The sequence below is a fragment of the Dipteris shenzhenensis genome, chromosome 1 (assembly GCF_047967505.1).
Source record: "Dipteris shenzhenensis isolate YYH24624 ecotype China chromosome 1, Dip_SZ_1.0, whole genome shotgun sequence".
Classification (NCBI taxonomy): domain Eukaryota; kingdom Viridiplantae; phylum Streptophyta; class Polypodiopsida; order Gleicheniales; family Dipteridaceae; genus Dipteris; species Dipteris shenzhenensis.
In genome coordinates, this window is record NC_141596.1 from 63,510,315 (window position 1) to 63,582,403 (window position 72,089).

Here is a 72,089-nt window from a genome sequence, read left to right on the forward strand (position 1 = left end):
AACCATTGGATCCATCACCCAAGAAGATGCTAGATGGTGCCAAAGTCTGCAACCATCAGATCCAAAAGTGGACATCAGTTATTCTAACATGAAATTGTCAATTTGACTGTCTGACCATAACAAACAGCTAACCAAGAACAGAAACTCTACCCGAAGCTCTAAATGATCTTAGAATTCATTCAGAATTCTAGGAAGGCTCTAGATTAATCACATTCCATCAAGGACGCTTGTGTCAATTGCAATTTACGTGGAAGGAAGCTTGCACTTTTTGATCTCAATCAAGCACTTGGAAAGTGCAGGAACTCAATACACTCCCTATATATTGACTTTGACAAGCTCTTTTCGATACAATCAAATGGTGTATCTATACACCCCCTATAAGTAGAAGAGCCTTTTTCTCAAATCTCATTTAGTTTGGAAGAGGAAAATTGCAAGCAAAGACGGTTCTAGTTGTGTTCTCTCAATTTGAAGTGAGTTTAGGTGCCTAAGCAGGAGTTATAAGAAGTGAAACAAATTGCAATTCCTCTAGGAGGTGCTTGGTGATTGAAACGAGAGCCTAGAGATAGCAGGAGGCAAGAATTCAATGATAGTTTGTTGTTTTTGGGTGCAACAGCTTGCAAAATGACAGAGCCAAGATCTCAATAAAAAATGAGGTGGGAAAAGCTATTGGCACATCATATGGTTGATTTTAATCTTAAAATTGATAAAAAGCAATTACAACATGAAAATAGACTTTACATTATTAATTAAAATATAGATATGTTCATTCAACCAAATATTTTGAACTTGAATAGAAGAAAATAGGCCTAACAATTTTTAATTAAATAGATATTTAATTCTCTTTTTGAAAATTCGCCCCATGACCCTCTACCCATGCACATAATTAATGCACAATCAAGCATAGAACATCTAATTGCTGTCATCAAGGCCACCTCCATGTGGCACAACTTGCTCGAGGTTTGCAGAAACCTTGTCACAAATTGGACCAAGGCACATGTGCAACACAAAAGGTACAAGTATAAATTCACACCCCTTGGCATTGCGGATCTCGAGGTGGTATCGATGATCGAGCGATGGAAAGAAGCCTGGTGTCTACACCCAAATGAGGAGTGCAAGAGAGCATCTTTATGAACCAAGTACCTTGGCTAGCACCGAGCACTGTGCACGCACCAAGCATCAAGTAGTCACGGGTCAACCGACGGTGATAGTTAACACATGTGCCTTGATGTCTAGTGGAAGTACTCAATCTATGCAATCCTATGAATGCTACACAATAGTGAGTTTATTAGACTTGAGCTTCCTTGAGAAAATGAATAGGATGTGTCATGTGGATATAGCATTTCTTAGAATTGCTCAAAGAGTGCTAAGAGCAGCTCAAGACTACTCCTTGCTACTAGATTTCTCAAAAGTGATCAAAGAGTGCTAAAAAATTGCTTAGAATTGTTAGTAAGTCCTTCGGAGTGCTGAGAAGTGGAAAAAGTGTGCTGAAAAAGTGCTCAGAAAGGCTAGAAAGCGCTATAAAATTGCTCAACAAGTGCTAAGAGAAGCTCAATAGTGCTTGGAAAATTACTTAAAATTGTTGATAGGAGATGCTAAAAAGTGCTCCAAAAGTGGTCAAACGTCCCAAAAGTTCCAGGAGTCTATGCTTCACCTCCAGAGTGCCGATAGAAACTTAGTATGAAGACTTTGTATAAATGGATGCTCTAGTATGTGTGGGCATGTGGATTTGTATGTGTGAGAGCATGTGTTTATACTATGGCCTACACCCACTTGTTAGGCGCTGATGACATCAATGGGTATGTCATAGTAGCTAGTCCCTGCTATGCGTGATGGAGTTTATGGTTTTCAACCTTATGAGTGACTATCATGAGATTGAAACTGCACTATGTTGTTTTTTTAGAGGATGAGTTTGGGCATGTTCCTGGACTCATCTAGGTATATATTACATTTCTCAAAAGTGATCAAAGAGTGCTAACAAATTGTTTAGATTTGCTAACGTTCCAAGATGTGCTAAAAAGTATTACAAATTGAGAGAGAGTGAAACAAGTGAAAAGAAGTGATGAGTAGTGCTAAAAAGTGTATAACATTGCTTAGAAGTGCTCAAAGAGAGCTAAGAGAAGGTTAAGGGTGCTCTTAAATTCTTGCAATTGTTAATAAGTTCCAAGAATGACTAAACAGTGCTTGAAAATGGTTGAAAGTCCAAAAGAGTGATATTAGATTCCACATCAATATCAATATGTGCCTTCTCCCTTAAAAGTGACCAAAGAGCACACTCGAAAATTGCTTAGAATTGCAACAACTTCCAACAACTTCCAAAAAGTAAAAAGTAAAAAAGTGCTCAATAGTGCTATAACATTGCGCAGAAGTGCTCAAGGAGTGCTAAGAGAATCTCAATAGTGCTCTAAAATTTCTTGGAACTATTAACAAGGTCCAAGAACCACTAAAAAGTGCCAAAAAGTGCTCAAGGAGAGAAAAATTACTCAAGAAGTGCTCGAACATCCTAAAACGATGATAACATGGCTCACTAGTGCTCGAAAAGTGCTAACAGAAGCTCAAGTGGCTCCAATATTGCTTACAATTGTTAAGCAATTCCATGAAGTGCCAAAAAGTGCCAAGAAGTGCCAAGAAGTGCAAAAAGAGTACCCAAAAAGCTCCAAAATTGCTTTTTACGATTGGTAAAAATTTTCCAAAAGTCTTTAAAAGTGTTAGAAAGTCTAAAAAAGTTCTCAAGAAGTTCTCAAATGGCACCAAAAATCTTTGTGAAAGTGCAAAAAAGTGCTCAAAAGGGGCTCAAAATTGAAAGGAACCACATGGAGTGTTTATAGACTATAGTGTAAATTCTAACCTAACTTCTAAGGCTATCAAGTTTGTTGGACAAATGCCTTTTTTCCCAATCTCATCCATGGCAAACATCTTTCTTGTTCAAGGGTACTTGGGTATCAGAGGTCCAAAAGTAAGTTATAAGGTTGGTGATATCTTCTATGATGCTGCTTCTGTGTGGTAGTCTGCAATAACCCTTCCTCCTCAATCCCAATGTGATACTTATAATGATTTCAAATTTCTACCGTGAATCCATAATACTATTGAGGCTCGTGCAATTTTGACATCATGGGATTCAGCGCCGTCCAAATTCAATAACATCATGAGGGCTAATCTCTTCAAGAAGAGCTTGCTTGCCAATCTTGGCATTGTTATTATGTTAGAGTAATGCGGATGTTGGATAACATTGCTACCTCTAATTCTTCCCTTGTATTCTACATACTGTTGCAACCGTTATGGAAAGGAAGCTCTCCAAAAAACTACATTTCGAGCGGCCTGGCTCATTGCCATTGTCAATTGATCAAAACAATGTGCCACTTCACTACAATCTTACCTCAACATTGTCTCCGACAACAATATTTTGTTGTTTTTCTTTCAACCTTCTCTTTTAACACTCGTTCTAGAAGCCTTATTTTCCCTTATTATGTTACGATTTACAAAGGAAATGAATTGCAGGCATATCAGCATGATGGCATGGTTTAGCATCCAACCTTACTTCAACTACCTAGTGGGAATCTTCAACCATATCCAACCTTACTTCAACTACCCAGTAAGAATCTTCAGCCATATCCATGAGCTAAAGTGAATTGATTAGCCTCTTCTATTTCTACTTGAGAAGTATTCAGATCTTCTCCTTCTATGGTAAGAACTCTAATGCCTTGCCTTGACCCACATTCCAGTTGAAGAAAACGAAACACAATGAATGGTAGCCATGCAATGTATATACCTCGAGACGAACACTGCACAACCTCTATTTGAAGTGGCTCACCAAAAGCATGAATGCATTTACCAAGTATCAAAACTAACAAAGATAGTACCTTTTCTCAGTCAAGCACATGTGCATATCAGACAATTCTAGCATGCTACGTATGGCCCCCCAAAAAGGCCATTCAAGAATCTCTTCTACTAAGGTAATGAGTCCAACTAATCAATCATATCCATCGACTTGCTCCATTGGTTGATACCATTGCAACACCATTATGGGAAGGCTGACTATCATATATTGTGAATTTCATCCTCAAAAAGTTGGACTTGCAAACGAAAGAAGAGGCACAAATAGTTCAGTAGCATGGTGTATGGCATGACAAAAACAATAGTAGAATTCACTTCTAGTAATAAGAAATGCCCATATCCACATTTAAAGCAAGCCCACGACAAAAACAACAACAAAAACAATAACGACAAAGAAGTTATTATTCTCCACCAACAAGCCTATGATGGAAACAATTATAGAATTCACTACTCGCAATAAGGAATGCCATATCCAAATTACAAGAAAAATCCATAGAACCAGATTAAGGGTAGATTGAGAATCCTTTCCCTTCATAGTGAAATCTTGGAAGAACCTATAGTCCCTACCAATTCAATGATTTCATTATAGCAATAGATCATGAATTGCCCTATATTATGCAAAAAGATAGTATGGATGCCATGAAAACTTATTGGTTGAGAGGTCAAGATACAACAGGTGGGTAGAGCTTCCCTGATAGTAACAACAGGGGAGAGAGAGAGAGAGAGATGTAAAGTAACATTAGACCCTTGCCGCTAGCTTTTGCATGTAACACAAAAATCTTGAAGTGGAAAAAATCCCTACTATGCACTCTAGCCTGTGCACATAAGCCAAAACAACTTGGAGGATCATATTACTATTGCCTTGCACATAGGGGAGCCAACTCAAAGTTTGCCTATTATTTGTATTAACTCATCTTGATGACCATTTAGACTAGGATGATTGGGGATGATTGGTCTAGGATTATTGGGACTTCCAAATTATAACTAATTAGGAGGAAGATTTTTCTTTGCGAATAGAGAGAGATAACTTTCCTATTTGAAGTACCCCTCTACCAACCAATGCGCCGGCCTTCACACAACCCAATCAAAATTAGAAGGGGATGAGCCAAATTTCAATAAAAGCACCAAATGAGTAGGCAAGTGTCCATTCATACACAAGAGCTGGATAAAAAATAAGAGGATCTTAATCATGCAATTAATGTGTGCTATGACCATCTACAAAGGATTACTAGTACATCCCCCCAATGCTTGGTAGACACTATCCAACAAACTTCATGCACCTCTTGAATGCTTGCCAAACACTATCCAAAAAACCTCATGCAGTGGTGGGTAGATCCTATTGGCACTCATTGGAAGGACGTCAAGGACTCAGTGTCCCCAAGGTTGAGGTATTATCCATCTTGGCACTACATGCAAAGCAATAATCTGACATTAAGGGAAGCCAAAGAAGGCAAAGGCTCTTGGCCTTATGTTCTCATCCCATTGACAAGCATCGAAGATAGAGGGTCATTAACTATTGGCACCTAGAGATCCAAGCATGAGCTTTTGACATATACATCGACATATATGGCAAAAGTCCCCACCATGGGGCCATTGTGCTGCCTTTGTACTTCACAAAACATGCTATATTCACTTTGTGAAAGGACTCCTAGTGTGGACTTCTTAGTTGATAGGGAGTAGCCTAGAATCTTTATATGAAACACATACACTTCATTTGAATAATGATATCTTCTTTCATAACATCCCCATTTTTTGTCATTGCTTTCTCCATCCTGTATTTCAATTCCTTAATTTTGATGTCCATGTCACAATCTTTTCATCATGCCGAGGTGGTTGTGCATGGCTTATTGTGTTTCCTTGTTTCCCTTGAGTGCCTTGGAAGATATCCTCAAGGACAAACCTTGTTGTGATCAGTCTATCTTTGTCTTCTATACTTAGAGTGACAAAACTATTGTTTTAGTTCTTAAATTCTTTGTATTCCCAAATTGGCATCATGCACATTTGTCTCTTCTAAATTCTTGCAATTGTTGACTTTAATGCCTTCCAATGTCTAGCTTTCTTTTTTTGCCAAGTACTTTGCTCATTGTGATTGTTATGTATTTTGGATGATGACAATTGAGCTCATTCTCCTCAATAAACAATCATAAACCCCTCTTTCTACTTATTGTCAAGGGTATAGACATTGGTATCTTCATCTTTGGAGAGTTTAAACTAGCCTCCTCAAGTGTGGCTTCTATCAAATCAACAAGCTTCTTTTTTTCTTCTTCTTTGATCTGAAGTTGGATAAAGGAGAATCAATATCCTCACATTTAAACTCCATGAAAAGTATATTGACTCAACTAGCTAGCATCAAGTTGGGTAGATTAGTGAGACTAGTTACAATGGTACCATACTCATCAAGTCGTTTCTTACACAAGATAGAAATCACAATGTCATCATCAAGATCAGGAGTCTAGTTTGGTAGATATAGAGGCATCTCTCTTGGAAGAAGAAAGAAAGATTAAATAAAGGAATGACTATAAAGAAAGTGAGGCATACCTAGTGAAAAGCAACTTCAAAGGATCTACAAGCAAGGGTGAGATGAAGTGCAATTTCTATGGAAAGCTTGGACACTTTGACAAGGAGTGCTATGCAAAGAAGAGACTTTCAGAAAATCTTGTGGAAGAAGCAGAGAAAGAAGAAGAAAAACCATAGGAGATTAAGGCTCTCACTCCTTCCACCATGGCAAGTCAATCTTGATGAGGGTGATGACCCATTTATCTTCTAAGTAGTTTTGTGTGTGGTCAATAAGAGTTCTTTGCCCTAGGATGTCCCCATTAAATGATTGTTAGCCTTATGTGTGAGTTATTTCCTTATCAAAACTATGGGAACTTCCCCTACATAGTCATTGTCCATTCTCCCTGTGGTTGTAAACTAAAAGCCATAACCAAAGTGAGTCATAGGTTGGGGTCATGAGCGTTGTTACTAGGTGTGAACAAGCCATAACGCTTCCCATGTACCAGTGCTGATCCGGTGAGGTCATCAATTTATGGGGGGCATGTTGGACAAATTGATGTAATGGGGGTTGTACCAAGGGGTACAAGGACAGTGTGAGTTTGTGTGTCACGACATGGTGGTCAGTGTGACCAGGTTAGGTGGTAGAAGGTTCTATTAAATGTGATTGAGAGATTCATGGGTTGGATTGAGAGATCAGTGGAGTAATTTGTGGATCTAGAGTTGATGTCCCTTGGTCACATGCATTGTATCCATTGCCTTTATAAGCGCACTTCTACTCATGAATAAACGAGTCTTTTTCTTCATTGTTGGTACACTCCATGCTTCCATTGCTGCTCCATCGTTTCTCATAGCTAGCCAATTTGAACTTGCCATAAATCCTAAAGCTTTTGGTTTCCAAAACCCATTCTTCAACATATATTTATTTAACATCTCCCAACATTGCACTTGTGCATATGAATTTTTCACTTTAAACTCACATATTGCCATCATGAACAAATCACATAGACTGGGTCATAAACATGTGTAGCGATAGTAGCCCAACCTTCAACACATTCTGTGTGATCATAATGCACCCACATGTCTCCAGCATTTCCTTCAAGCTTGATTGTATTAAAAGTTTGACCCTAAAGGCTATCTCTTATCTTTAAAATATGAGGTTGGCTCTTATCGTGAAGCTGACTAAGAAACAATAATCTTTGGAAGATAGGATGATTACATCTTTGCTTCAACGACAAAATTGCATTACAGCCACCACTGCCTATGGAAGAATCCTTTCTTTCACCCTTGACATATCACTGAAGACACCTATGGGAGTAAGTGTTTCAAGCACATCATTTAACATTAATTCATTTATTTCATCATGTGCAATAGCCTCATTATCAAGAACAAAACTAGCTTATCATGCATTGAGACCATGCCCTCTATTTATTTGATTTTCAATATTGACATCCCTAGTTCCACAGGAATTGCAAAGCTTGTAATTTGTCATGGTTAGGGGGCACACTATTGTCAATGGGTGCACTACGCAAAGCAACACACTTAGGTATCTTACCATAATTCCAATGTTCCAATGTCTTGTGTGAGAAATATTATGGAGGGTTTCGTCTTTAGATTACCTTTCCATTATGTTTCAAAAATGGTACTAGTGTGCTCAATATAAGCACAATCAACATTATATCACCTCAAATAACTTGCACATCTGCTCAATCTTACAACACCTCTATAGAACTCTTGCATGCTTGTCTTATATCTTGTCCAAACATGCCCATCACACTTATGATCCAATCGTTGCATATGAGAGCTTGAATATATCAATGGTAGCTCATACAAAATATATCCATCATATCTCATTGAGCTCTTGTACCACATGACCTTACTCCATAGTTAATTGGGTAAGATGCAAAGAACTAAAGAGTGGTAGGTGTTGCAACCGTAGCAAGTATGCTCACATCTTGAGTAGTATTTGCAATCTAGATTCTCTTTTGGTAGTCACTCAAAAATGTTGATATAGTTGGCCATCCAATTTGAAGCCTCTCTCTCCACCTTCCAATCCATAAGTTCTTATATAATATGAATGTATTGGTGCAGCTTATTCTTTTGATCCAATGCCTACAATGGAAATCTCATAGATATTATAGCAATTATCTGATTTTCATAGAATTAAAGGAAAACTATTTTGGGTTGCATTCTATAGATGAACAAAGAAAAAGAGGACTAGAAGTCTGATGAAATGGGGGAGTGTTTTAGAAGAAATCATGTAATATGGTTTTGCTAATCAAAGTCTCACATCTTGCATCTAACCCAATTTTCTAAACACAAGTCCACAAAACTAAGTTAGTTTTGAAAATAAGTTAGGTGTTGGTATTTGACATAATTCAATGATAATGACCTCATGATACAATTCCATGATAATAATATCCATTCCTGCCAAGATTGCATGTAATGTTTATTAAAATGACTTGTTGGATTTTTATCATGTGGTAGAGATGAGTCCAACCTTCATATGCCACCCCGAATTCTTCAATACCCAAGATTTTAGGATCATTCTCTAGACTAAAGATCTACAACATTCATGAAAAGTTTTAAGATTGGTGATCTAAGGGGTGATATAAGAAAAGCTTGATATAGTAGTTGTAAAGTCTCTTGTCCTTGTTGCTCCCTACCTTTAAGTAGCCCCACCTGCTCTATTCTCTTGCCCCTTTCATCTTTTCCTCTCCTCCATACAACCTTGCCTTTCTTCCTCCTCTCTTTGTGTCTCTATGTACCCCTGCCATTAACTTTCTTAATCCTTTTTCCTCACCTCTCTTCCTATACACTGCCCTCCCCTCCCCCCCTTGACTCACCTCTCTTCCTATACTCAGCCCTCCGCCCTTTCTATGCAGCCATCCCCATGCCTCTTTGTAGCCGTGCTACTCGCTTGTCTCTCTTCCTCCTCCCCTTGCTTCTCTTCCTTGTAGTCTTCTTCCCCCGTTGCCTCTCCACACAGCTATCCCTTCTCTCTCCTTCCCCCCTTGTGTCCCTTTATCCCCTCCCTATCTCTTCATCCCCCTTGCTCTCAGTCTCTCTTTAGCCCTCCTATTCTCAACCCCCCCTACTTCTCAATAATCCCCCCTCCAACCCCTCAAACCTCAACCCTAATGCAACGCCCTCCATCCCTCCTTCTACATGTGTACACAAACCTCTACCCCTCTACTTCTCCATGCGACACATACCTCTCCTTCTCCTTACCAAGGATTTCATGAATGAAGAATTTGGATATTGCAAGAAACACCTCTTAAAATAGTCATTTGGATTTCCTCTACGGCTGTTGACTATTTGGCTAGAGTTTGGCTAGAGTTTATCTATCAACAAGTGATGAATTGATATGGTGCCCTACAAGATCTAGCTGTTTGCCAAGATTTTGTCTATCAAGTGGCTCGAGGAGTGTAGTACTAAAACACCCTATGTATCACATACAACTAAGGGGCATTTTAGAAACTTCTCAAGTAAAAGTTTCCACTTAATAAAACCAACCCTCTTCATAATGTTTTTGTTTAAATTTGAATTAAAATATCCCTCTTGTTATTGCAATCTTGCTAATATTTTTCCAAAATTCAAATTAAAATACCCCTCCTTTTGAATGCATGTGGTACACTAAAATTTGATGAGGTATAGCCCCTGAGTCAAGTAATGACTTGATAGGGTTTCCTCTGGGCTCTGACTATTTGCCTAGAGTTCGACTGATGACTTGATTGGGTGCTCTCTAAGAGCTAAAAATTTTCCTAGATTTTGGCTATCAAGTGCCTAGAGTTCAGCTATCAAGTACTGACTTGACAGGTTGCCCTCTAAGACCTGATTATTTGCCTAGAGATTGGCTATCAAGTCATGACTTGATATGGTGCCCTCCAAGACCTGATTATTTGCCTAGAGATTGGTTATCAAGTCATGACTTGATAGGGTGCCCTCCAAGAGTTGATTTTATGACTAGAGTTTGGCTATCAAGTGACAAATTAATAGGGCCCCCTCTATACACCCGCCCACCCACCCACCCACACACACACAACACACACACACACACACACACACACACACACACACACAAACACATGCATGCACGCATGCACGTGCACACACACATGCCCTCGCACACACACACTCCCCTGCACATGTGCGTGTGCAAACACACTATGTGTGAATAGTGTGTGGCTAATATTTGTTTCTTACCTTTGTGCTAATGGGGTTGTGGGGGCCACCTCTATACGTGGTTGTCGTTGATGCGATTTTCTACATGGTAACCAACATGCGCACGGGAACCAACATGCGATTTTCTACATGGTAACCAACATGCGCACGGGAATTTTTGGATCATCTTCAGGACTAGAAACAATAGATGACGTCTCTGCTAACTGCACTCTCTCTTTGTATAGGGTCATATAGCATGTAACCTATAGCCTAAGAGTTGTACCATACAAAGAACAGCTTCTGAGATTTTCCATCCATCTTTCCCCTATGCTTCTTGGCAATAAGAACATATGCACCACAACCAAATATTTATAAGTAAGAGCATCAGTCTTGTGACCAAAATATGCCTCTAAAGGATTTACCTTCAAAACAAAAATTGTCAGAGAATGATTGATGATGTGGATTGCCGTTGCTTTTGCTTCCCACCAAAGAGAATGGGGGACATCATTGTGCTGGTCTATGCCAGCTCTCCACCATAGTCATGTTTTTCCTTTCAACCACCCTATTCTTAGATGGAGTTTTGGTATTTGTAGGCTCTTTTTTTATGCCTTTTTCAATGCAAAACCTTTCAAAAGCATATGGACAAAAGTCACCTCCTTTTATCAGCCTGAATAGATTTTATGAGCAACCCAGATTCATTCTCAACAAGAGAATACCACCCTCGAAATGGGGTAAAGGAAAATATTTTTGAGCCAACAAATATACCCATGTTGACTTGTTGAAATCATCAATCAATAACATGAAGTAAAGAGCTCCCACCTAGAGTCCAACATAGTCTTCTGAAGCTCAGCTCATACGCCTCACGTATGGGGAAAATTGAAAGCCCAAGGATGGTAAAACTACCATATGAGATGAATTCAAGGCTTCCCTCTCCATGAACTTTGATTGTGGAACAATCACCAATGTATACATCTCTTGACTTTTTTTGGAAGTCGTGGAACCCTTTTGGGGATGGGCAAATGTACATAGAGGCACCACTATCATGCATCCACTCCTATCAATCACAAACATGGAGGGCAATCCTCTCTACTATAGAGGAAGATGCACAAGTTGAAGATGAACAAAGTTTGGAGTTATAGCTATAGAGCCGAGGAACTGGTACCCTTGCCTTGGGATCTTTGAGTGTCATTCCCCCAGAAGTGATCATTCTGGTTATAATGGTTGCAAATATGTTCCACCTCTAATGCATACTAGTCTTCTTCTCTTAAGAGGAAGAAGAGTTCCACTTCCCAGTACCTTTATTTTTGTGGGGCAACCAAAGCCTCTACACCTATGCCATAAATTAAGTGGAAAGTCTCATGTCACATGAGGCATAAAGGTTGCACCCTTGTCATAAACTCATTCTCTCCCTTGTAGAGGACTCTGAAAACGTTCCTCTTGATCAAGAACCATGGGCACAATCTCTTCCCATATGTGAGTGTTTAACCTCCCACTAGTGGTAAGAGAAGAGTACAATACTAGATACTGGGATGAAAGATGTGATAACAATGTAATGACCATGTCCTTGGATGTGATCACCTTGCATGCCTACAGTAGTTCCTGTTGAAGTTCTTGTAGCTTGTTGATAGGCACCGTATGGTGGTAGAATTGGTGGGGTTCAACACTCTCATCTACACTTTGAGGGACACTCTCAAATTCACAGTGCCCTACCCATATAGCAAAAGTTTGAATAGAGCATCCTAGGAATTCTACAAGCAAGTTTGGATTGTTTATGTCCACAAGAATGAAGTTTTCTAGGTCATAATATTGAAGAACTAAGTCCATCATGACTCTCCTTACTTCATTGTTATTTCCATCTAGTTGAGGTTAATGGGAAAGGTGGGTAGAATAGGAATCTTGACTTGTTTCTTAGCCATGTCTAGTAAACTTGCCACCTAGCTCTTATACAAGGGAGGGAGGGTCAGAAAAGAACAAGAGACAAAAGGTTGGGAAAGAAGGGAGAAGGAGGATAGAAGAGAGAAAGGGATCGAAAAGGAGGAAGAGGATTCCTTTGACTCCTTTGCACCAAACTCTTGTTGTCCATAGTGTGCAGCACCTACTATACAAGATCATCCTCAACTGTTAAACAAGCCTTGCCTTCTTTAATTGCTCTTGCACACCTAGTGTACCCCCACTTTCTAGAAGCAATCTCCTTCAAATTGTTCCTTGATTCAAACACTCTCAAGGGCCCATCTTCTAGTCAAGTTGAAGATCTAATACCATGTGAAGAAATGCAAATAACAAACTAAGAGCACACCAAGCAAACCCAAATGGTAGAAATAAAGAAATGGAGGAAGAGACGATTGACATCCAAAGATAAGGAAAAACTTGCATGTATTGCTAACAAATGTCCACTATACAAGATAAAAAAGAGAGACAAGAGGGGGACCTATATAAAGGGGTGGCCCCCTTACAATTGGCTTGCTTATGAAGGCTGATTTAGCTGACTAAAAGACAACCTTCAAGTGGGTTAGGTCTGGTGGTCAAGGTTACCTAACTAGTTGGGTGGCCAAACCAGCCTTGAAACTTGTCCTCCCACCCTAGCTATTAAGATGGCCTAACATAGCACTTCAGCCCCACACATACCCCTAGACCCAAACTAGAAACTAGCCCTTGTCCTACACCGTACCCTCACAGTTGGAAATGACATGCATAGGCCTTGGCACTAGTCCAACACCCTCCTTACCTACAAAATAGCACTAAGAAAGGACCCACATGCTACTCCTTTCTTTAAGTAGGCACACCCACATAGAAGCCCTTACTTAGTACTATACTATCTAACTCTAACAAATTAGTCCCATCGAGCTTCCTCGTGTCCTCGAAATTGGGGAGAGGCATGCAAGAGGCCATTGTTTTGAAATTGCTAAAGTAAATGTGTAACAGTAGCAAATCAAACTTAGAAATATTTTGCACCTCTTGCTAAATTAGAATTGTCTCTATTGTACTGAAGATGCCTTCCTTCATTAGGGTTGTTGTCCTAAATTAGAGTCTCCCTAACTAGGGGAATGTCTTCCTATAGATGCTTATGATAGTATCAAACTTGTCGCTCTAATACCATATAAAAATATAGAGTTACAATCTCAACCTCACACAAAGAAAAATGCCAAAGAGACCCTCAATCCACACTTAAAATAATAGAGAAGATAACAAAGATAACAAGAGTAGTATTCATCCACAAATGGTAAGCAAAAATGGCTCAAGGATGAACAACAAACATCTAGCATCAGTGCTATGCACAAATCACAGTCAAAGGGGATTGTTCAATTTGAGAACTATGTGAGATCGATGCTCTCTTTCTTCCTCTCCTACATGCCTTGTGAAAGGGCTTTTGTGGGATATGGAATAACTGGGAAGTTCCCACTTTATATAGGGAGTGGGGGAGGGCAAAGACCTCCCTACTAGTATGCTAGCCGATCCTCTTCAATTGTCGACCAAGTATGTGGACAGCAAGTAGTCGACTTAACATATCCTAGCTGACCTAAGCAGGTTGAGCTGATCATTACTAAACCATGGTCTAGTTACTTGACTAGGATGACAAGCCCAAAATGTGGCACCTATTGTAGCATGCGCTACAATCAAAATAGCCTTAAATTAGGCTATTCTACTCCCTTTGAACTTGTCCCCTAGTCTACTACTCCCTTGGTTTCTCTTCATTTGGGGGCCTTATATAAGGTCAATGACCATTTCTCATAAGTAGAGCCCCGTTTTCACTCTTTTTAGGTGCTCATAAAGATCAATCTCAACTCTCCCATCCCTTGTTGTAGGCTTTCTTACTCAATCGACTCAACATTTTAATACTTGGAGGTAGTACTTCTTGATATGTATCAAGGACCATCCAACATGCCTCTCATTTTTTACCATATAATCTTCCAAGATTGTCTTATCTACTTGAAGCATGTGGCAATCTCAAGGCATAGATCAGAATGAGCTTGATCACATGGAGACGCATAGACAAACGATAAGTCATAGATATGCTCTTTGGAGATCATGAAGGCACAAAACCAAGATATTGGACCTATGCAATGGTCCAAATTTTAGACCTTGAGGGTTGGTATCAAAGAATCATGTTCTACCCTCTAGACATCCATCTAGGGTAGATGCTCACTTGTAAGGCCCCATTAGGAGAATTTATGAGCAATAGCATAGGAGGTGATTAAATGCATCTACATCAAGATTTAATCATGTATCAAATAGATAGATAGGGTGATATATGGATAGCACCATAGGTTGTCTATTCAGCCATATAAATAGTACCTTGTTGGAATAGCAAATATTTCTCTACTTCTCATCAAATTCCATCCGGTGTGCATCTTGTTGCTTGCTAGAACAAAGAATGATACTTGCCAAATGATTGCATTGTACCTGTGGCTATTTGAAAAGCATCTTTGTCGGAAGTAGAATGCTTTCATTTAATGATTGCAAGAACTAGATCAAATAAGCATCTCACACACATCCGTTTTTTGCCATATTGAATTGTTTGGATGCTCCTTTCAAAAGAGCAAAGGACACTCCTACATTTACAAGGTTAAAAAGTGGCTTTTTTGATTGTAGCATGTGCTACAATCAAAATAGCCGTAAATTGAGGCTATTCTACTCCCTTTGAACTTGTCCCCTAGTCTACTACTCCCTTGGTTTCTCTTCATTTGGGGGCCTTATATAAGGTCAATGACCATTTCTCATAAGTAGAGCCCCGTTTTCACTCTTTTTAGGTGCTCATAAAGATCAATCTCAACTCTCCCATCCCTTGTTGTAGGCTTTCTTACTCAATCGACTCAACATTTTAATACTTGGAGGTAGTACTTCTTGATATGTATCAAGGACCATCCAACATGCCTCTCATTTTTTACCATATAATCTTCCAAGATTGTCTTATCTACTTGAAGTATGTTGCAATCTAAAGGCATAGATCAGAATGAGCTTGATCACGTGGAGACGCATAGACAAACGATAAGTCATAGATATGCTCTTTGGATATCATGAAGGCACAAAACTAAGATATTGGACCTATTTAATGCTTCAAATTTTAGACCTTGAGGGTTGGTATCAAAGAATCATGTTCTATCCTCGACATCCATCTAGGGTTAGATGCTCACTTGTAAGACCCCACTAGGAGAATTTATGAGCAATAGCATAGGAGGTGGTTAAATGCATCTACGTCAAGATTTAACCATGTATCAAATAGATAGATAGGGTGATATATGGATAGCACCATAGGTTGCCTAGTTGGAATAGCAAATATTTCTCTCCTTCTCATCAAATTCCATCCGGTGTGCATCTTGTTGCTTGCTAGAAAAAAGAATGATGCTTGCCAAATGATTGCATTGTACCTATGGCTATTTGAAAAGCATCTTTATCAGAAGTAGAATGCTTTCATTTAATGATTGCAAGAACTAGATCAAATAAGCATCTCACACGCATCCATTTTTTGCCATATTGAATTGTTTGGATGCTCCTTTCTAAAGAGCAAAGGACACTCCTACATTTGCAAGGTTAAAAAGTGGCTTTGTCAAGAGTGAAACACTTTTATTTAATGATAAGCAAGAATTAGATGAGCATAAGCATCTCATGTGAAGAGAGTGGGAGAGAAGTAAGGAATCTCACTTGTAGCTTTCTCACATACACAATGGGGGAATATACACAAAGGTGGAGGTTGAAAACAGTTTTCCTCGTCTTAGTTGTGAAAGACAAAAGAACTCGCTAAGTACAAAAGGAATAGGTGAAACCTATATGTGGGTCTCAAACCAAACTCAGCTAACCTAGGTAATATACTAACTGAGCCACTAACTAGAGTACATAAAGATAGCTGTCATCCAGGTATTATTCATGGGCGGTGTACCAACTGCATCTGCAACTAACAAGTCAGTGACATAAATGCACAACGGTCACCCTAGCATATCATGAGTGGAGCTCGATATCTCAACACTCCCCCGTGAGCTCAATCCCAATTCCTACACACCAAGCAGGTCTCTGAACTTGCATAGCTTCTCTATACCTAATGCCTTTGTGAATATGTCAGCTACCTGATCCTCTGTGCTGACATAAACTAGATCAATAAAACCTACTAGAACCTTCTCCTACACATAGTGATAATGCACCTCAATGTGCTTTGTTCTAGCATGATAGACTGGGTTATTTGCCAAGTGTATACTACTCATGTTATCACAATAAATGACAACTGGCCCATCTATAGACTGATGCATATCATAAAGTAGCTTATGCAACCAAGCTACCTCACATGCAGCCATTGTTGCACCCCTGTACTCAGCCTTTGTGCTAAACAAGGCAACTATAGGCTGTTTCTTGCTGCTCCAAGTGACTGCAACAATCCCAATAGAGAACACATATCCACTGGTAGATCGTCTATTAGAAACACTACCAGCCCAATCAACATCAGTGTATCCATGCAACTATATCTGAACCCCAGTCTCATAAAATAGTCCATATTGCAATGTGGACTTCACATACCTCAGTATCCGTCTAGCCGCATCCAAATGTGGTTTCCTTGGAGCCTGCCTAAACTGACTTACCAACCCAACAGCATAGCTCAAATCTAGCCTGGTAATAGTCATATAAATCAAACTTCCTACTATGCATTTGTACACAGTAGGGTCTTCGAGAAGCTCACTTGCATCTACCCTCAACTTCACATTTTGCTCCAAAGGAACGAAAATAGTCTTACAACCTGTCATCCCATATTTGGACAACATGTCCAATCCATATTGCCTCTGCAAGAGCCATATCCCACTTGTGGATCTAATCACCTCAATGCCCAAGAAGTAATGCAGCTCTCCCAAATCCTTCATCTCAAACTTGTGCTTCAATAGCATTTTCACATGAAGGATATCTTCATCACTATCACCTGTGATGATCAAATTATCAACATAAATGACAAGCAGCATAATACCTTTCTTTGTTTTTCTCACATAAAGTGAGAAATTTGCCTTGGAGATCTGAAAGCCAATAGTGACAAGATGTTGTCCTATCTTCTCAAACATGCTCTGGGTGCCGCTTTAAGCCATACAAGGCTTTATCTGCATTGTACTTCACCTTATAAACCCACTTGCAGCCAATTGCATTCTTGTCTTTAGGCAAAGGCACTAATTCCCATGTAGCATTTGCTTCCAAGGCATCCATTTCTTCATCCATGGCTTTCTCCCATTTTTCTTTTCCCATGGCTTGCTCAAAAGAAGTGGGTTCTGGTTCATGTATCACTTTGACCATAAAGGCATAGTGAATGGCTGTAAATCCATTATATTTTAGCCTATCCACAGGATACCTAGCTCTGGTAGACCTGTGCAAAATAGGCTCACTACCAGGTGCTCTCAAAAAATCCCTTGTCTTCCTTACTCCAGGTGTAATAATAGAAGGAATACCCAACTCATAATTAAGGCTCTATTCTGAGCCACTAGATTCACCATCCACATAAGAGTGATTAGCATTCACATCAACCATGGGCTGATCTACTTTCTCTTTTCCTTTCTGTGATACTTGCATACCACTATCTGCATTGCTTTGAGGAGATCCTCTTGATATCAATCTGCTTGTCCATGGTGAAGTATGTGAACCACTACTAGAGGACACTATAGGTCCACTAATATTTTGTGATTGCTGCTGTGAATTCTATGCGGCATTACCATTTTGTGCACTACATCATCAATCACATTTACTGGTTTATACCAGCTGCTCATCTCATCAAAAACAACATATCTGCTCACTGTAAACTTACGAGTAGAAGGGTTATAGCATCCATATCCTTCTGAAGTAGAGAATACCCAATAAAGATGCACTTCTCAGCATTTGGATCCAACTTGGATCTCTCATTTGGCACATGAACATAGGCAATGCAACCAAAAAATTTTATTTGAGAAATATCTGGCACAAGATTGAGTTGAAGCCAGAAAGCAAGCTAGTTGTGCAATGCTTAAGGTGATTGGGCGTGATCCAAGCTAAGGCACTAAAGAAAAAGGTAACACAACTACTTGAGGCAGGTTTCATCTTTCATGTTGATGATTTAAAATGGATATCTCCTATAGTTGTCACACCAAACAAAGGAAATATGTGACGGGTTTGTGTGGACTTTCATCCTTTGAATGCATGCACTAACAGGGATCATTTTCCTTTGCCATTCCAAGATGAAGTACTAGGCCAAGTAGTAGGGCATGAGATATATTCTATAGGTGATGGGTATTTTGGGTACTTTCAAATTCGTATCCGGGAGGAAGATCCGAAGAAAACATCATTTGTCACACCTTGGGGAGTTTTTGCTTACAAAGTGATGCCTTTTGGGTTGACCAATGCACAAGTTACATTTCAAAGGTTCGTGAGTTAAGTACTTGAGCCTTACAGACTATGACACCAAGTGGGTGGAGGCTAAGGCTATGAAGACATGCACCGCTCAAGTCATGGCCTCATTCTTGTATGATCGAATCATGTCTAGGTTTGGATGCCCTACAGAAGTGATAGAGGTACCCATTTTCTCAATGATGTCATTACTAAGCTCATCACCCAACTCCAAATCGTTCACAAGACATCTAGTTCATATTCCCCTTGAGCCAATGGCTTGGCTGAGAGCTCCAATAGGATCATGTCTCATATTGTGACTGTTTATGTCTTCATTCCTTGGTGGATTGGGATATTCTACTACCAGCTATTCTTTTTGCTTACAAGATAGCATACAAGGCCAACATTAGATACTCACCATTCCAACTAGTTTACGGCCTCGAGGCAGTTATGCCCTATGAGTTTCACATGAAGACTACTAGAGTCATGGTAGAGATGGATGATAGCCTTGAGGCATGCACACTTGAGAGATTACGGGATCTTGAAGCCTTGGACAAAAATCATCGTGAAGCCATCTTCGCTCAAGAAGTGTGGCAAAAAAGATAGAAAGCATGGCATGATTGCAACCCCAAGAAAAGATATTTCAAAGTTAGTGATTGGGTACTATTATATTCAAGTAAGTTTCTCAAACACAAACCTAAGTTTGTAAGTGGTTGGACAGGACCATTTTCCATATCCAAGCTTATCCCAAGCGGGGGAGTTTACTCAGCCACTTTGGAGGGCATGCTCCTACATGCCCAGTGAATGGGTCACAAGCCAAGAAGGAAATTTCCTCCTAGAGCTTTTATATACCCAAACTCCTAAATAGCTCTCTCAACCCTGCCCTTTTTCAAACCTTGCAACCCCCGCACTGGGAAGAAAAATGACAAATGTGGCAGATCTGGGAACAATTTCATCAATTCCTCTAGTGAGGAAAAGCACCTTGGAGTGGAGAAGAGGCTGCTCAAGTAGATTGAGCAATGGTGAATCGGATGGCACGAATTTTGTCCTCCAAGGATGATCTCAAAGGAGGGCAAAGTGGAAAGATGAGAAATAATTGAGAAGAAGATGAAAGAATCTTGTAATCTGGGTTACTAGGGGCTAGGGCTAGGCTCATGGAGGGTGAACACGCTCTGATACCACATGTTGGGGAGTGGGAGAGAAGATGGACATCATGGAAGAGAGTGTGGGAACAAGTGAAAAATGTTCCATTAGTTTGAGAGGAAATCCTCTCTTTTATAGAGTGGGAGAGAGGGTGGTCAAGATCATAGCCACCTCTCCTACATCATAGGCAATCATCCCTACATCATAGGGACTCCTAAGTCTAAGGCACCTCCCCATGTGGGGGCATTTGCATTACATCATCACTTATATCATAGTCTAGACACATCATAGCACTTAGTGTGCTACACACACACACACACACACACACACACACATATGATCATAGGACAAGCCCTTGATAGCACAATTCTCAATAACCACTTACAACCTTGGGAAATTTTTAGGTTTATTATGTGGAACCTACACATCTAGTGTTCCAAAATATCCAATTTATGAGTCTACTAATTTATATTGAGCAGAGGTGACAAGTTCAGAAAAAAAGTCCAAATGAAGCGAGAAAGTCCAAAATTTTTTGATACTATGTTAAACACTATCTTAAAATTAAATAGTCACACACAGAGATACAACTTTTTGGTTTCACATTTGATACAAAAACCAAATACATAACATGATATGTCATGAAGACAACATTGTGTTGATATAAGTTTTGTCAAAATCGGATCGCAAAACATTATGACCAAAACATTGATAGGGGGTCAACTAGTCATGAAATACACCTACTCCTCCTATTGATGCCGACTTGGGAGAATACTCCCTCCATGCTCAGACTTTATCAACAATCCAAGTCCCATAGATGTCACCTAGGAGAGACAAGGAAGAGATTCCTTAATGGCTTAGGAAACAAATAAACCATATATGCACAATGAGTGGCTGAATAGAAAGCACATTTGAAGACTTTGGAATATATGCACAATGAGCAGCTGAATAGAAAGTACGTTTGAAGACTTTGGAAGAGAGAAAAGAACAAAGCAATGGGAAAAGGGGAGAGACACTGAAGAGAGATAACCTAAAGTGACCTTCATTGCCAATATAGACTAAGACTCTACTCAAATGCAACTCAAAACACTACAGATAGAATGGAGAAGAAGAGATTTCATACATATAAGAGGGAGCACTGGGAGCTCTGAGGCGACTCATAGAAAGAGATTATTCACTTTAGAGATATGGACTCAAGAGCCTATATAAAAGGATATCTACAAGAGGGAGAGAGAAGGCTCACGAAAGAGGCTTGAGGAGACTAGAGATACAACATCAAGAAGCTTAATGGTGAAAGAGATGTCTAACAAGGGAGAGGAGGGCTCCTTTTATAGAGATTTTGCTCGAGGGGTTCACCTTACAAAATTTTTGTGTACCAAAAAAAGGAGTCCAACCAAACTCATGTTCGACCAATTAGGTTTGGTCTGATTCTCATCTCGGTTGGTACATTCATTCATGGGGCTTCTACAATGCCTCTATTGCATGATCAATTTTTTGTGTTGGCTCTAGTTTTGAGGCTTGTCAAGCCTTCTAGGTTAAGGGCTATGCTCATGGCTTGGCTCATGGACAAATTCGTCAAAGGACTCAAAATCCTAGCTTTTAGTTGAGGAGTGCTCAAAATATTCTCGCCATCACCTCGTTGATTCTCCCCTATCAAATTCCTTCTCTCTCCTTGGATGTATCCCTAGAATAGGCTCACTTTGGACATCGCTACAATAGTCCATGTCCATGTCTCTAAGTGAGTGGCCAAGCCCTCTCCATCTTTGAGCTCTCACTCATTCTCGTTGCTTGTCCATCCTTGGCTTAAAAGTTTCTTCGGCTTCTTTATGGTCTAGGTGCTACCAACTTCTTTTACCTTAGTGTAGGTGCTCTTCCCTCCTGGCCACATACCTTTTGCATCTCTCTATGGATGTATCAGATAGGTCTACAAGATGATCCTATTGGCTATATGGTCAGCTTCTATCCAGACGCCTGTCATTAGACATGAAAGCTTCTATCTAGATGCATGTCATTAGATAGGTATACAAGATCCTCAAATCGTTAATAAACATTGGCTTGGGAGACCACCGCGCTAGTTTTTGGACTAATACTGAGACACAATCTATCATTCTGAACATTGCCTCAGTGTGGTCTCTAGACTAACAGCCTGTCACATCGCCCAAATTTCAAGATTGTCTTGGAGAAACCACTGCACTGATTCTTAGAGTTATAGCTCCGTTACCTATTTTTACGTATTACAGGAGAAGGCCTATGATGACCATTATGTTGGCAAATAAAAGGCTATCTATAACAGCCACTGCGCTAGTTCTTGGAGTTATATATTTGTGTACCAAGGAAAATGTATTTCCTTGTGCAACCAAGCAAAATGCAATTGATGATATGTCCCTTGAGGGGTCCCCTCTAGGGGCAAGGGCCATATCGACATGCCATATCTGTCTAGTGGAATCCTAGTTATTGCATAATGCATGTCGATATGGCCCTTGCCCCTAGAGGGGACCCCTCAAGTGCCATATCATTAATTGCATTTTTTGAAAGTTAAATTTTATATTTCTAGATGTATCTCCATGCAACCACAACGATCGGTCGTTGGAGCTATTTTAGCGCTATTTTGGTCCTAAACCAAGGAAAGTGTAGTCCTAATTTACTGGTATTTTAGCCCTTGTTGCAATAAATACAAATGAGGGCAAAAGTATTCCAAGCCACCGCGGTGACTAGAGGCCCAGTGGTGCCATCCAGATAATCAACTACAATTCATTGAGTGAAAATTGAACAAAGAGATTACAATGTACATCTACATCCAATAACAAGTTATATAAAAATTAACAACCTATACTGAGAAAAAATTGAACAGAGAATCTCACATTTACAAAAACTCAACAATTGTTGAGAGCCTTAAAGGCCAAAAGATTACATCTAGTGACCATAACCATTCAAAATATAAAAGTCAACAATAGTGCATCATGAGATCCTCAAATTTAACAAAAAGATATTACATAAATGTAACAAAAGCTCAACCATTACCGAGAGACTTAGAGACCAAAACATTACATCCAATGAACCAAAAGATTGCTGAGAGCCTTAGAGGCCAAAAGATTACATCTAGCCATTGCTGAGTGGGTATGAGCCTCGTTTGTGCAAGAGGAAATTTGTATAGCTTGGTATTGCCGCCAGCCCAGCTTGTTGCATTAAAATTTCTTACAGAGCCAACGGAGGAGATGATGGAGAGGCCAAAGACCATGCACAATTCCATGACTCAGATTACATCCCCCCCAACAAGTCGAGAGTACTCTTTTGAGAAAATCTTGAGGACTTCGTTGACATCTAAGGGGAACCCATACAGCACAGCCATAAAGAGGCAAGAGGTGAGCATGTCTTCTAAGGTGGTGACATGCAGATATGGAGGGAATTGACAGTGGGAACGAAGGGTTTCCACTAGTGCTAGCATTTCTACTCCAGGTGAGTGTAACACATTCCTCTGCCAAATTGAAATGTATGGGTTTTGATCCATAAACTTGAGATACAACTCCATCTGCTGATCCAACATGCGGGAACAATAGAACCCTCTTTTAAATGGAACAACAGTACACTGAGACCCTTTTTTGCACTACTAAAACAAGACAAAACACAGTCTAATTAAAGTATATAATGAAGAAAAATAATTTTCAACCACTGTGCTCATTTAGGATAGTCACAATTTCAACTACCAGGTTGGTTTTAGACAGTAACAATTTCAATCATCAGGTTGGTTTAGGACACGTTTAGGAAAGCCAACCACTGGGCTAGTTTAGGACACATTTAGGACAGTTATAATTTCAACCAGCAAGATGGTTTAGGACACTGTGTTGGCTTAGCCTGACGGTCTCAACTTCACATATTAGACAATAAGTATATTGCTTTTCATTTCTAAATTTCACAATTAGAAAATAACAGTATATTGCTTTTCATTACTAAATTTCACAATTTCAATCACAACTTTAGCTAGTAACTATTGTTTGTCTTGAACCAGCATCGGGCTGGTTTAGGACAAGCACATTAAGTCCAAGCCATCTCGGTCTAGAAATAGTGGTATATGATGTGAATAGTAGGAAATTAAATTTAACGAATTTAAGTACTAAGAAACACAATAATTTCAATTACCGGGCTGGTCAACAACTAATGTATGTTTAACCATGCTGGTTCAAGATAATCACATAACTAGTGATTGAGCTGAAGCAGTAGCACTTGCATGATTTTCCAACCACCGAGCTGGTTTAGTAAAATAACAACATATTTCTATTCTATTGTGAAATATATTGCTCTTCGTTCTTGCTCAACCATGCCACTAGGTTGGACAACAACTAATTTCTGTTCAACCATGCTGGTTTAGGACCATCACATAATTGGCGATTGAGTTGAACGAGCCTATGGTTGCATGATGTTCCCAACCATCGGGCTGGTTTAAGACAATCACATTTAGTCTAAGCCTAGTTTAAGAAATGAAACGAGTAAATTATCCCAAAGCTCAATCACAAACAACCACTGGGCTGGTTTAGGCCCCACTAACCTACATTGTATCTCTAGCATGTGTATGATGTGCTCCTCAAACACCTTGCATCCCATTCGCTTTTTACATATGTCCTTTCTATTTGAAGAAACTCTCGTATTTTCATGCCAAAACATTGTCGCTGTAACAATGACTTTTGTACTTAGGCTGTCTCTCCTTTTCTTGCATTCTGTGAAGCCCACAGAATTCTCAAATTGGGATGACCATTCATTGCTTCTACTCTACGCTCGACCGTTGGAGCCACGTTGGTCCTTCTAATTGACAACATCTTCGACATTGTGTGCCCAAGCCATTTCTCCTTTGTTTTAGGGACACCAACATAGCTAATGTCGCCCTGTTTGCCATTAGTTGATCCCCTTTCACTTTATGCAGGCCATTTCTAATGTTAGAGAGCATCGCCTCTTGGGCGTGCATCTCCCGAGGTGCTGGTCGGGTTGTTACACTTTGAACTTTAGGGTGTAGGCTAGATCTTGTGAAGGCTCGAGATTAGTAATCATCTAAATGGCCTGATGTTTCTACCTCAAATGCTCCCACCAATCATTGATCAAATGCGTGCATTTGCAACTACTTCCTGCTATTGCTGTTGCTGTTCTGCAAGGAGTTTTTTCTCTCCTTGTTGTTTCTCCCTTTATAAATGTTGCAAAAGTGTCTTCCATTGCCATTTTGATGCCATGCCAATGCTTTCCTCGACCCGCAATGTGTTCCTTGCACCTTGACCAGGCTTTTTAGCTTTCTTGTCTCGTAGCCTCTGTTTGCTTCTCTTGTAAGCCATGGTGGCAAGTTGCATGTTGCCATTGACGCCATGGCCACGATCAGTCTAGAATAGACCCAGAGAAGCTAGTTGGTGAGGCAAGCAAAGAATAGAAGACAACTTACTCGAAAGAAGGCAATGCCAAACCAAAGTCTGCGCAAGGTCATGTTGAGGTGCATGCGGGTCGTAGGACGTTTGCAAAGCGGGGGCGGGTTGTAAGTACTTAATCTTCCAAGGTTTGATGCATGGGAGGTGTGAAAATTCAAAATTTGTGGGGGTAGCAAAATTTTCAGCCATTAGTTTTCCCCCCTCCGGCAATACATGCCAGCAGAATTGGATATCCCAAACAAGTGCAATGTGGCATAAAATGCTTCAAAACACAAATAGGCCAAAGGGCTTGCTATTGGGTTTGATGCTATGTATTATGAAATGCAATGACCTTTGGGGCTTATGAGCCATATATCAAGCAAGTGCATGGAAAAAGAAATAATTCAAAATTGTAGATAGTGTTGTATCTATTAAAAAGATCTTTGCACATGCACAAATTGCTGCAGGTGGAGCTATGTTTAAGGTTTAAGTCAATGTTTTTGGATGCATAAATTGATCAGTGTTTGTTCAAAAACTTGAAACCATTCTTTGTCAGGAAACTAAAAGATAGAATTATGTGTGTTGTGTCTATCACGTGAAGATGATTTCTATAAAGATGCAATAAATCGTATTCACTCTGAAATTTTTGGATTTCATACGTGACTGTCCTATTTGTATCAGTCACGGTCAATCAAGTGGGTGTGGGTCCCATAAGCACATACACAATGTCATGTGGGAGTCTATTCTGTGTCCCAAACTAGTCCATGGGATTTTCCATGATTTGAAGTGCTTGAAAAGGGACTAACTTTTAATATAGCACTACTTTACAGTGCACCATCACTGGTTAAGGGATCAGAGTGTAAATCTCAAAAGGCTCTCGTTCTAGTTAGATGGTACTGCATCTCAGTTCAAGGCCACTGGACCCTTCTTACTAAATTGAAAACAAGATATTTATCATGTTATTTTTTTGCATGTATGCAAGAAAATTACAGACACTGTAGTAACAAATCTCACATCAATAAGTGGGCACATGTAAGTCATGTTCCTTTCGAATGTATCAACAATGATGAGTCTGACGTCAATGTGGACCCAATATATGAAGGTGCACATGATGCTCTCAGTGATACCCTTAGTATAGGGGATAATTTCGATGTTAACACCAAGGCAAGTAATAGTGAAGGTGTGGAGTTTTACATTATCAAATATGAAGGTGAGAAAGAGAAACTAAAACATGTACTAAGGGATGGTTGGTGTAATGCATATGATGTAGGGTCAGTTATGGTGTCTCGATGGTACTACAAAAGGCAAGATGACCACCTAAGGACCATCCAAAGGTATTCTTGTACTTGCACCTCGTTCTAGCACTCAAATTCCCCATGTAAACAATTGAAGGGTAGATAAAATTTTTAAACCTATTGTCTAAGGTCCATGAGGTGATTTATCATAGCATGCCTTTTCAAAATTGAAATACTAAAAGGTCCAAATAAAACAAACAAATTGTACAAGGACGCAATCTTGGAAAGATTTAAGCACCTGGCACAACAGGTCTTGAACTGCAATTTTTAAAAAATCATCGCAATTCCATTAGGGAGTTTTAGAATGGATAGAGGGGCCCTAATCGTGTTGTGATGATCTAAATAATAAAGTGAATAAGAAAAATGATGACTGGTCTTGGAATCATCACAATTCAATAAGGGAGTTCTAGAATTGGCAGAGGGGCCCTAATTGCATTGTGATGATTTGAAAGAAAAGCCGAATGAAAAAATCTTGACAAGCCTTGCAATCATCACAAAACGCCATAAGGGAGTTCTAGAAGTGACGAAGGGGCTCTAATCGCATTGGAAAGAGAGAATAAGAAAAATCCAATAGGCCTCAAAATCATCACAATGCATTTAAAATATGAATAATATGATCTGAACGAATTTGTGAAGAAGAGAATCCAAATAGGTATTACAACCACAATTTTGAGGTCCTCTGAAAGAACTTTCACCCCCCTTCTTTTATCCACAACTAACTAATAGGAATTTTCCATATTTCAATGTCAGGATGTACATGCTAGAAACCAAAATCATCATGATAGGTCTCAAAATCATCACAACTTGATAAGAGAGTTTTAGAATTGGTGGAGGCGCCGAAATCACGTTGTGATGATAAAAGTAAAAAACAAATTAAAACGGTGACAAGTCTCAAACCATCACAAAGCCATAAGGGAGTTCTAGAATCAATGGAGGGGTCCTAATCGCATTGGGAAAAGAGAATACAAAAAACTCGACACGTCTCGGAATCATCACAACGTGATATAGGAGTTACAGAATTGACAGAGTGTCGGTAATTGCTTTGTGATGATCTAAATGAAAACTTGAATAATATGATCTACATGGAAATGCAAATAAGAGAATCCAGACAAGTCTTACAGCGAGACAATTTTGAAAGAATGAAGAATCCTCTCAGGTCATCTGAAGAATATTTCACCCCGTCTTCTTTTCTCCATGACAAATTAATAGGAGTTTCTCATTTTTCAATGTTAGGGAGGACATACCGAAAACCCAAAATATATGCACACATTTCAAGCATCAAATAAATATAAGTACTTAGACATAAAATTGTTTTGATTCCAAATTTTGATATGATGTTACAATAAACCAACTTTGTTGGTTCAATATGTCTCAAATATAGGAAAAATGTTACAAATAACCCGAGCTTTCTTGGTTCAATAATATACACCAAATAATAATTGCCCAATGGGATATACAATGGGGGGCTACTGTGTTTGTTTGTCACCAGTGTAGGCCTAGCTATAGGCCTAGCCAATAGGAGCAACAGTGTCCTATTGAACTTCTGGAAGGAATTCCTCCACTATGTTCACAATTAGGTTCTGAGTGGTCTCAGTCCTAAATGCTTATAGATCCAGGGGCCCTGTATATGATGATGGGGAATATTATAAGGAAAGTAGAAGCTTATATGTTATTGTGAATGGAAAATTTATAAAGAAATATAAAACAACATTGTAATATTAAAAGTAATCCATTATATACTTGTGAGGACAGGTTGAAAAGTTTGTTGATGACTAGGATGGTGTTGTAGCATACTCTCCAACCATAGGTATGGCCATCATTTTGCACTCTTATTTCATATTGTTCAATACAAAGGTCAATTTCATAGCTTTCATGTGTGATTGCCTCAATTGCAAAAGTACCAACTTCCATGCTGAACTACAACATATAACAAAACATTAATGTGTGCATTGTAAAGGTAGATAACATGCAAGGAACAAAACACAAAGTATATACTCACTCTATCACCAAGACATGGATCCTATCGATTGAATTGACCAAATAAATTTATTTGTCCTCAATGTGTCAAGCCAAAAGACTCCAATTTGAGTTTCACAACCAAATTTGAACAAATTACTATTTGATACAATCCAAAAATATTACATGCGAGAGGAAAAATAAGTATGTGATGTTCTTTACCCCTCGTTCTATGCAAAAACGAGAAGCGACGTGTAACTTATTTCAAAAAAATATCCAAAGAGGAGCTATCACTTCGACTCAGCAACACAAAAATAAGGGAGATGACAATATATACACAGTTTTATGCATCAGCAGGACACTGTGATATAATCATACCGCAGCAAAAATAAACAAACATTAGCTCATTGGCTTCAACCAAAATACTTAAGTATGAAGCCAAGAAAAAAAATTGCATCAAACCTTAGGACACAATGCAGCACTCTATCATTAACCTCTCGAAGGGGGTTGGAAAGCATTGAAATCTCCTCTTGACCAAAGTCAAAAGTCTGTTATCACTATCGAATGGCAAACAATACAAGAAACAACTGCCTATGTTACAATGTAGCAGCATTTGAGGAATTGAGCTCTGTGGTTTTCTTTTCCTATCCACAAGAGTTGCTCTCCTCTGTCTTATGTTCTTTTTCTAGCATATGCATTGTCAACCTCGCATCTCTCTTATTGGCTAGAATTGTTTTCTTATTAGCTCTTCTCTCCTCCTCAACTACATCATCCTCCTCTTTCCTCACCTTGTCCCCTCTCCCTGCCACCTCTCTACTCTTGTCTTCTATCCCAGGTCCTCATTCTCTTCCTGCAAATTCACCTCTTCTCAAATCTTTGAGGGACTTCTTCAATCTTCACTCTATGCCTCCTCATTAGAGGGAGATGCAATATGTCTTCTTGTCTCACGTCATTGGATAGCAACGGCCCCAAGACATTTATCGAATAAAAACCTGAGTAAGCGTAGTGAGTTCATGTCCCTGATAAAAGATGTCACCCTATGAGCATGGCTACCAATACATAACTATCCTCAAAGAACCTACTTGAGGTTGCAATCAAATTCTTCCTATGCATCATGTTAATCCAAGCCTCTAGATCTGACTATCATTAGGTTTCATGCTAATGTGAGCCTAATATTTGATTTTCACCTTGGGCATCATGCTAATATATTCATTCAGATTGGATGACTGGATTATTGTGAAGATTATATACCGATCCCTGAGATTGGATTAGAGTGTAGCAGCCTAATTCTAATCTGATCTCAAGGATTGAGATTTTGGGAATCTTGAAATAGGTATACGCTAATATGATGGAGCTCTGTTGTATTCAATCCTGGAGATCATAATAATCATAGAGCTCCAGGAAAATCTAATCCCTAGGATTGTGAATTTTGATCCTAGAATCAAATTACATTGCAGTATATATACACAATGCCAAGCCCAAGGATCAAAATTTTGTTCAATCTCATGCTGATATGATTGCAAGGATTGAATTTCCTATGTGGTTTAGGATATTTTTTCCTCCAATTTTCTTATTCTCTCAATTGGATCTTCAAACTTTATTTTCCATTTTCAAAAAAAAATTGTATCAAAAACCTATTTTTTGCATTAAGAAAGTCAGCTTTCTATTTTATTTGTATTTTTTTTCAATATCTACAATGGATTTTATTTCAATTGCCAGATTTATTTCTTTCTACTTTGTGTAGGCCATTGAAGCTTAAGGTTTGTAGGCAAAAAAGAGAGTGACCCCTGTTGTCTTCCCTAGATGCTACATCCCAAGCATGTAAAGAAAAGTATAACCAAGCAGAGCTCCTGACTAGTTGCCAAGTCCGAGCCAAGTCCAAGCTATTTGCTTTGGCTGCTCATCAAAGAGGGTTTAGTACTTGTAAATTACCTTTACAGAGGATCTTGGCAAGAGAGAAAATTCCTCATCTAGACCCCCAACCATAAGATACCCACTATTACCCTCATCACAGATGGTACTTGGAATCTCCAGATTCCAAGTGCTTACTCTTCTATATTGCTAGGGGTTACATTCTTCAGGCAAAAGAAAAGAACTACAAGCATTGTGGCATAATGATGTCGATCCTATAATGAAGACGAAAGCTCTTCCATGTTGTTCACAGTGTCCAACAAAATTGGCACTCCACATAACCAGATTGTAGTTCTTAAGAAAAACTATGACTTTGATAGAATGAAGCCCCGCACTCTCAAGGAAAAGGCACAAAAATTTATTGCCAATCTCCTATCCAAACTAGTTCCTTATACAACTCAGGTTCCACCAATGGAATTAGAGAGAGAGAGAGAGAGAGAGAGAGGTCTCCAAAGAGAGAGAAAAAGAGAACATTCACAGCAAGTGGTGGTGGCTCAAAGAACAAAACTTGACTAAAGCAAGCATTGAGGGTTCAAAGAAGAGACAAAGCCTGACTCCCCAGTGAGTGGAGGTTGCTTCATCACCATCTTCTAACAACCAAGAGGAGCAAGATGTGGAGGCTCTTTGAATTGTATTGCCTTCTAGAATCGTGTGTACATTGTAAAATGTTGTGAGGTAGCAAATTCGACAGCTTGTGGATGTGAGTTGCAATTTAAGTGCCCCCTATTGACACTAATACTAGAAGCTGGTGGATGTAAGAACACTCAAATTGCAAGTTAAGAAACTTCACAAGCCCCCTATTGACCCTAATACTAGAAGAAGACCCTTATAGGCCTAAGAGCCACACCTATTGCATGTGTCAAATGTGAGGGCAACAGTGAAGACAATTCTTTTGCCAACATGGCCCCCTCCCTCATAGTGGTTTGATCCAACACTCCTTGAGAGGGGCATTTCAATCTTTTCGAGGCCAATTTCTATGCCATTTTTGTGATTGGAGGATATCATAGTGCAAAGGTCCGAAGGCAACTATGCAAGACTACCCTAACTCTATGCATTTTAAAATAGCTGAGTGTAAATTATATGCAAGCCTTACAAGGGAAAGAGGCCACCCTTCTTGATTGGGAATGTAATAATGATAATGACTACCAAAAGGGTATGCCATTTATTTGGAGGATCTGTTTTTTTCATGAACAGTGAGTACCTTGATTTCCTGATGAGTACTCACAAGTTTACTCTAGCATTTAGGAACCAATGTTGCAAGAAGACTAGCCTTGTTTCTTATAAGATAGTGTTCAAATGCCATGCAAAGGTGTGACTACTTCTTCTAGTTCGCTTTTAAATCTGGTCTCGTCTGGGAATTGTAAGAATAATATTTTTGTATGTGGGAATTATGAAAGGGTGAAAAGAATAGAAGTAGCTAAAGGCAAAGGATGATCCAAACATCCTTTTAGAAGGAAAGAGCAAAAAAATCAGATATTTTCTTAAAGACCCTATTTGATGAAATAAAGATCACCTCTTGGATATCAAATGCAAGACATAAAGAATGAGAATGTCATAATTCGTAATGATTAACTTGGATGAAGGCATGGGAGTTTCGCCTTAATGAATATTGCAACATTTTGAAGAGTAAGCTCCTATTGTTTTTCTGGTAGATGCTTTTGTCATTGTGTGTTCTTTTGTAATTGTGTAAGGTGTGTATGGGAATAATGTTTTGTGTCCCTATTTTTTACAAGCATAAAACATATATGAAGGTGCAAGAGCACATGATGGTCAGGATCAATGTGCAACCATGGGATCATATAGTTTCTAATTGTCCTATCTCGAGTGCCTATGAATCATTAAAGCCACTATTTATTGCATTTTAACAATTATAAGTGTGGCCTCAAATGTCTTATTATAAAATATTGTATAATGAAGACCAAATGTTATCTAGCTTTCATTCAGAGCAAAATCAAGTACTATCTTTAGTTCCCATGTCCAAGATTTTTTTATTTTTTTTAGTAGATCATGTCCAAGCAATTTTTTGGCACATATTTAAGGTGCACGACTTTCAGCACATATTTAAGGTACACGAGTGGAGAAGAAGAGAGGGTCTTTACCTCATATAGGTTAACCATTAGATGAAGAGTTTTAGTCCTCTCGAATCCTTTTAGAATTAACTACTATAGCATATATCGTTGTGAGGGACTTTGTAACAAATATCCCTAAGCAAGGGTATAAGCCAGCCATAGCAAGTGATCCTTTTGGATTTAGCTTAAATTGAAGTGTAAATAATATTACTTTAGGTCATAAAAAAATTGATGCAATGATAAAATTACATGTTATATCTACAGAAGCCAAGTCATTAAGAAGCCAAGTCACTAAATGAAATGACTATCTGATGGGAGGACCAAATAGGGGAGATCCCTCATTTATCCACTCCAAAGTGAACTCCTCCCTTTCACCCACCTATGTTCTTGAATTCTTATAGGTAATATACATATAAATATTATGCAAGAAGTAGAGTGTAAGTGTTCTAAATTCTTACACTTCTCCATAAGAGGGGAAAGGGGTCCTTCTCATAAATAGACGGTCGTCATCATGAATCACTATCCTCATTAGCTCTCCCCATGCCTTTTCACCCCTCTCCTCCCTTTTTCACTTGTTAATACATTTTTAAACCCATGCCTTTTCACCCCTCCCCTCCCTTTTTCACTTGTTAATACATTTTTGGCTCACAATTTCTTGGCACATGGTATGGGTAATGATGTCAATAGCATGCGGTGGTTATTTTCTCTTAAACCCTATTCTAAGCTTGTTGGATTACAATGTGAAGAAAGTAGGCTAAGCTACCTTGAACCAAGGAAAGGTAGCTTTACAAAATATGAGAAATTATACACCAGAGTGCTCCCGAAAGAAGTGATTATATTGATAGATCATAGGCATATATAGTTGAGGACCAAGTTGATTTAGGAGCGGGCTATATATAGCTCTAACACCCCCACTCAAACAAGACCCTCTAGACACGGATGAAAAAACCCTTGGGTAGTACAAGGGGAAAACTTGAGTCATTATATATGTATCTATATAAAATACATATATACAAAGGGTGGACATAGGCTAGTTTTGATAATGAAATGCAAAGTGCATTTGGATACCACAAAGATATAAAACCAAGTGCACTTAAGACAATCATGTGTGCATAGTACAATACATTAGTATAAGTGCTATGTTGAGTGTATGATATACTTCAAAGTGCATTGCGGAGTAAAGGGCAAAGTATATGTGCTATATTGTGTGCATGATATGGTCTGAAGTGCATGTGGATATCAGATAACCGTCGACAGTTTCCATGTTTTGCTAGCCATTTCCATGTATAGCAAAACTTGTCAAGTTTAGCATATGAATATTTGGCATGCCAAATGCAATTGCCTAAGAGTTTGTTTTGCCTTTCACTATCTATGGGGATTGTGCAAAGGCTTTAAATGAATGCTATCATGGAAAGATAACGTAAGAGAGGATTTAAAGGTTGTCCTAATCTAAGGATGAAGTCCTCCTTAAATGAATGCTATCATGGAAGGGTAAGTTGAGAGGGCATTTAAAGGTTCTCCTAATGTACATGTCATAGTTTAGCATATGAATTTTTGGCATGCCAAATGCAATTGCCTAAGAGTTTGTTTTGCCTTTCACTATCTATGGGGATTGTGCAAAGGCTTTAAATGAATGCTATCATGGAAAGATAACGTAAGAGGGGATTTAAAGGTTGTCCTAATCTAAGGATGATGTGCTATCATGGAAGGGTAAGTTGCGAGGGCATTCAAAGGTTCTCCTAATCTACATGTCCTTAGACATGCCTGGTGAAAATTTCACCTTGTTACTCTAGAAATCCTAAGATCGTCGGTAGGTAGGTAAGCTGGTCTACGGCTGCTCATCAAATTTAGGCGGCAGCATTGAATACCTCAAATTGCGACTGTTATAGCCCTGTAGCTAGAGCTGATAGACAAGAGACTAGAGAGACGTGCGTTTCATTGATGATCCACAGCGACCTAATAACAACACAAAGAACTGAAGCGTGTTTTTCTCATGAAGAGCCTGGTCACGTCTAAATTTGCACTCTCGACGTAGGTCACTTCAATTGAAGCTTTGCACTCTCAACGTAGGTCACGTCTAAACTCAAGCTTTGGACATGATTGGCGCCAATTACTCGTTGCCACTGCTGCACCCTACCCATGACTCACAAGAGATTAACGCTGACTGCAGTGTGCATGCCTTAGAGATTTAGAGCTGCCTTTCCCATATCCTCCAAGAAAAAGGGACCAATAATACTCGAAGGAGACAAATCAAGGGAGCTCAAGAACCACGTCGGTTTCTCTCGGTTATGTTCTCCCCTCCTGACATCGCAGGCATTTACGGCGACATAGAATAACACTGGGGAACCCTTCACGAATGATCACATTATGTAATACTACACTGAACAAGAGCAACCTCAGAAAACATAAAGGAGATAACCATCCGTTTTGGAAAACCATCCGTCTTTCCAAAAGCACATTAGAACTTGCATTCCGTCCAAAATGTAAATGTTCAATCCCTTATGAGCGAATAAGTACGCATCCCGACTTATCAGACCTGTAGTGTCAATGAGAAAGCGATGTCTCTAGCGGAAACCTAAGCGTCTGATAACTACCATTAAAATTATGCTACTTGAGGTGAAAGAAGTAAGAATGATTCTCAAGTGACAAAGCAAAATGAGCCAACTTGCTGTCACTCGCATAAAATAATCCAGGACACACAAGCGACACAAGATTACAGATACACAGTCTCCTAAATTTAATTGCGAGCCATACGTCGAAAAGACGAAGTCTAAAATCATTCACGACACTCTTTGTAAATCAAGATAGAAAATGAGAACACGAACATCAAGGCCATTCCAAACAACCCGAAAAAATCTGCAAAGACTGTTGATAATTTGAAACCCTCTTCAAAGTTAAATAGAGTAAGCAATCCAGAAAGGGACTTCGACAAGGTGGAACAATACCATCACAAATCAACATGTGACAAGAACATAAAAAGTTGAAGTGGCGAAAGCTTTTCACTGCTAGCAAAACGAATCTTATCAAAATAAGAATTATCCCACCCTATGCACGATGGATTACAAGATCTCGGCGTGATGGTTATGCACAAATTTGACAACATAATACCTTACTATAGACCTGGCATACATCACAAAAGCCTTCAGTAATTGTGCAAAGAGAAGCTTCCACGTGAATTCTTTCTTTAGAAGTCATGGGAAGTATCACCAAAGGTAAGGACAGTTCTTGGGATTCTCAAATTTCGAACTCAGAGTGATCAGGAAAGCGAGCTTCCAGAAGGATGGAACTAGCTTTCCCTACACAGAGAAGAAACATCGGTCGATATCCTCGATAGGACGAGACGCTCACATAGCTGAGCAAGCGACTGCAGATTACACTTCACCACTGTATCAGCAAACATCCGAGTGTCTTCTTCCGTGTTGCCCTCGGGTATATCCACCACATAGGATTCAACCGCGATTGTCCATGTTCGGCCCTCCTCCTGAAATTCGTGTAAGGATGTAGTTGACCTGTAATTCTTAAGCCTGTGCTCGCCACCCAGAATGCGGAAGCTGAGAATATGATTGTTGTCATCCAAGATTTCTAGACGCTCGGTGCTACTGCTGGCAGGAAGGCCTGATACAACGCTGACCTCCCGGATGCTCCCCACGTTCCCGTCTCCTTTCATTTGACAACTCCGAATGAAATGTTTGTAAGACTGGGGCTTGTCGAACTTGCGTACAACAGACCAAACGAGGTTGATGGGGGCCTTTATTCGTTGAACAACTAAAGATGCGGTCTGATGAGGGAGCACAGGATCCTTGTGATGGGACAATACGAGATCACGCAGGCACATGTACTCTCCCTCAGTGAGTTGCTGCGGAAAGAGAGCCGAAAATGATCCGACGTCTTTCATGTCTACAGGAAGGGAGGAGATTGACTAGAAGGACATGGAGTGGAGCGTATCCGGGGAGTAGTGGTAAGAGTCACTGTTGAGGAGATGACTAAGCTCACAGTTTTGTGAAGGAAATCAGACTTGCACAAGAATATAACAGGAACTATGTTGCCGTGATGGCCAGTATCAAGCAAAAGAGCTCACAGAGTCAATCTGACCATTGCAACAGAGGAGCAAACTTCGCTCTAGCATCATACTATGAATACAGAGCGATAGAAGATATTGTAGACGGGAGTTACCAGATGGCTAATGACGGCTGGAGAGAAAGCAATAACCCCTAAGACAGAGTCCAAGAGAGAGACATACAACCCAGATATTTGGGAAGGTTGGATCACGCAGCTGCTGAAATAGAGGACGGGAGGAAGCCAAGGCAAACACGCAAGGGAGGGAGGTCACGGGAAGGGGGAGAGGGAAGCAAAAGAGGGGGGAGAGCACGGAGGGAGAATGTGCAGGAGGAGGAAAAGAGCAGTCTTGTGAACCTGTGAGGGGAGGGGTGGGTAAAGGGCGGCAGGGAAAGGGATTGGAAAGGAGAAGATATGAAGATGATGGAGGAGACAGAGGATGGTGAAGAAGGGGAGAGGAAGGAGCAACCAGGAAGAAGGTGAAGGGGAGAGAATGAAATAAGGGAAGATGTGCTGCTTGAGTGAAGGTGTAAGTGCAGATCTGGGGCTTGCAGAAGAGTTGAAAGTGGGTTGTAAAGAGAGCTTTAGCAAGTAGTATAGTAATAGTTGTTGTAGGAGAGGAAGACGAAGAAGAAGATGGTTCTTCCTGGAGAGGAGGCTCCCTCTTGCCACGTAATTGCCACGTCGACTCACGCCCCTGTACCTTTTTCATTCCACGTAAGCGCCCGGACGATATATATACCACTTTCGCCTACAATTCTCGTCCCGCGTGGCAAATCCCGCCTCCTCGCCACTTGCCTCCCACCCGGCGTCCACCACGTCCCCTGGAACGCCTCTGTAGTCTTCGCCCTTGCCAGCTGTCGCAAATGGATCCCCGGCCATAGCGGCGCGCCCGTCGGGACAGGCCTTACGTACCCACACCCCTGTCCTGATGAGGCCTTGTACAGTTTGGGCACGCGCGTGTCGCCGGGGGCCAAGTTGCGAAGCCACTAGGGATGGTGTGCTTTCCGCCTCGGCCAGCGGGGCGGATTCCGCCCCCGCGAAACAAAAAAACCGCTCACGAGACCGGCGTGCGCAACCCTGAAACCGCGTTTTGGGGTGGTTGGAACTACCCTGAAAACCGGCGTGCGCGCTCGTGACCCCAGATCCGCCCTGCCGCCCGCGCCGCCGCAACTTGCCCACTTGACCTCGTGGGTCCCCCCCCCCTGTCCCCATCGGCACTGACATGCGCCTCTCGTCTCTCTCTCTTTCCCTCTCTACATCCGCGCCCTGTCGTTTCTTCAGCGGAGCCTGTCTCCATCCACAAAATCTTCTGCAGACGTGCCACGTCGGATTCGTCTTTTAAAGTCCTATTAATTCACGGAAAATTTTTAACTTTCCAGATTCTTCCATGTTGTAAGTCTTTCATTCACGCCCACTCTTGCTCATTTGCACAGCTTCCACTCACACGTGAAGAAGCTTAAGTTGCCTCGATCCAACCATCTTCCCACTCCGAGCTTTTTAGTGACTTTCTCGCTCGAAGAACTTAACTAGGTTGTTAACAGTGCATTCTCTACCGGTGTTTGCTTGTAGGAAGAAGCACAAGTAGCCCTCCTCTTGTGGCTTTACCCAAACTTGGGAGGACAAGAAAGTTCAAAGGATTGTATTGCAACTTAGTATGTGTGCCCAACTCCCTGGTTTACCTTCGTCCTTTAAGTTATTCAAAACAATAAATTACAATAACAGTTTAGGGGAATTATTGCTAATTGTGAGGGCTTACAAAACATTTTGCATCGGTGATGCTACATGAATAAATATGGTGAGCCTCCAACACTTGGGTTATAGGTCTAGGTATTTGACGCTTTATAATCTTTAGTAATGTTGTAGAGGGGCTCGAAGTTGCAACCTATATTTTTTACATCAAGCATTCAACAACCATCTCTGATCTAAAGATTTAGACCTTGAGGAACGTGTTATAGGATTTCGATAGTACCTTCACATGTTATAAATTTGGGGTACAGTTTTTTCCCGTACCCACTCACCCATTAGTGCCCCTTTTCCCCCCCTTTATAAGCCGCAACAAGAGGGTTATCTTTTGTAGTGTCAACCTACTTCGAACCATGGGATGATTAATTTAGAATCTAAAACTAGATTTCAGTATCTCCTCCTTTTTTAGGTTAATCCTTTAGTTCTACTTGTAGTTTCTTCCTCCCCTTGTTTTCATGATCATAAATGACCATCTATAGCCACTAGAGTTATGGTTTATTGATATATTGTAACTTGTTCAATGCTTATCTCTTGACAAATACTTCTAGAACCCTAATACAAATGTGAAGCTTTGAGGCTAGTGGAGAGGTGTGGCCAAGTCAACTTACATGGATGCATATTATTGCCTTGGCCCATGGAGCTCATCAATCACTCACTCTTATCCCCAAAGTCGTTACTAACGGAAAAGTGTGGATACTCCATCTATTCTCACTATCGAAGTAAACGAATCTATCTGCATATTATACAAATGGATAGAATCATATCCATTTACAGCTCAACAAACCTAGGCATGCACTCAAATATATATGAGGGTGTGTCCAATGCTCATGTAGAAAATGGGGACCCTCTTTTTTTAAGAATGTAACTCCATGCTTGTAGTCTAGGCTACTTATCTGATTAGGGTCCTTGCACGAGCTCTTCTCCTAGCCATAGCCTTTTTACCATAACTCGATGTCTTGTCCATGCAACCCAATTTCGCAAGCTGGGCAATGATAACCCAAATTGGACCTAGAGGCCAAAGCCATGCCGGACCAATATTAGGCAAAGAAAACGTGGTTGCAAGTGCATGTTGTTGAAAATGTGGGCTTGCCTAGTTCAAATGATCTTCAGGAACTGGGTAGTGGAGGAGTACAAGAATAACTTTTTAGATTTTGACGATTCAGAAAGTATGAAGACGAGAATGCGCCTGAGTTGAAGGTGCATAATGTTAATGAACGTACTATACTCGTTAATGTTCTTGATCATTCTCATAGGGATAAGAATCTAGAGGAGCATATGCGGTTGATAGAAGTTGCGTCCCGAGCTCTTCTGGCAGCCTCATTGCTCTCTGATCCCCATCAGAGTGTTCAACAAATCAAAGCCAGAGGCAGTTGCGTCCCTTGAGGTTCCAAGCGATCTTCGTGCGATATCCTCCTGACTCAGTCCTGAGTCCTCAGGCACTCAGCCTCCCAGGCTGCAATTTTCAGCTCCTGCAAGATCTCACCCCTCTCTGCTGGTCTGGATCCGCAATTGCTTTGACCACCCTGACTGCAGCTTCCCACTTGCAAGTTCAAGTTCCGAGTTCCAACCTTGCAGAATCCACATTGACACAAGACAGTGAAGACTTCGGAGTCTACGCACTACACTCCGCACCGCATTTCCATCTCCCCACTGCGCCCCTTGACACTTTGAAGTTTTGAGTTACGCACGATCGCCTGGTTCAGTGCACCTAGAATTCAATTATTTACTGGCCTTCTGCTCTTTGTGTTTCCAATCCGAAGGTGGCAGGCACATTATGATGTCCGCACATACAGCCCTTCTTGCTGAACCCCACACGTCGCCACTTGCAGAGTTAGCCTTCGGTGGTAATTTGCGGTATTACGAACCCACGAGAGGAGTATTAACCTTGGATGCTGCTAGTATGTTGTATTAGCATAGGGAGATGAGTGGCAACCTTGGATGGTAATTTGATAGGGGAATGGGTTAGGAGAAAGCTTTCCAAGAATGTAAGCTCCCTTCCAACAATTTACCAAGAACTCTTCGAAGTCATTCCTTGAATTTAACAACTCATCCATATTCCTTGAAACATGTGGTCCTAGTCCCCCATTCCTTGCTTTTCTAGGGTGCCAATTGCAAAAGGCTTTTGCACATTTAGTAGTCCAAAGTGAAAAGGAGCTAGAAAAGGCTCTCCATGGAACCTGGCATTTAGCATTCTATCATCGTAAGTATGTAGCAAACCTTTATTCCTTTTCTACATAGGTTTTAAAGGCTAAAAATGGAATGGTTTTGCTCTAGTGCCATGAAAAGGTATTCTTGTTTAAATTTGAAGACGAGATCGTTTCTTGGAAGTTAGAGAGGTTTCAACCCTGATAGAGTCGTTCGTAAGAAGAGTTTGTTAATCCATGGTTACTATTTCATGTGTATGATCATGGTTTATTACTCCCTATATGATAATTAACAACTCCCAAATACATGCAATAGTTTCACCTTTAGTGATGAGGCTTTGTTTGATTTTTTTAAATAAAGTAAGTAAATTTTCTTAGGAAGAAGCATAGTCTGAAGCCTCCACAAGAACAAGCTCATAAACAACCTTTGCAAAACAAGGAGCTTGCCTTGTTTTAACAATCTAACTACGTGCAATATTTGGAGGTGTTTTTCAAAATCTTGTCTTCATCACCAAACTCTTTGGACTAGTCACTGTCCTAAAAGTAGGCAATTAATTGTGCCAATTTTTCTATTATATTCATGAGGAGCACCTCTTGAGCATATGGAACTAATCTTCAAATTCAAGCTTCTTCCCTTTCCTTGGTTACTTTAACTTTAAAGTGGCATGCATCCCTCTTGTCCTTTGTGCATAAGATATTCATAGTGAGATAATATTCTTGTGTTAATCGAGGGGACAATTCAACATGCATGGTTTTTAGATAATCAAGGTAACTTTTCTTTAATAAACAATTTCTCATTCTAGGGTTTCTTAGTTCTCCTCATTGGACTCGGTTCCTTAAAATGCCCATCTTTTCCTTTATTAAGAAAAAAGAGGTGTAAAGCCCTGTGATATCTCAATGCTTTTAAGTTCACAACATTTGAAATACTCATGGTACTTGGATCCGCTGCGTCAACTTGCATAGCCTTCATCCTATTCTAACAAAAAATTTGATTCCATTTCCCTTACCCTTTTATATGGGACCCCTCTCCTTTTGTACGAAGTTTCTTCAAGCTTCTATTGTGCCTCCCTTTCATCATGATTTCATCTATTGAATTAAAAGACAAACCTACCTTTGTCAAGTGGGCAAGATTTTTCAACCAAATTGATACTCCATCTTATGAAAGGAAGCCTTCATGGCATTTCTGTGTGTTATAAGGAGATTTCCCATCCATCTTCACATTCAATAATTCCATGCACTTTTCAAAGGAATTTAGTAGCATTAGATGGCATGGTCTAGAAAAGGTCCATATTCAATTAGAATCCAAAATAGTCACCAAAATAATATGCTAATAGGAACTAAAGTACTTGGCCTTAGATAAAGGCACTAAGAACAATAATTAAGGATTCAGAGGCTCATTTGAAATCACATAAGGTCTACCAAAAATAAAAAAATTACAACTCAAAAGAGTTGTAAACGAGATATGTAATTACCAAAACTATTAGACCCTTCAAATCATGCTATTTGAATAAATTGCTATCACAAAATTTAATCCTATCTAGCAAAGCATAATAGCTAGATATCAGTGGTTGTGATCTTTAAGGATATGGCTACATGATTTGGGAGTTGGGTGTATTGCAACAACTACACATAGGTGAATAGTAACATAGTCTACTGAAGTACTTTAAATGCATCATAAGAACCCATTTTGTCATAATGATTATGGCCATTGTGCTTGCATCCAAAATAAGATTGCCATCAAAGTACTTGCACAACTCAATCAAGTTTAATGATAGAGTAAAAATATGGACAATTCAAACCAAAGCATAACATAAATGGAGACCCTTCTATCAACATACAAAATATCATCTCAAGACACCATGAGCTATATACTACCTTGATTTATTTTAGATGGGTAAGTAAGAGACAAGGAAAGATAACACTATGCCATAGTGACTTCAAGGCTCCTCTCCCACAATATACTCACCATCACAAGACCCTCGTTGCTTTGCTTCTTTTGTCCTTTGTGGTCTTAACTTGCTTACACTGACCATTAGTGATTATAATTTCTATATGCATGCTCATGCAATTTGGTGTGACGTGGGACCTCATCCAATCTTAAATATGGACTAGTTAGTTCATTTAGTTGTTGACCTTGAGACCTTGCACATGGACTCTACTTTGCCTTGGGTATGGAACATGCAAATACTAGGTGTAGGTTCCATATTACAAGTAGTGGATGATTGCAATTTGATTTTCCTTAAAGCTTTTAGTAAAAACCGTACATGCATAAAAAGGGGATAGGACTTGTACATTATACTACAAGGGTTATTTTTCATTGGTTTTATTTAAAGGATGCCATATATTATAAGGTTTTTAAATGATAAAGGCACACACTTGACAACTTCTACATGCAATGTAAACCCATTAGGATAAGACACACACAATTGACAATTTCTGCATGTAGAAGGGGTTGGTGCTAGAAAGTGCATGCGAGTTGTCCTATCCTCAAATACAAGGTTTATTATCCTTAGACTACCATATGTTATAGCATTTGTTCAACCATACTCCACTTCATGCCTGTGGGGGTTAAAGGTCACTGTGCCTTAACCCCAGTTATGTACAATACTCAAACACATATATAAATGAATGAAAAAGAAGATTAGGGTGGTTCTGCACCCACCAAAACTTGTGTGGCTCTCTGTCTCTCTCTCTCGCTCTCTCTCCCTCTTCCGTTCTTGCTTCCGTTGAGAGCACTCTCAACTGGTATCAGAGCCCGGGTGATCTAGCTGAGCGTGCGTGAATGCTTGAAGCTCAGCAGCTCTGTGGGAGGAAGGAGAAGCTTTGTGGGAAGCTTTGTGGGTGACTTTACTTGCATCCGAGTGTGCAGAGACCTTGGAGGAACCTTTGGAAAAGTCACTTTGGCTTTGCGAAGTGGTTTTGAGAGCCTGTTAAGAGCTTTCAAAGAAAAAGTCGTTTTTTGAGCTTTTCCCTATTCCGTTCGATGGCAGAGACTCCGTATTGACTTGTAGAGGCAACTATTGCTTGCTTTTGGTGTCCACATTACTTCAGGAGCCTGGAAACACCTTCATTCCTGAATCTGGGATCATTTCATTGGATTTCTGAGTCACTGTGTCAATTCCTGCGTTTTTTGCCCAGGTGTTGGAACTCAAGTTTGGAGCAACCATTTGCAGATCTGTCAGTTCCGGTGGACTCAGGAGGTCCTAAAACTTCTATGTTGCTCATCATTCGCACTCCGGTGGAGTTTACAGATAGCTCTGTTTCCAAAAACGTTTTTCAGTCCGTGTGTTGGACCCAGTGATTGAGACCACGGTTTCCAAAACCGTCTGTCCCATTGCGTTCCGGACGCCCAAAAACCCCTACCTGTCAGTTCTTGCACGATTCGGTGGAGGATTTTCAGAGTTATAAATCTCTGTGTATTCGATTTCGTCTCTCTGTTATGCATTTTTCATACTAAGGTTTTGAAACCTTAGATTTATGCCACATGGCAGTGGATAAGTGTTGACTCCCATTTCTCACTCATCGGTTGGGATTTTGGAGTTCTGGCAGAAGAGAGATATTTGCAGATTTTCTTGCTGAGTCCGATTATGCAATGGCACCCATGTTTTGAAGCATCTCAGGTTCTATTTTCAGTAGCGCTCATTACCGTGGGACTATGATTTCTTGAGCATACCTTATGCAGATCACTCTGGTTGCAGTTTGAGCAGTGTGCGCTCATTCGTGGTATGCATTGGCTTGCAGTGGATGATTTATAGGCCATTTGGATGCATTGCGGTCCTTATTGGATGCGCTGATAGGCCCAAATTGCCTTGTGGGATGCTATTTTTATGGACGCTTTGCACATGGATGCTATTTTATGCTGAGGGATAGCTTTGAAACATTGCAGGTGATGCAGTGATAGTGCTATGCTCTCTTAGATGAGACATTATTGATTCATATGCCAGTGGACAGTGTTTATGCTTGAGTCATTTGGCACGTATTGGCATTTTCTTTTGGGCCAGATTTGCTCATATGGATGCATAGTATATGCACATGAGTCAGATGCATCTTTTGATGCTTTGAGCTTTGAGTCTTTTGTGATATTTCAGTCTATTGTGGCATACACATTTGGGTGCACCTGGTATTTGGTGTGATTCTCTCTTGCAGGCACTAGCATTTGGGATTTTGTTTCATTTGCATCATGGCATCCTCTTCCACGTCTGAAAAGGAGTTTTTCAGCATTAAAAAGTTTGATGGGATAAACTTTTCTTTGTGGAAAGAACAAATAAGGGATGTGCTTATTCAAAAGAAGCAGATTAAACCCTTGGCAGGGATTGAAGCTAAGCCTGCAAATATGTCTAAGGATGATTGGAATGAGTTGGATGCATTAGCAAAGTCTACTATTAGACTTCATCTTGCAGAGTCAGTTTATTTCACAGTAGTAAATGAGCAGACTACGGAAGATTTGTGGAAGAAACTATGTGCCACTTATGAGAAGGAAACTGCCTCTAATAAAGTTTACCTCATGAAGAGGTTGTTTGAGCTGCAGATGAAGGAAGGGGTCTCCATTGCTTCTCATTTGAATGAATTCAATATTATTTTCAGCCAGCTTCAGGCTCAGAAAATGAATTTTGATGCGGAGACTAAGGCAATATTTCTCTTATGTTCATTGCCATCCTCATGGGATACCTTCCATACAGCTGTCAGTAACTCTGCACCTGGTGGAGTACTGAAATTTGATGATGTTGTGGGTAGCTTGTTGGCCGAGGAGATTAGACGGAAGTCTATGGATGGCAACAAGCAGGATGCAGCCTTAAATGTGCAAAGGGGCAGATCACAGTTCAGGGGGAAGTCCCAAGAAAGAGGGAAGTCTCGTAGCAAATCCAAGGCACGGAACATTGAGTGTTACCACTGTGGCAAGAAGGGCCATAGAGCAAAGGGATAAGAAAAAGACTGCAAATTGGGGTGCAAATCAAAAGGAAGAGAGTCCAAGGGAGGACAAAGGAAAAGTGAAGATCGAGGAGATCAATGCAGTCACACATGATAGTGACAATGACGTTCTCTTCATGTCTAGTTTATCTGCAGAGTTGCTTACCACTTCAGATGATGCATATTCCCAGGATTGGATTTTGGATTTTGGTGCTTCATTCCATGTTACTCCCCATAGGGAATGGTTCTCCACTTATGACAGTGGAAAGACAGGTTGTGTGCATCTTGGAAATGACTATGCATGTGACATAGTGGGAGTAGGTGACATAAATTTTTCTTTTGCAAATGGGTCTGCATTTGTTTTGAAACATGTGAGACATGTGCCTAAGCTGACCAAGAGTCTTATTTCAGTGGGTCAGCTAGATGATGCTGGTTTTCACACCACTTTTGGCTTTCAAAGTTGGAAAATTCAAAAGGGCTCTATGCTTTTGGCTAGGGGTGCCAAGTGTGGGACTTTGTATCCCTTACATGTATCAGGGGTATTTGATCATGTTGTTGCAATAACCGAGCAGCCGAGCACTTCTTTGTGGCATTGCAGGTTGGGGCACATGAGCGAGAATGGAATGAAACTCTTATGCCGTTTGGGCTATGTACCGCATTTGAGTTTCTCTGATTTTGAATTTTGTGAGCATTGTCTCTATGGGAAGCAGACTAAATCAGCCCATAAAAGAAGGGGAAAGAAAGAGTTTGAAATGCTTGATTTGGTGCATTCAGACGTATGTGGTCCCATGCCTACACGGTCATTAGGCGGGGCTGAATACTATGTGACATTCATTGATGATGCAACTAGGAAAGTGTGGGCTTATGCTATAGCTCGGAAGAGTGATGTGTTCCAGGTATTTCAGAAATGGCTGGCCTTGGTTGAGAATCAGTCAGGTAGAACGCTTAAATGCCTACGGACTGACAATGGTGGAGAGTATCTCTCTCATGACTTTCAGCATTTCTGTGATACTCGTGGGATTAAGAGGGAGCTTACATCCCCTCGTACTCCAGAGCAAAATCCAGTTGCAGAAAAGATGAACCGTACCATTCAAGAAAGATTGCAATGCATGCTTTCCAATGCAAGTCTTTCTGGTGGTTTTTGGGTTGAGGCAATGAAGACTGCAGTGCATGTGATCAACAGATCACCTAGTAAGAGTTTGGATGGTGGTATTCCTAAAGAGGCATGGAGTGGCAAGAAGCCCTCTTACTCTCATTTGCATATATTTGGGTGTGAGGCATATGCACATGTGCCAAAAGAGCTTCGAAAGAAGCTAGATCCTAAGTCTAGGAAATGCATCTTTCTAGGTTATGGTGAAAGTGGAGAGATGGGCTATCGTCTCTGGGATCCAGAAGCAAAGAAGATCATACACAGCCATGATGTGGTCTTCAATGAGAAGAAGATGCATAAGGCACCCATGAGGGATGTGGAAATGAGGAGAATCACTTTCCAGGATGTGAATCCACCTGCATATGTTGATAGGCAGCAAGCTGTCCATGCACCAAATGTGCAAGAAATGGTACCACCAAGTACTCCCACAGGTATACAATCAAGGGTAGATGATGGATCATCTATTGGTGGAAATGATGAGCCAAATGTGGCTGATATGCAAGTGGGACAGCAAGCTGAAATGCCCTTGAGAAGATCATCTAGAGTGTCTAGACCGCCTGATAGGTTTGTTCCAGGGGTAGACTATGTGATGCTTACTGATTGCGGGGAGCCTTCTTGCTACAGAGACGCTATGATGCGTGAGGATCAACGCAAGTGGGAGTATGCTATGCAATCAGAGATGAGTTCACTTATGAAGAATAAGACTTGGGACTTGATTTCTTTGCCACATGGAAAGAAAGCATTGCCATGTAAATGGGTCTACAAAATGAAGGTCACAGGTAATGATGTGCCTAGGTACAAGGCCCGTTTGGTTGCTAAAGGGTTCAAGCAAGAGAAGGGTGTGGACTTTGATGAGATATTCTCTCCAGTTGTGAAAATGACCACACTTAGATGCATGCTTGGACTAGTGCCATCAGAGGATATGGAGCTTATGCAAATGGATGTCAAGACAGCTTTCTTGCATGGGGATTTGCATGAGGAAATTTACATGGTGCAGCCGGAAGGCTTTGAAGAAAAGGGCAAAGAGCATTTAGTTTGCAAGCTAAAGAAGAGTCTCTATGGTCTTAAGCAAGCACCTAGAGAATGGTATCAGAAGTTTGATGCTTTCATTCGGTCCCAGGGTTTTAGAAGGAGTGAAATTGATCATTGCCTCTACACTAAAAGGGCTAAGGATAATAGCCTGATAATCTTGGCACTATATGTGGATGATATGCTATTGGCTAGCAAGAATACTTATGAGCTAGATGCATTAAAGGCCAAGTTGCATGAGGCCTTTGATATGAAGGATTTGGGATTTGCAGGTCATATTCTTGGTATGCGCATCACGTGTGATCGGAGTAGGAAACTCCTTTGGCTTTCACAAAAAGAGTATGTTACAAAAGTATTGCAGCGTTTCAATATGGAGGGGGGGAAGGCAGTGAGTACTCCATTGCCTCCATATGTGAAACTGAGTCATACAGATAGTCCCAAATCAGATGAGGAGAGGGCCATGATGGCCAAGGTTCCTTATGCATCAGCAGTTGGGAGTCTTATGTATGCTATGATAGCTACTAGACCAGACATTGCATTTGCAGTGGGAGTTGTTAGCCGATATATGGCTAATCCAGGAAAGAGGCATTGGGAGGCAGTTAAGTGCATCATGAGGTACATGAAGGGTACCAAGGAGATGTGCATTTGCTTTGGTAAAGGAGACATGCGTGTACTTGGGTACACAGATTCAGACTATGCAGGGCATGTGGATAGTAGGAGATCCACTTCTGGTTATGTGTTCACCTTTGCAGGTGGTGCAGTGTCGTGGATGTCTCGTGCACAGAAGTGCGTGGCTTTGTCTACCACAGAGGCTGAGTATGTTGCAGCCACAGAGGGTTGCAAGGAGGCTATATGGCTTGATCGGCTAATGGGAGATTTGGGGATTCATACAGGTGTACCGACATTGCATAGTGATTCCATGAGTGCTATTCAGCTAGCACGGAATCCAGTCTTTCATGCAAAGACCAAACACATTGAGGTCAGGCACCATTTCATCAGGGAGGTACTTGAGGACAAGCGCATAGAGCTTGTCAAGGTTCATACAGATGATAACCCTGCAGATATGCTGACGAAGAGTCTACCTAGTCAGCGGTTTGAGTATTGTCGTGTATTGATGGGCATTGGATAGTATGCTCACTGGTTGTTCTCCCTTAAAGGCACATTGTCCTTTAAGTGGGAGGTTGTGGGGGTTAAAGGTCACTGTGCCTTAACCCCAGTTATGTACAATACTCAAACACATATATAAATGAATGAAAAAGAAGATTAGGGTGGTTCTGCACCCACCAAAACTTGTGTGGCTCTCTGTCTCTCTCTCTCGCTCTCTCTCCCTCTTCCGTTCTTGCTTCCGTTGAGAGCACTCTCAATGCCCTCATGGATTTACCTTCATATTTGATGTGGATTTCTCCATTTGATTCATCAAGGAAACATTGATTACTTGGCAAATGTAGCTTCACTAAAACAACATATTTTGTGACCTTTTCCATAGCTTTTACAAGGCTACCTTAGAAATACGTAATTTTAGTTGCTCCTTATGTGTACCAAGATTTCAAAAATCAAGAACATCCCATTAGAGATTGGCTCTCTATTGAAATGGGTACAATCAAGGTCCTAGTAAGAGGCCTTTCCAAGCCACAAAACCAGCAACTAACAGGGTGAGTCAACAATATGTCAACAAGAATTTGAATGATTGGCACTAAGAGAATCCAAGGTTTTTGTTAAGAAACTTGACTAATGCCAAATTAGATAGGCAACGGAAAGGAGAGTCTTAATGGCATATTTGAATTTCCATGAGTAGGTTTTTCTTTAATCAAATCAAACAAGTGAACCGAAAGAGTATCAAAATGCCAAGTCTTGATTAGAAAATGACACAAAATCTACATGGTTCTTGGGGGATGAAGTTGAAAATGCCTTTGTTTTAGATTCGCATGCATTTTGATATTTTTGTTTTTGCCAATAATGATCTTTGTCGTGCCTTAGTTTACCACAATGTTCACAAGCCGCCTTATTTTGTTTGTTTACCTTTCTCTTTTATTGTATATGCCGTGTCATAGAAAGGTTGCAGTAGATCATATCGCTTGTCCTCACTTAGGAGTAGAGTGTAGAATCCTTTCGATCTCACTGTCCTTGGATGGTAATGATTTCAGTAGAATAGCCTTCTTGTCTTCAGCTTCTACACCACATCCCAAATCATGCAATTGTGTGACACGAGATTGCATTCGATTCAAAAATGTCCCTAGATTCTCATTTTCATTCATCTTTAAGTCAAACAATTCTTGCTTCAGTATAGCCTTTGAATATTTTATGTGCATGCTGAAAAGTGTCTCCGAGATTCTCCAGTTCTCGGTTGTTGACTTCGTTACATCAATCTGATGGAAGTAGTATGGTCCAAGTGCTCTACCAATAAGCTCAATGGCAGCTTTTTCACTCTTTTGGTTTCAAGCCATTAATTCCCGCTCTGCCTCTTCTGGCTTTTTTTCAGTTCCATCAACGAGACTACATAAGCCTCTTTGCATCAAGTATAGCCATGTTGCTAGCTGCCAGGATGAAAAGTTCCAACCTGTGAATTTGACGAGAGAATTTTTGACCTTCTCTTTCTTGGTAAGATCCATTCCTTTGATGTGCAAAGACCTCAATACTCAATATAATTCAATTATTGCTCTAAAGCAGACAAAACATCAATAGACTCCCTCCTCCTATATCGAACTCTACTTTGTTGCTTCCTACATCGTCCTGGAAACTCAAATACCTTGGTTCTAGAAGAATAAGACCTTCTTGACATATAGACTCAGAACAAGCTTGCATGCATGCAAAACAAGAGATACAGGCCTTCTCTATCAAGTCGCTCAGATACCACTGATGGATATTGAGCCTATATTGCATGTGACGAGTTCTACTCAGAGAAAGAATCAAAACTTGAAAGTAATTGGTGACTAAGGTTGCAAAACGAATGACAAAGAGAGCTCTTCGACACTTATATTAATCAAGAGTGAATTGATAACAACTCAAGAGATTTTGATGAGATAGACTTCCTACTCGAACTGACTGGTTTTGTTGCAGGTTATAAGACCACATAACTCTATGGACCCTAACAGTTACAAGACTATGAAAACAATATAGGCACTTAGTATAGACAAAAAAATGGGACTAGAAGACTATAGCCGTTACATATGTTGATCACCACCTCCTCCACGCTCACCGCATGAGTTGCCGCCTCTCAGAATCCTCTGAAACACATACATCTCTTGCTAACATAGCAGTCATCACTAACACAGAGTTCCATGAGGTCCATGCAAAACTAATGGTGGAGAGGCAAGAGAAACATCCGAGGGTTGACGGCATCAGTGTGGTAGTCTTGTCATCGTGGCACCACCAACGAACATTGATGAGAGAAAAAGCTCCATCAATATTTGTGTAGAGGATTAGCATGAAAGAGATGTAGAACAAATTGTAAATCACATTTTGTTTTTTTATTTAATGATTTTTCAAAAAGCTTATTGATTTGCTTATTACAACTTTTAGAATGTTATTGAATTCGATGATTTTGCAATGCAACATGGGGGTTGAGGTGATGGCATCGGTGTGGAATTTGCACTTGGACACTACATGGGGATGTTCAAGTCTCATAGCCTAGTTTGCATGCATTCCTTAATCTCACCTCATTGAAAGGAGGAGCTGAACCAAATGCAGGGCACTTTCAGAGTTGATGTCCATTGTTCCCTTACCTCCATCAGTCCATAAGTGCATTTTGGTGGGGTGAGATCTTGCTCTCTCAACTTTTGGGGAAAGATTAGCAGGAAGGCTTTTGGCGGCTACAACTATGGGGGCTATGACGGCACATGTTTATGATGCGGCTCAAGTTGTGGTGGAGACTTTCACACAGCCACTATCTTGGCACCACAACGAGAAGAGCTACAATTTTGGATAAACTAGAGGAGGTAAGGCAAACAAATACTTTGTAGAGGAAATCATGTTCATTGGTATCATGTTGCAATGACTTTAGTATACCAAAAGCATTGTAAATACAAATGGAAATCTTATAGTTCATGCATTTTACTCATTGGTTGACACACAAACAATTGGTTGATAGCATTGTACTCATCTTATAGTTCATGCATTGCCAATGGTTGAGGTTACATACTAATAGCTCCTTGAGATGGGTTCCTTGTAGTGCCCAAATATCCCACTAATGGCCTCTCACTAATGTCCCACTAATGGCCTCTTTAGGTTTAGATAGTTGCCTTTGAGCATGGTAATATACCAGCCCACCACTCTTAGCATGGTTGGGTTTTTCTTATGGCTATAGCACACTATTTGAGACAAAGTCAAATTTGTTAGGGACAAAGGCAAGGTGTTTGAGATTAAGGAAACGGTTTTTAAGGGTGAGGAATCTCTAGGATATATTGGGACTCTTGTAGTCCTCATAAGTCAAAAGAGAAATAGTCAAGGTTTTTGAGATGAAGGAAAGATTCTTATGGGGTGATGAGGCTCTAGTATGAGTAAGAAAAAGATAGGGTTGGGACTCTTTGTCCTCACAAATTCTTGTGAAGGGGTAGGTCCCTTTTATAATTGGGTTGGGACTCTTTTTGTCCTCACAAATTATTGTGAAGGGGTTGGTCCCTTTTATAATTGCCAAACTTAAGGTTTCATCTCCTTGAATGGGGAAAAGAAACTCAAGCACTATTGTGCATACTTGTTAGGATGATTTATAACCATATGTGTGACTTGTTGTTTGGTGATGGTTCAACTTGGGTGGTAATCAATATTGTGCACATACAAGTGGTAGATATTCACAAAAAATGTAGGCAGATTTGGGCCATGGAATAAACTCTTATATGATGTTTGAGAACTACCATCAATTGTATGAATACATTATTGAATGTCTACTAACATCCTCCTCCATATCCTTCTTGGTAGAAAGCTATATGACTCCTAAGTAGGTATAAAAATGGTACATATTAAGAAATTATTAAGCTTGGATTTGTTGTGTCATTTATTCTTCACCCAATTAGATTGATGGGGTTCTTCCAATGTTGGCTTGTTTTTGAATTACTATGCTTTGACCTAAATTGTCAAATCATTAACCAAGTCCATTGAGGATGACTGGCACAATTTCTTTAGAATTCATTTTCTCTCCTATGGCTATATGTTGTATGTTAATGTCTTTGACTCTTAATATATAGGCATGTCCTAGGTATTGCTATATTGGAAGCTTTTATTGATTTGGTTTCTCAATTTCAATATCCTTTGATGCATACAAGTTTGTAATCTATCCCATGCTTCTTTTGATATTTTCACTATAGTATGTCCAACAAGCCTAACATCTTGTACATTTTGCTTTGTCAAGTTGTCAAGTGATAGGCATATTTGTCCTTCTTATCCCATTTAGATTACACTTGTGCAATAGCTTGTGTTCTTGGATTACCTATTGGTCCTAGGGTAGTGTACCATCAACATATTCTCGATTTCATGCAAGACCATAATTTTTCCATCTAATATTTCCAAGTACCATAATTTGAGTTATCTAGATTTGTTAAAGTCTCAGGATTGATGTTACTTGTAGTTGACATGATTTGGGTGTCAAATGACTCAGATACAAATCAACTAGCTCAAAAAGAGATGTTTTTGGATAACATTATCCAAAAGACTACAAAAAGTTTTCAGAATGTTGCTTTTGGCTTGTTGAAGCTGTTGGTAAAGATAAAAACAATTCTAGACAAAATTACCAAAAATGGTATTTAGAATCGATGTCAAAGTATGCCACAATACTAATGCCCAAGGATGGTCAAAGTGTTTAGAATGATACCAAAGGTAGTACTAAATTCTCTCTATAAAACCGTGCATCAAATGGGGCTCGAATCAAATAGATATTCACCAAGATATGAGGCACTAAGGATAGGCATTTGATGGCTTTGAAAATAGACCACTTCTACCAAAAGGTATCCCTGACTATATCCTCATGTTGGCCACTTCTACCAAAAGGTATCCATGACTAGGTACTTGTGTTGGTCTATAGGATCTGGATTTTGTGGAGTTGGTTCTCTCTACTCATGTGTGGGTCTCGGTGGTGACTCATGTGTCGTGGTGGGGAGATGCCAGTGGAGCCTCCACTCCAAGCTACTCCTTGTGAGAGCAATGCAAGGCATGAGCCATCTAGGATGGAGTGGTAGACACAAGGGCACTACAATGGAAACAAGAGAACACCCAAAACACTCTCTTGGGAGAGAAGAGGGAGCTTGTATTCAAACTTGTGCAAACAACAGTGAAGACCAAAGTCAACACTTTGGCCTTTTACATGTGACCTTTTGAAGGGAGGGCCAACCGTTTTTCTTTTAGCACTCTCCCTCTCTTTAAAAGGCTCTTAGGCCCGTGGGGTCCCAAGGCATATTTCTATTCTTTCCATCTCTCCCTACTAGTGGAAATAGCACTTGTGCTAACCATATAAGAGTGCTTGGGACAAGCCTGGTAGTAGGAGGTGTTCCTAATTGGCTCCCAAATAGCATACGACATGTGAGTCACCACTGAGACCCACACATTTTTGGCACCGCTACCGAGGAATGGAGGTATGCTTTTGCATTGCACTTGCCTTCTTTCGTTATCTACCCATTGCACAAGGCTTCAAGCTTAACTTGGAGCTTTGTTAGTGGAGTTGTAGGAGAAGAAAGAGTGAAGAAGTGAGAGTTTTGGACGGAAAAGTTAGGAAAGCTGTCATTTTCTGTTGGAAAGACTTTTTAATCATTTGAAGCTTGTTTTTTGTCATTTCTAGTGTTTTGAGTTGATACAAAACTTAGTTTGTAAGATTGCTAAGGAGTGTGTGATGTCCAAACACATAAAAAGACAACAAAAATGATGATTCTTGCTGAATTTTGAAGTTGTTTTATGTGCTAGAACCCACCCCTCAAGAAATCTTGCATTTTGGCTTACAAAAATTGTTTTTCTTCCAAGTTTTTTTCATTGTATAGGTAGACTAGGTAGTGTAGCACCCCCCTAGCATTAAAAAGCTAGAACAAAAACTCAAAATCCCCCAAAAATCTGTAAAAACCAGTCAGCAATGTAGTGTTTCACTATCCCTATGAGTCAGTGCCATAGAGCTATCCTTCTCCCTCCCTTTTGCCCTCTCCTCCCCTCTCCCCTTTCCCTCTTTCTCTCGTGGAGACACATTGCCACAATCCAGAGGGCGCTTGAGTGACACTTGCGGATGGCTCGTGCCTTGCATTGCTCTCACAAGGAGTAGCTTGGAGTGGAGGCTTCATCAGCTATCTCTTCAATATCCCCACGACACGTGTCACCGTTGAGACACACACAAAAAGTTGTACAACATATTGGAGTCCTTTTGATGGAGTGCTCACATCCATCGTTGTTCCATGGGCATATATAGGGGGTGGATTTGGCAATCGACGTGGGCGCTGCAATAAAATTTCTCCAGCTTCAAGAAGAGGAGGTGCCATCGTGGCTGCAGACTGGCATCTGCATCAGTCAATGGGACTCGAACATCAGGGGTGAGGTTGTACCCTCCTCTTGTGCGCTTTGGATGTGCGCATCGACAGTCATCGAAGGACTGGGTAATGAATTGTGTGAGGGGGAGCACCTCTAGGATTTCATATAGATGGAGGTGGGAGCCCTCGAGAGGCTCTCCAGTTAGCACTTTCAATGATGCATAAGCGCACGGTTTGGCAGCTCTTGGAATGATTGTAAGTCAGGGTGCCATTGGACATCTTCAGGAGGGAGGCAAGAGGAGTTGGCGGGGCCTCGTCATCTGTAATGGGCTTGGGTTTGGGCTCTATTATGCTTGTTGATGTTGTCTCTTTGGCTACCTGGACAAAATTGGATGCTTTGAGCAGCGTGTTGAAGGCCTCAACAACAAGGTCGATTGGAGCAGTAGAGGAGATGGATGGGGAGGTCTCGTGCTATGCAGTGGTGGTGTTAGAGGTGTTAGAAGAATACTCGGGCAGTGTTGTTTGAGGGAGGAAAAGTTGGATGGCTTGTTGGGTGGGTTGCACAGGATCTAGAGGAGGTGTTATGGAATATCGGCAGGAGGGGTAGTAGAATTAAAGAGGGAAATGGCTTCTTGGCCTTCTTCCTCGGTGAATTCCTTGAGGTAGGCTACATGAATTGTTTCAAAATCGCTCACCAAGGACTCAAGTGAGACTTGGAGATCTTGTAGCACCCCGTTGAAGAGGATTATTATGCGGAGGGGGTTGTAGGTGGTGGACTAGGTGGTGGACTAGGTGGTGAACTAGAATGCCACAAGGTGCCCTTGAGATTTGACTTGAGAGCCTCAGTCGTAGGTCTGCATCCAATTAATGTCTACTTGCAAACTTTCGGGGGTGCAAACCCACAACGTGAGCTCCTCGAGATTTGCAATTTGCATCACTTCATCGTCCATAGGATAATTAAGGGACTCCGTGATGATGCGGCACTAGGCCTAGAAATTGAGGAGGGTAGGATGGGTGGCTAGAGTCTGGAGGTTGGAGGGGTGGAGGAGACAAAGAGAAGTGGGTTGGAGTTCTAACGAAAAGTATGATATGGCTAGGATGGGATGGCAGTTGTCAGGGTTATAGTGGAGGATGGTTTGCAGGGCATTAGGAGGAAGTGGAGCTGTGAGGTCTAAGTGGAAGATGAGGTTTTGTGCACAGAGTGCATTGAAGTGCGTTTGGAGTGTTTGGGGGATGGTGTGTGGTGCAAGTGTGTCTGTGGCAAATTGTGCGGAGAACTCCCTATACATTCGAAACTGCTATTGCTCCATGTCTTCCAAACCTGACTCTTCTACTTGGCTAGAGAAGTGCTGTCGTTCGTTCTCTGCTTGGAGGGACAAAGTAAGTGCTTGTTCTTGGGCCAGGAGATTCTGTAGAGATTGGATCTGTCATTCGTGGTGCTCCTGTGTTCTGGCATACTGTGCCTCTACTTGCGCCTTCTACTCCAATGTGGTTCATGGGCCAAATTTCACCTTGTTGACCTGGTCCATGAGAGTTTGGACCAAAGATTCGCTTATGTGGTGAGGTCATATTTGAGCTTTGTAAGGGCTAGCTCGATCTCTTCATCTTTTGCATGGTACTTCTCTGCTCTGTTTACGACTGCTTGACCCGTGGCTTGGGTGGCAACCATTATGGAGTGACTGTCGTGCACAGAGAGCTGTGCCTGAAGGAGACTAGCTGAGAGCTGTGAGGCTTGTTCCTTCCTCCTCTAAAAAACTATGTGCACGGCCTATGGAAGCTGTGCCATGGTCACTATTTTGGATGAGAAGCAGAGGATGAATCTTGCAAGGCAGAAATCCAGACATCTACAACACAGCTAGGTGCGGACCTGCTCATAGTAGGAGAGCATAGGGGATGCAACAAAGGGAGCTTTGTCTGCAGTACACATTGGAGCATATCTTTGCCTGAGTGCTGAGCTACCAAAGCATATCACAAAGGCACTTGGCAGAAGAGGAGTCTCAAATAGGTGTTGTTCCATCAGGTTTGCACTCGATAGTTGCTTAGCCAGAATGTGGCTATAACCACGTGGTGCCCTAGATTGGGGCACGCTACAAAATTGTAGAGCCTCTACTAGGCTTGCCCATGGAGAGGAGGAGGTGCCGGTGGTGAAGGATGTGGTCTCTTGGCTATTGTGGAGACCAAGACATAGGGTGTAGCGGCAGTGGCCAACGTGGCTTTGGCTCCTAGATGGAGGCCAATGGTGACTATCTCGTCACCTAGGAGGTCTACGATTAGGATGGGATCCTCCTAAACCCATTTGCCCTGGTTTTGAGGTTCTTCCTGTTGAAGTTGCAGTTGTCGGCTCATGAATTATTGCATCTGGTGGTCCTCATAGTGCATGAGCAACTGGCTTGGGTTCGGTTGCACATGGTCGACCGGAGTGGTGCTGGGCATTGTCCTTACTCATTTGGGCTTGACCTCTATCTCTTTTGGCTCTATCTGTGCTAGCCTGTGGTAGAGTTTTCGGCTAACCCGAAGCCGACTGTGAATGCTGCTATAGCAAGTAGTAGAGAATCGACATGTAAAGCATTGGGTAACCGATTACTTCCCCGTGCATCTTGAGGTCGTCCCTCATCTGGCTGCAGAAATAGTCTGCACAATTTGTGGGCTGGGGCTCCACCAAGTGCAGCAAGATATTGGGCATGACATACTGATGGTGGCCCGTGTGCTTTACTTGCATTAGCCATTGCAAGGCTCTTGCTAGCCTTTCAAACTCGAGCTTGTGAATGGCAGCCAAGTGGAGTTGGCCCTTGCTCTTTTGTCGATCATAGTGGGGGCAGACCTTTGTGGAGTACTTCTCACCCATGACCGGTAGGCCGAAGGCAGCATGTACCACGTCCTGATTGATCTGGTAGTGGTGGGGGGTGTCTGGTGCATCTCATAGGACATTAACATTAGTATTATTGTTGTATGCCTGGAGGAATTCTGCCAACAGTTTCATGTCCAACTTGCATGGGAGGCGGTCTGCCACTCTGCTCAGGCCAGCAACTCTGAGTGCATCCTCCAAACTCTAGCTCCTTCAGTGCTGCATAGGTTGCCGTTATATGGTAATGGAGGGTGTAGTCGTGACCCTCATAGGCACGTGTCCAATTCTTAGAGCCATGCTTCTCCAACCAATGAGAGCGATTGGGAGTGCATGACCTTGTATTCGCCTACTATGGGAGTCGGGATGCATTTTCTTGATCTTGAGGGGGGCGTACTAGCTACTGTTGTACCCTCTTGGGTGGCTTGTCTGTTGGACACTCTTCTACCCCTTGCAAATTTTCTATGGGGAACTCAGAAGGCATATGGATTGTCACAGAAGGGGTGCTTTGGGAATCCGAGGGGCCAATGGCCTATGGGATAGGGTGGGGGGCAGAGTCCCAACTGAGTTTTGAATTCGAAGAATTTGTGCTCGGGATCCATAGGGAAGAGTGATGGCAGTTTAGTGATGAGGGAGTCGGTGGACGAGGAAGAGTGGGAGGACATAAACAGGCTATTCGGGATGACAGTGGAAGAGGGCAGGAGGTTGTAAGAATTATGGGGAAATTTTGCAAGAGTATGGGGGAAACTGCTATGGCAGCGGCCTGACGGGATAAGGCATGTTTATCTAGATTTTGCATCCCCATGGTCAGCGGGATCTTACGATGGCAATGGTCGGTGGGGTACTGTTTTGGTGATAGTCTGCATGATATGAAAAGGGTCGTGACTAGCGGGATACTTGATGGCAATGGTCGGTGTGATCTGGTGATGGCATCGGTCGGTGAGGTAAGTCAATGGCGATGGTCGACGAGGTATTGTTCGATGGCAAGCGTGATATGAAAAGGGCCGTGATTGGCATGATTCTTGATAGAGCCACTTGGTGGGATACAGGATGGTGCCGATTGGCATGATCTGACAATGGTGACAGTCGGTGTGATCTGAGATCGCGACGGCCAACGGGATACTTCTATAGTAATGATCGGTGTGATACTGACTATGTAGAGAAGTAAAAGAGGGGAAGTGTGAAGGAGTGGGAAGGTGATGGGAGAGGGAGTGAGTGGAGTGCATTTGTGTGGTGTGGGACTGATTGTGAGGCCAGCATCCAAGATGGTAAAAAATGCAAAAATGGCACCTAGTGTTGACTGTGGATGTGTGTGTGTGTGTGTGTGTGCATGTTTGGCAGTGACTTGTGGGCTACGGGTGTGTTGGGTGAGATGCCTATTGTACTGACTCACCTAGACCTGGACTAGATGATTATGAGGAATGTGGTGTGGACGGATGCCGTGCTGCCGCATAGCATGTTAAAAGCCACGTAGAGTAAGAGTCTAGCTTGTGTTTTACCTTGGGCGAGAGAGGCACATTAGCATTGGGCCTAGTTGTTATGACATGGTCCATTTCAGTGGGGGAAGCGGGTTCTTATGTGACCGCCCTTGGCGTAGACCCTTGATTTTGGGATTAGGTCGATCCCATCGAAGATGTTACGATTGCAGTCACTTTCGAGGGTTTGCCTTTAGAATTGGAAGGAGGTTCTTGTGTAACACCTCATAGTGGAGGGTTTGGTCCTTGGTTTGATTTGCTGTGGACTATGAAATAAAATTTTTTGACACATTGTATCAATTTGTGTCTTTAACAAGAAGTAAGCAACCTTGGCATTATCTATAGTAAAGGCCGAGTATATCTCTCTTTGGTCATTATGCATGTTAAGTAGTTGGCTTGAAAGGCTCTTAGAAGGACTTGGCACAGCCCAAGATAGTGCTATGATGGTGTTTTATGAAATTTCCTTTCTTTGGAAAATAATCAAAATGATAATGAAAGATCAAAGTACATGGACATTTGCTACTATTCCATCCAATGAAAAAATATGGAAGAAGAAATAGTTTAGCCAATCCATTTTTTTTTTGACAACCAAGATTTATAACATCTCACCTTTTGAGAAGTTTAGAAAATTCAAATCCTATCTAGCACTGTGCGATATAGACACCATAAAAAATGATAGGGAAGTGTTAAGATATGGATCATTGGCATGGTGTAGATATGGTGAGACATATATTGTATATGATGTAAATAGGTTAGACTGTTAGGATAAAAACTAATGATCCCTACAAGGGATCTGAGTCACATGTGAATGGTACTTATGAACTTAGGAAACCAAGTATTAGGATTCAACATATATTGTATTATGTTCATGTTTTGTAATATAAAGATATAATTTTTAATAGCTAAGGTCGATGGTGTCTTTTCAATGCACGTGTATGAGTGTGTGAGTTATATGCTAACTTCATCATAATACTAACACTTCAATTTACTATTTGGATTTAAGTCCCATTAAGTCAAACCATTACAATAGCATATCAAATATTGCTTGGAAGACCATGGCTATGGTAACCATCAATACTCCATGATTGGGAGAATAATAAGTCGACGATATAATTTTAAAACCCTTCATATAGGTGTAATTCTACAAAAGAATATGTCAATTGTCTAACTAAGAAACCCTTATGATGATTGGATATGCTATATTAAATATTCTGTAGAGCATCCCGCAGTCAAGAACACCAGCTCATGTTGAGATAGACATGAGGGAAGCATCATATGTTGATAAGTTTAAATGTGGTAGTGTGTCAATTGCTATGCCTAAACCTATCATTGACAAGGAGTCAAATGTGGAAGAAGTAATCATCTTGGGGAACCTTCAGTAAAAACGAAAAAAGATGCACTAATGGTGAGGAGGTAAAGTTGGTATTACCGATGATCATTTAACTAAAGATGAAGAGAAAGAACCAAGAGAGCAATATATACAGAGTGTATCCATATTCAAGACCATGGATGACCTATGCATACCATCAGATAAAAAGACACATCTAGCATATTTAGAAGAAGTCTTGAAAAAATGCAAAGGATATGGGATTCCACTTAATCCCATGAATGCCAATTTCTTGTAACCTTGGGGGATTCACTCTTATATGAGGGGGACATCACTTGTATGCATGACCTTCAAAAAAATCCCCTATGTACAACGGTCCATGTAGCATAATAAAACGCCCCTATTTAAGCTTATAATAAGGATACCACAAAAAGTGCACAATGTCCCCCCTTCCTTAAATCTACGTTCTTTCTCAATTATTTGGATTAGAACATAAGAAAGTTTAGAATCTTAGATGATATAGCTTAAAACATCTTTAAATATTCACCAATGGGTAAATTCATTTTTCACCCTACCATGGCCTAAAACTAGCCATAGCTAGGGCTTAGTTCATTCACACTTAGTACATGACCAATTGTCACTAGTCAAATGTGTATGTGAGTGCTTTTTATGTTTAGGGGGTAAAAACTTGTATTTCCCTAAACCCCTCCCTTCCCCCCCCCCCCAAAGATGTCAAGGCCCCCCTAGCTTCAATTTAATAATGAGAAAAAGTAAAAAGGGCCCCCATCCCTAATGTATAGGCTTATGCCTCATCTCCAAAACCCCCCTATTTTGCACTCATGTGATATCATAAGTTCCCCCTTGTGAATCCCCAGGGCTTGTAACACATGGCATTACCTTGGGTTACATATGTTTTCAAGCATGTAGGAAAAATAGAATTCACAATGATATCTACTCGTTTGAGCGAAATTCTAATTCTATGGGGACCGGGTATTAAAACATAACAATATGCATCGATAGCATGATGTCTAAACACTACATATAGTCAAAGCATGATTGGGTATAACCAATTGGAGAACTACTAGTCTTTGGAAGCATGCCACTATAAAATCAATCGACAATTGCAAAAATTGAGTACTTACAAAAATGTTCTGCAAAGAACCTCGACGATGATGGCAGAAAAGCCCAACGAATCCTCTCTCAATCTCTCCCTTGGGAGATAAAGTAGAATTCAAAGAAGTTTTTGAGGAAATTCTTGTAGACATGGATGCGATTGATGTAAAACAAAGCACAAGTGATGCAATTGCCATAAAACAAAGCACAGGTGATCGAATTGTTGACCTCTTTATTTCGTAACTGTTTTCATTTCGTAAGTCCTCTTCTTGATTGAGCGGTTGGTGGCGTGAAAGTAAGAGGCGTCTCCTGGATCAGTTTTTGGCCACGTGTAACTATTGTGTAACCTAGAGCAAATAGGCTAAATGAAGGACACGTGGCTACCTATTTGCTGGACACCTCAATCCTTAAAATAAGGAATATAAGATAAGAAGAAGATAAGAAGAAGATAAGAAGAAGAGCGGGCATATTATTAGAAGGGTTTGCCCTTAGATGCATTTGGATTTGGGTCCTTCTTTTGGATGTCCAAAATAGCACCTAGCATATTGCTTGCCTTTTTTCTAATGGCTTTTCTACTATAATTGAATTATAATTAAATCTTTGGCAAAACACATTGGAAAACTGATTGTGGGAAAATAAGAGCCGCTTTTACATATTGCAGGATTACATCAAGCTGCTCATTCCTACGCATATGAAATAGAATTATCAAATGGGAAGTGGAGTTTCAATCCACATAGCTTTTCAAATTTCAATGTTAATTTCACAGTTTCTAAAGTTAATTCCATAATCTTGAAATCCAATCAACCATGCATTGACAGAAACTTCAGCTCGGTTGGCGTTGGTCCTAGTTACAATCGACAATGTGACACGCAGCCTCAAGGATCATTCCATTAAAGTGACAGATTCATCAATTTGGCTTGTGTTGATGACAAGATTTCAATGTCTGAACTGAGATTTGAGGTGAGGACGCTCTATAATTTGAATGAATGAGGTTCCATCTCGTATGAACTTTCTCAGAATGGCTCCATTGTCTCAGTTAGTTCCATGAACGTCCTCTCGGTTTCTGGCTGTTCATATGCATCGCTATTCAGTTTGGTCAAGAATTCTAGGACCTTGATCAGCACGTACAGCGGCTTCACGAGCACAATGCTTCTCCGACAAAGATCTGCACCGAATGTATGGCTTGTACTGAAAAGATCAGAGAATGTTTTGATTGTTGGAGCTTGTATTTCCAGCGCCGATCGGCCGACCATGTCATAAGGTATGGCTTTTGCAGCCACCAAAATCTTGTGGGGGTCGCCCCTTATCACGATGGATGTGCAGTAGCTTGGACCTTTGATGAACGATCCGGCTCCTCGTTTCTCCTTGACGGTTATCCCATCCGGTACTGCTTTGTTCAGAGCCTGCACGAGGATCGACCCAATTTGGAATCTGGCGATCATCTGGAGTTTGAAAGCTTCCTGGGTTTTCATGAGGTTTCTCGTCCGTGCGTTGGTGATCTTAGACATGCTTCTGAAGCTAGAAATGCAAGCAAAATTGAAGAAAGAGAGGAAGGTGCCGGCTTGATCGTCATCTAACACAACGACACGCCATGTTTGGTGTATCGATGCGGGTGTTAGATCTTGCAGAGGTGCATGGCAAACGGATGTTGGAGGCTGGAGGTGTCTTGCGAATGTTAGGAAGGGTGGAGTCTGACCAGAGATTGTTTCGAAGAATTCTTCGTCTGTCGCACCTCGATCAGAATCCATGTCTAATTTAGGCTTACATGATTTCAGAACACATAGACGATGCCCGTCCAGCTCGTAAAATCCTTCTCGCAGAAACTCCGAGTCTCTTACTGGTAACTCGGCCGTTTCAAGAACCACTGTTTTCGGTTGCTCGCTTCCTCTCGCTTCCAACGCCTCGCAGAACAATTGCACGCCTCTGAGCTCTGTGCATTCGGCAAGAACGCATAGCTTCAAGAGCGATTGGCAATAGGACTCTCTGCTCAGCGCCAAATTCAAATACTCCACCATCGAATGCCTTCTGATGCACCACGTGAGACTCGTCATCACCATCCTCTGCGCAGCGTCGTAGACACCCGGGAGATCAGCCACATCGATATGGCAGATCCCTGTGTATAGCCATTCCAAGAGGCCTATAAGAACAGAAGCTGTCCAGTCGAGTTTCTTCACGACAAACAACTCCTTGCAACCGTCTGGTGCAACCTCCGGTTGTTGCAGCATCACAACACTCACTTCCGTGTGTCTTCTCTTGATCTTGTATATTTCCAAACTCCTGTCTTTCATTTGATCCGTCTCCGCTGGCTTCAATCCGCTGCTGCTCTGATCGGGGGAGTCAACTCCACCTTCAGTTTCCACCTTGGTGTGCGATATGCCGGCTCCATTTCCTGTCTCTTTGTTTGAAGTTTGATCAGCCATATCCTTTGCCCCTTCCATCATCCGCGGCTCTTGAGGGTCTGCTGCGGGAATTATGTCCGCAGGCAGTACGCTGAATCTGACCGTCTTGCGCTTCTCCTTCGCGCAAATCGACATGCTGCGTTCGAATGTTGCAGATTGCCAGTCCTTGCTTCCTGACCTCGACATTCGAGACACCCTTGTTGGGTCGATTGGTCCAGTGGATGACAACGTAGATCCTCTCGGTACCTTTCCTTCGTCCTTCGACAACCGCGATCCATTTCCTTCACTAGTTTCGGTCGGACAATCTGATGACACCAGCTTGTGATCTGCTCTTGCCATGCTAGACACCGTTTCTGCATCTCTTGTTTCAATTGGGCAATCCGACAACAAAGCAGATCCCGTTTCCATATTCTTTACTGCGTCGCCCCCAATGGCAGAAATTGCGTGCGCTTCAACTTTTGCCAACAGGTCGTGTTCCGGCGCACTATCTTGTAGAGATAAGGATCCCGTGGTCGACACACTTTCCTCTTTATCCCCAATCTCTCCATCAAATTGACCGCCCGCGTTGCTCTGAAGAATCACTCTGAAATAATCAGACTTCTTCCTGAGGACGCCTGAATGCGCTAGGACGCGGACAACATCGTCGCAACCCGTGACAGAACGGACGTGGAAAATGACATCGGGTGGCTGACCACCATCAAAATCTATGGGCGAGGAAGTGATACCCAGTACAAGTAGTCTACGCTGAAGGATTGCCGTGATGAGCTCCGCATGATCAGATTCAGATTGTTGCCCGATGATCGATTGTTGTTGCTGCTTCTGATTTCCTGGATTGGAGAATGCAGCTGGTTGCGGTTGCTGCTCCTCCTCGTGCATCTCAGTCACGGGATATACGTAAGGTTCCTGTTGCTCCTTCTGCATTTCCGTGATGGGTTATATCCCTAGTGACGTTGCTGATCAACAATTATACCGATTATGGATGGAGCATTAGATTGCTGCTGAATTTCTGTAATGATTTGCGCATGGTGAGATTGCGGTTGCTGTTTCTGGATCATCTCAAGGATAAGATCTGCATGAGATTGCTGTGGTGAGAAATGCAGCGAGATATATAATTGGGTCGCGGATGATCTGATGGATGTTGCTCCTTGTGATTTTCAATGCAGAGAGTTGTACACAAGACCTCTCTCTACATTGATCGTGAAATTGAGCCTGATATGGCCTGCAGTGATCCGATGGCCAAATGCAGATCGGCACGGCTTTAGGGATGTCAACAACGAACATGACTCTCCTCAATTGGTAGCGTTTAGGTTATTAATCCTTCCGTCAACGTAAATGTGTCGTGTTAGTCACCCTCAACGACACCACGTGGCTAAGTCCTCCACGTCACTTCTTTGCCCAGAAAAAAGTTCTTGCCAACTCATCTCGGGGCATTGCTTTATGGAGCCAGTCTGTTTCCTTACATGTGCAACGGGATTTCTTGAGGACCTTGGTTTAAGGCTTGGTAATGCAAGAGTTGCGAACCTTGTCTACCCTGCCCATTTATCTCTATCTAGCTTCGCTAGTTATCTGCTTGTTGCTACGTAAATTGGTGTGAATTTGAAAATGCAAAACAAGCTCCACTCACATGACTCGATCTCATCACAGCTTTGCAAGGTTGAGGAGACAAAGCCATCCTCCCAATGCTTAGCTACCATCAAGTATCACTAGTTGGAAAACAATACCAAGCATTCTTGGCCACATTTGCAAAATGCCCTAATGACAACATTTGAGAACATTGATTTAGCCAAAAACGCTCTTGCAAAATGTCATGACATCAACATTCAAGAATATCGATGCAATCAAAATTACTCTTACAACACGTATTCATAATTTTTGGACTCATTTAAGGCAAGATTCACACATGTCCGCGGACATGTAGAGAAAAGGGTCATCCTCCAATAAGATTCAAGAGCTAATGGAGAGGGGCTTCACACAGGGGCCGACATGGGTGGTGGTAATCCAACGTGGAGTTGTCACATACAAAATTTAAAGTTTTCTTGGGCCCGCCCAAAAGCATGTCTGCATTCAATAAAAGCAATCATTAGTCTCAGCATGATGTGAACCCACGACCTCGTTTATGAGAGACATAGACCCTACCACCACGCCACTCTTTTATTGGTAACACACTCCCACTACATTAAATATATAATGGATTCTTACCCAGACATGTGTGAATCAAATGGACGATGAGGGTCAGAAAACTTGCCAGACATTCCTATCACGTATTTAAGTTGTTTGCAGATGTGTGTGAATCGGGCCTAAAGTCCAATTCCAAAAACTAAATACAAGTCCAAATTTTTTGAATATTAGAGTCCCATAGTTTTCTTCCCATATATTTCAAAACAAATATTGCAATATTTCTTAAAAAATTTACCCACCGGCCACTTGCATAGAGTAACCAATGAAAAAATAAGTATTGTTGAGATAGAGATCTAAGAGAAATGGTGCACATATAATTAAGTTAACATTCACCATTAAAATATTAAAATAAAATAATCACGTCAATATGCATAGAGTAACCAATGAAAAAAGAAGCATTATCGAGATAGGGATAGACAGGTGGTGTACATATAATTAACTTAATATTCACCATAAAAATATTAAAACAAAATGATTAAGACAATACTTTACACATTCTCTTGTATATAGTAATTTCGATTTTAGACTCATGAGAAGATAAAATGTCTCTCAAAGAGATGGTGTACATATACACCTTCTTGTTGTTGATATTCACATTAAAATATTAAAACAAAGTAAATATGGTATTCATTAATTTTGGATTATTTTGACGTATTTGGACTTTACTCAAAAAACCTTTCCAAATGGAAAGTTTACTTTCTGAAACAATCCCTCCAAATCAAAATTTTATTTTATGGCACATAAAGTTTTTATTTACTCACACAATCATTTTGCACTCATTATGGAAAAGATAGGAAATATAATGGAAAAGATATAGAAATATAATGGGCATCTTGGTCTGGTATAAAATTTTATTTTTAAGAGTCTTCCTTTAGAAACTTAACTTGTTGTTCTTAACTTAGGAACAATTTAAAGTAATAAAACCAATTTAAATACATGGAAAAATTATATGTGTGTGTGTGTGCATGCACACACACATGTGTGTGTGTGCACCCGCGCACATGCACATGTGCGCATTGTTATGGGGAAAACGAACCACCACACATCGTCCGACACAAAGCACGGCGACACTCTGGAACCATGGGGGGGGGAGAGAGAGAGAGAGAGAGAACATGTGTGTGTGCACCCGCGCACATGCACATGTGCGCATTGTTATGGGGAAAACGAACCACCACACATAGTCCGATACAAAGCACGGCGACACTCTGGAACCATGGGGGGGGGGAGAGAGAGAGAGAGAGGATAGCATGGGTGATCGAAAATGGAAAGAGGAGGGGTGGGATGAGGAAGGGGGCTATGGCACAAGAGACAAGGGAAAGGGGGATGAGAAGGATATACATGGCAAGAGGGAATGAGGAGATGGAGACATCGATGGAGGAGGGGCATACTTTATTGAAAGTGAAGGAGGATGAGAAATTAAAATACAAGAGTGGTAACTATACAAGACTACTCGTGTCGCATCAAGCAATAGCCTCCCCTTTTATAACCAACGAGAGTACTCAGACCCATCTACAATGGGTTTGTTCACAATTTTATAATGGTGCAAGTGTGTAACCCAAACCTTTGATATGGCATCATTCTCTCTACCATCTGCTCCACTTGATCGCTTAGCTACACGTGATGTCTCACACGGTAGCCTCGCTTGGTCGGTGACTAGGATCGAGACCAATCCCAAGTCGCCATCTAGGCATGCATGGAGCTTTCATAGCTTCTACATTTGAATACGTCTCTTCACACCTCCGTTTAATTCTCATACATTTTCAATTCCAAATGAGCAGAATTGGGAAGCCTCTTGGCATGTCACATCCAATTGCTTATCTCAATTGTAACAATTTTTTGAGAAAGGATTGAAAAGAGTTAATGAACCTACTTTCACGACTTCATTTAGTAACATGTATACAACACCAAGCTTGCTAACGACGTGGTACATAGCAACAAATGGCCCATCTTTGAAGAATAATGTTTCATTGCAAATCTTCTGGATGGTTCTTCACAAATCCAATTCATGCCTTGTGGATTTCTGATACCAGCAAATAGGCCATCACAAATCTGCACTTGAACATGATAAACAAATTCCATCATGCTCAGGTTTTGAAGTTGAGGTTTTGCAAAGATGTGGTATCAGAGCGAGGAGGAAATTATAATGAGCTTCACATGCTTCTATCTAGGAGATCAAAGAGGACAGAGAGGTATATGAACAACGATTATGTCCCACGAAAGGGATTGCAAGAGATAGTTCAAATTGAAGATGTCTATTATAGAACATCCAATTCATGCCACTCAGTGGCCCTTGCGATGTTGGATAGGTCACATAAAGAAATTCCAATGATCATGGTTGTGAACTTAGAGATGCTTTGATCAATATATTGATATTGTGCTGGTGGAGAGAGCTCGAACTCTCAACAAATATGTGAATCGGTAGCAACGATGATCATTGCAAATTTTTTGAACATCAAAATCTTCAATCCAAAATTGAAATTGCAACCATCCCATTCAAGAAGAAGCCGCCGCAAGCACTAAATGCAAGAAGCTGCACTCAACAAATGCAAAAAGCAAAAAATTTGAAAAAAATGGATGAGCAAATCCTATCCAAATAGGTATCATATCTATCAAATACAACATGAATGACACAAGGTCATGGATCTGAAAAAATGTAAACTATGAAAAACTGAATAAATATCATATCTGGCAAATATAGCGTGAACGACACATGATCACAGATATGAGAGAATGTAAACTCAAAAATTTTGTCAAAAAAACGTCAATGCAAGACTTTGGGCATTCTTGGATCTGTAAGGGAAGAAATTGGCATGCATTAAGCCCTACCTAAAGGGCAATGCCGCTCATAAGGTCCACATTCACGATTTCAAAAGCGGCTTCTTTTTTTATGCAGACATACTTACATACATGACAGTATTGATGCTGGATTATACGTATAAAGGATTAACAAAATGGATGGTAAATTTTCATTGACAAGAATGTAGCGAAGGGATGGTTTAATACTCATGCTCAGGCATCTTGCAAAATTGAGAAAAAATGAACCAACCTCTTTGTTGGCATCAGACAGACTGCGCCATGCTTCACTAAGGATCTTGCTTATCTCTCAAAGTTAAAACATTTGCCTCATCGTCACATATTTCCATTGTTGCATGCGCATGTCCATAGAACTCACCGCCACAAAGCCAAAGCACTTGCTCTTCCCTGAGTCCCTGGATTGGATTACCTAAGCGGGCTGTTATCAATGGCTTGAGCATGCAACTTCAATATATTTTGAGCAATGACCTGAGTAGGTAGGAGGAAAGGAGCAAAAGGAGGAGGAGGAGGAGGCAGTTATGGAAGTCGATGTGGCCACATGGATCCATATTTAGATGCCTCTCCTTGCCTATAATTATTTCACATGGCTAGCCCCTTGATCGACACCTCAATCCCTCAAATAAGTAATATAATAAGGGAGGGGGCTCTCCTAATAAATGCATCCTCCCACATGCATGGTGTGTGTGGAGGCATCTTCCATGTGAGCATTCTCAATAGCATGTGATAATTCCTTTTCTCAAAACTCAAACCTTCCTATTCTAAGTCTAAGATGCCCCATGGCTCCTTTCCAATATTATAATACCTAGGAGGACAAGTGGAGAATTGGCACAAAGATTCTTGCCACCTCATCCTACTCTTCCCTTATTTCTTGGACTATACACAATGCCTCCACAAGACATGGATGAGTAAGTATTCCTCATCTCCACAAATCCCATTGACCTTGGCCATATATCACTTAATGCTTGCATCAAATTGCCTAGGTGGAGGGATGGCACTTGGGATACCCTGCCAACTCACCATACTATATTATTTTTTCTATGGGATATGTACAACACACCTATGGTCCTCTTACATGGAAGTTTGCACATGGACTTGCCCTGCCACCTCAACCTTGGGCCCTTAGCACACTATATTTTATGATACAAATGCCACACATTCACACTCACATTTATTTATACCATTTTCACTGGTAAATGTTTTGCTATAAGGTTCCCCTCCCCCTAGACATAGGATGCAAAGCATCCCCATGCCTAGGACCACATCACACATGAAGAAGGGCTTGAGATGTTGCCTGTTGAACACCTTCCTTCCATGTGGTCATTGTTGTTCCTAGACTTTAATAGATCCAACAACCTGGGTTCTTGCCTTGATAAAAAACAATATGTGGTACTAGTGCCATCTTCACATGACCTAGCTCAAATACAAAGGTTTACTGCTCGAAAGGGCCACAAACCCAGTGCTACATCAAAACACACAAAAATTGGTCACTCCCCCTGTTTGGGAAGGAAAGACTTGCAACTGCGAAGGGGAATCTATCACGTCTTTGAAATCATCATCCCACATTGACTCTTATAAGAACTGGTCCAAGCTCCTTTCCAAATCAATCAAGGGATCACACCTTGTGGAATCATCAAAGATACATTTAGGATCTCCTCAATAGGAATCACATCAATCAATGGAGTTGGCCTTAATGATCAACACTTCATCAGGGACCCATGACTTCTTCTGAAACGAGTTCAGCCCAGAGTTGGTTGCATTGTTCTTCCATGTACATCATAGCATCCTCCAAGAATATTTTAGACACCTTAGGATTGCTTTCATCACTATCATCTCATTAGGTTCCATCAAACTTACAACATCAAGGGGAGAATAAGGTGCAAGGATCTCACTATCACATCAGCACCCATTTCCAAGACTTCAAGCTAATCGATGCTTCCATCATCAAACAATCCATTAAGGCCTTCAGACTATTTATCATAAGAAATATTCAAAGGAGGAGAAAGAGAACCCAAAGAAGTGAATGCAATCTGTGACTCATCCTCAAAGTATTCACCTCCCAAAATTTTAGTGTACCACATGCATTCAAAAGGTGGGGTATTTTAATTGCATTTTTGGAAAAAATTTAACAAGTTTACAATAACATGAGTGGGTTTTTAATTTAACTTTAGAAAAAAATCACTTAGCTCATAACTAAAGAGGGGTTGCTTTATTAGGGAAAATGTTTTAGTTGAGGGCTTTTTTTAATACCACTTGAACGCACATGATACCTAGGATTTCTTAGTGGTGCACCCCCTGAGGGCTCATCATCATCTATAGATCCACTACAACTCTCAAGGGGAGTTGATTCACAACCACTATCACATTTGATGTCACCATCATCATACCCCATTAGTAATTGAATGAAAATCTCCATGAGATGCACTTGAGGGATATTTTAGACACTCAAAAGCTATTGGTGGTGTCTCCCTTTCATCATTAATGGCCTCCTTATATATCTTTTCTTCTCTTAGATCCTGCTGTCCTGTGAGCAAATCTGCCATAGTGGACCTAGTGGTATTTTTAGTGAGACAAAAGAGAAAGAGAACTCTTGAAGCTCTAACAACCATTTTACAAATCTCCCCCTAAGATTAGGCTTGCGAACTAGATATGCTAATACAAACTGAGAGGTAAGAAAGAAAAATGGCTGAGGTAATAAATAGGAGCGAAACTTTCTAACTGAAAAAAACAAAGAGAGGGTTTGCTGCTCCATTTCTTCATACCTTGTTTCCACCTCTGTAAGCTATCAGCTAGGATAATAGATGGGTTTCATTCTACCTGCCTCTCCTTTTTGTAGCAATACAACACCAATTGAATGCAAAGATACACTTGGATTTACATAAAAGTCTTGAGACCAATCAGGGGGCTTCAATATTGGGC

At 40.9% G+C, this 72,089-nt stretch overlaps 1 protein-coding gene and 1 pseudogene across 1 annotated transcript; both read right to left on the bottom strand.

Annotated features, from left to right (window-relative positions):
• Positions 1-35,462: 35,462 nt before the first annotated feature.
• Positions 35,463-37,197, bottom strand: LOC147906188 (abscisic acid receptor PYL12 pseudogene; annotated as a pseudogene).
• Positions 37,198-62,795: 25,598 nt separating this feature from the next.
• Positions 62,796-65,102, bottom strand: LOC147906189 (uncharacterized). The gene has a single exon (XM_087388710.1). It carries the CDS (start codon positions 65,100-65,102, stop codon positions 62,796-62,798), a length of 2,307 nt encoding a protein of 768 aa, XP_087244836.1.
• Positions 65,103-72,089: the final 6,987 nt, after the last annotated feature.

Bases quoted from the DNA above. Each gene is read 5' to 3' on its own strand.
- LOC147906189 (XM_087388710.1), bottom strand. From the start codon at position 65,102: ATGCAGAAGGAGCAACAGGAACCTTACGTATATCCCGTGACTGAGATG.